General features: G+C 42.4%; 2 protein-coding genes across 2 annotated transcripts; one reads left to right on the plus strand and one right to left on the minus strand.

Moving 5' to 3' along the window:
* Nucleotides 1–15,186: 15,186 nt before the first annotated feature.
* ezrb (ezrin b) lies at nt 15,187–46,779 on the plus strand (the record flags this gene model as incomplete). Its single annotated transcript, XM_080833454.1, has 15 exons — nt 15,187–15,235; nt 16,395–16,494; nt 22,818–22,901; nt 35,982–36,077; nt 37,930–38,052; nt 39,115–39,266; nt 39,801–39,884; nt 40,202–40,348; nt 42,503–42,599; nt 42,738–42,901; nt 43,532–43,662; nt 44,187–44,347; nt 44,806–44,898; nt 45,358–45,609; nt 46,615–46,779. The coding sequence occupies exons 2-15, from the start codon at nt 16,483–16,485 to the stop codon at nt 46,777–46,779; spliced, it is 1,761 nt and encodes a 586-aa protein (XP_080689580.1). The 5' UTR covers nt 15,187–15,235; nt 16,395–16,482.
* Nucleotides 46,780–50,400: 3,621 nt separating this feature from the next.
* sytl3 (synaptotagmin-like 3) lies at nt 50,401–60,706 on the minus strand (the record flags this gene model as incomplete). The annotated part of the gene is made up of 15 exons (XM_080832709.1): nt 50,401–50,530; nt 50,858–51,063; nt 51,393–51,483; nt 54,304–54,406; nt 55,145–55,315; nt 55,840–55,942; nt 56,288–56,457; nt 57,307–57,435; nt 57,610–57,728; nt 58,281–58,365; nt 58,457–58,529; nt 58,971–59,022; nt 59,628–59,695; nt 60,044–60,259; nt 60,609–60,706. 15 exons carry the CDS (start codon nt 60,704–60,706, stop codon nt 50,439–50,441), a joined length of 1,776 nt encoding a protein of 591 aa, XP_080688835.1. The 3' UTR covers nt 50,401–50,438.
* Nucleotides 60,707–60,948: the final 242 nt, after the last annotated feature.

The raw sequence follows: 60,948 nt of genomic DNA on the forward strand, positions 1-60,948 counted from the left end.
CATGCTATATGCTATGCTATAGTAAATATCATGCAATGTTTACCTTGCTTGCATTTGAAACTACTTACATGCGGTTGCATCAGGCCTGAAGTGCAAAACTACAGTCAGGCCTTTGATGAAAAGCACTGATGGCAATTTAACATACATTTTTTTAAGAATAAGCATTTTGACCCAAACTTTTCGTATCGACCGCCCTACTGCAATCTGGTAATGATTTATGGGGTGTGTCTGTAGAACTCTACCTGGAGGAACTGAGTGATCGTGTCGAGGAGTCCAGTGTGGAGTGCCAGACAGATGCCTTCCTGGACAAGCCTGCCACGCCTCTCTTTAAGCCAGCCAAGACGGGCAGGGATGTGGCCACGCAGATCGAGGAGGGGGAGGTGTGTGGAAAAAATTACTTTGACTTTGCTGTTTGTGAGCTGTCTTTTGTTTATATTACTAGTGCAGTGCCCGTAGGAATTATGCATTCTGTAGTGTTAGCAGACGTAGGTGTAGGCTAGCTGTTGTTCAGTGCAGAACTGGGAGGATAACATGACGACGTGGCCCGACATAACTTACAGCGAGAATTGCGCGTATTTCGTGGACTCCATAGCAACAGATGGGAAAGCAATGTACAATCTGAAAGCCTCCGAGGCTTATCAATATAAGCTACCATTTGTAGCGGCCACTCTTGCGTTGTGATTTTGATTGACACCCAGCCGTTTATTCATACACTCTGACAGGTTTAATGAACACAGAGCAAAGGCGATCACACACAGTATCTTCGGAATGACAGCCTCTCCCAGCCAGGGTAAATGCAGACTGAGGTTTATAATATTGCAATAATGAGAAAACAAAGTCTACACACAAATTACAACAGATACATCGGGACACATCTGAAAACCTCTCATTGCGTCAGTAGATGCATGAACGCATGGTCACTGGTCTAGGCTTACCATCAACATTGAATAGAAAGCTAACTCTTATACAAATACATCAAACTAATTTAATGAACACAGAGCAAAGGCGATCACACACAGTATCTTCGGAATGACAGCCTCTCCCAGCCAGGGTAAATGCAGACTGAGGTTTATAATATTGCAATAATGAGAAAACAAAGTCTACACACGAATTACAACAGATACATCGGGACACATCTGAAAACCTCTCATTGCGTCTGTAGATGCATGAACGCATGGTCACTGGTCTAGGCTTACCATCAACATTGAATAGAAAGCTAACTGTTATGAGAGTTGGTTACATGCGAGGCCCATACGCATCAACTTTGAAACTTAATATAAAGAAGCTTAAAAATAAACGAAACAAAATCAATCACTGTCTTTAGATTATAAAGAAGCTTAAAAATAAACAAATAGATCAAATCAATCACTGTTTTAAGATTACCTGAGCAAAAGTCTGTATCTGTTCACCAAGAAGAATTTGAATGCGGACCTCACCTCCTCTATCCAACGGTATTCTGAACTTTGAGTGAAGGCAGGATAGTTACTACGCGTATATTGTTTGATTGTGCCGACGGGACGGGAGACGATAAGCCATTGTTTCCTACGGGAAACGGTAAAATACAAATATCTCGAAAACTATAAATTCAAAAATCTTCAAAATCAAGGATGCACAGGTTCATGACATGCGTAAGCTACATGAGAAATCTCATAACTAACGTATCTACCGTCAGGGAGATACGCCCTAGACAGACTGACACTCCACAAACCCACACACAGAGATTCCTGGATTTCTAGATAGATTTATTTGACTATTTATTATGACACGCCGCCCGTGTTGTAAAACATTTTAATTGTAAGTTGACAAGGTCAGAACTGCACGAAATAGGAGGTGTGGGATCATTATGACACCTTCTGACTGCACGTTAAGTTTCGTGGAATTCCGTTCACGGAGGGACATGCAATAAATTGATTTATATGATTATACACCAACTGGCCTGTAGGTGGCGCTACACAGTTTTCTTCGAATATCCCGAGAACCGTAGGGCCTTGGAGGGCCAAATTGTTCTTGTATGTTTGTGTCAAGGGGCCATGTCAACCCATACCATAACCAGTCATTACATGTAAAGCGCCACCTAGTTAAAAATTTAAATCGAAATCGAGTTTTAATCGAATATATGTCAAAGTGCTCGAAAAATCAATTTGTCCTACAAACATAAAACTAACACCTACAGCACCCTTTTCTTTTAAAATATTCACAGTTTGAAACTAAAATATAAATAATCACTTTGTAAGGAGAATATAACTTCGGTAGAGTTTTTGTCCATGGATGGAGCAAAATGGCTCTGTAGCGCCCCCTAGAACATTGCAAAAAACCCTGCGCATTGGGGTTATTTTGGCGTAGCTTGACGGAATTCGGTACACGTCTTCATCATGCTTGGACGCACCAAAAAGTCTCTCGACGCCATGGTGGCAGGTCCACAGGAAGTCGGCCATTTTGAGTGGAAGATGCGTTTTGACGGCGTTTGCACACCTCGCATCTGATAGAACTCCTCCGACAGCTTTAATGGTAACGCCTTGAAATGTGGTCCGGCTACTCTTCAGCCATGGGCGACTAAAAGTTATATTGGATTTTCTCATTAGTCGGAAGGTGTGGGCGTGGCAGACCCTCAAACTTTGCCAACTTGTTAGTGCTTGCCACAAAACACAAAGTCTCTTATAACTGTTGCGTACATTGTTTGATCCAGAGACAATGTCTTAGGGTGGACGCTGGATCCGGCCCGAACGCGTACATATGCCTGACTGATAGCGCCACCTGTTGGTGGTTGGAAACTTCACTTTGTTTCCACGCTTTGCATGTGATTGAACTCCTCCTACAGATTTAATGGTAATGCCTTCAAACGTGGTCAGGTTACTCTTCAGCAATGGGGAATTAAAAGTTATGAGAGTCTTTTACAAAGTTTGAAGGGTGTGGGCGTGGCAGACCCTCAAACTATGCACTCTTCACAACTCCAGTCACTTATAACTAGGGATGGGAACCGAGAACCGGGTCTTGTTTAGAACCGGTTCCCAATGAGCCGAATCTTTGGAATCGTTAGCCAAATTCATAACCGGGTCTGTTAACGGGTCTATGTGCCGTTTGCGCACGCGCAAACTCTTAATAATAATCAGACCGCAGCAGAAATGGCAACTCGACAGAAGCGATCTAAAGTGTGGCTTTATTTCACCCGAACGTATGCAAACACGGTCACTTGTAACCTCTGTAAAAAATGTATTTCCTCAAAGGGAGGAAGTACATCTACCATGAATAAGCACTTGAGCACACATGGTATACAATTACAAGAATGTCATGTTTTCGATGCCAGCAGCAGCTCAACTAACGTCGGCGCTTCATCCCTAACTTGCCAAGGTAAACTCCTCAAAATGTTTTATCATAAGTCATAACGGTGTTACTCGTGTGTTATCAGCAAACGTTTGCGTTTTCGTGTTAACCATAACTAAACTTAGCATTGAATTGCTTAACAGAATGGGCGATGTTGGACATTGTCATATATTATATATAACTTACATTACTAGGCTAGCTTAACTGTATAATCTTCTATTTCCAGCCGTTGGCTAGAGGCAGGGGCAGTGCTTGCCTCCCCTCTGTTGGTTCTAGGGTAGGGTTAGGCTGTACAAAGACTCCGTTAATAATAACGCGTGCAGCTCCCTCAGTTTGACTGTTCGATATTGATAAGTTTCTCGTAGCCAATTCAGTGGCAGCAATAGCTAAGTGTTAAATATACTGAGTGCCTAGTTTGTACATGATACAAGTAAGTATGTTTCAGTACGTTATTGTGTTTGTAGTGGACTCTACATTGCTATTAGAAGCGTTAAGCATAATAGTTCCCTATTAGCAATACAACCAAGCAACCTACAAGAAAATATACAGTCAAGCTGGAGACACAATTAGCCCTGAGCGATCGCGTATCCTCCCAGAGAAGGCAGACATGCACATTTTTCTGCACAAAAATTGTAAATAGTCTTTGCCACTGCTAGTTAAATTTTTTTGGCAGCTCAGTTAATAATATACCCTTTTACAAAAGGAAGGAGCATTGTTATTTTTATGAACGTTTATATTAAACAGAACAAATTTTATTTAAGTTATGTAAGTTTTATTTAAATGTGTATGTAAACATTCTAGAAATTTATATAAATGAACATTCATGTAAAAAACCCGTTTGTGCTCTTTTTTCACCCCTTACCCAATTATAAGAATCGTTAAGAGAATCGATAAGGAATCGGTTCGATAAGCAGGAATCGATAAGGAACCGGAATCGTTAAAATCTTATCGGTTCTCATCCCTACTTATAACGTATGCATATTGTCGAAAGTGCACGAAATTGAAAGTGGTGGATCATTATGAGATTCATGCAATTTTGTCCATGGGGGGCCATACAATATTTTTTTTTTATGTGACTGTACACCAACTGGCCTGTAAGTGGGCTGACACAGTTTTCTACGAATATCCCGAGAACTGTAGGGCTTCGGAGGGCCACATGTTTTCTGTATGTTTGCCTAAAGGGGCCATGTCAACCCACCCATCCCATAACCACTCATTTTATGTATAGCGCCACCTACTTAACCCTTCTAGCCCCAAGGTGCCCCGTGGGGCACTTGGTGATATTTTTATTAATACATTTTAAAATCTCTGTGAGTTTTTGTCCTACAAACATAAAACTAACACCTACAGCACCCTTTTCTTTTAAAATATTCACAGTTTGAAACTAAAATATAAATAATCACTTTGTAAGGAGAATATAACTAATCCTTTGCACATCTCAGTCTGTGAGTGAGATTTCAGGAGCCTACGACCCGCCCATTAGCAAATGACAACCATTCATATGATAAGGGAATGGTAATTCAGTAGGGATGAGAACCTTTACGATTTTAACGATTCCGGTTCCTTATCGATTCCTGCTTATCGATTCGATTCCTTATCGATTCTCTTATCGATTCTTATTGGGTAAGGGGTGAAAAAAGAGCACAAACGGGTTTTTTACATTAATGTTCTTTTATATAAATTTCTAGAATGCTGCACACACCATAAACAGAATGTTTACATAAATAACCAAAAACTTTTATTAAAAAACAGACATTCTTGCCACTAAATATAAAACAACAATATTTAAATGCATATGTGGTGAGAGTGTCAACTCTATCGCTATAAATTGACATTGCAGAGCACTGTTGATTGCTATTTCACTCATTCACTCATCTATACTGTATAGATGAGTGTATGAGTGAATGAGTGAAATAGCAAACAACCCCTATACAACCCTTCCTCTGCTAACTACTGATCTTTCTTTTCCAGAGCAGATATACCTCAGGAAATGTCTCATAATTGTTGGAACATTACAATGCATCCAGGTTTAGTTTAAGTTAGTCCAATCTAAACCCCTCCCTCATTGCACTCTTGAGATAAACAAAATCTGGCAATGAAATGGCACTAAAAAAATCGTTGAATTTTCTGATCTGACATGAAGCCCTTGTTATTGAGTAAAGGACTGTATATTTTCTTGTAGGTTGCTTGGTTGTATGGCTAATCGCGAACTATTATGCATAACGCTTCTAATAGCAATGTAGAACCCACTACAAACACAATAACGTACTGAAACATACTTACTTGTATCATGCACACAATGCCTCACATACGTATTTGAACAAAGATGATTCGCAAACTAGGCACTCAGTATATTTAAAACTTAACTATTGCTGCCACTGAATTGAAAGAGAAACATATCCATATCTAGGGAGCTGCAAGCGTTGCTAGGCAACGCCATTATTAACGGAGTCTTTTGCGATTCATCCCTGACTTACCAAGGTAAACGCCTCAGAATGTTTTATCATAACGGTGTTACTCGTGTGTTATCAGCAAACTTTCTAGAACCAACAGAGTGGAGGCAAGCACTGCCTCTGCCTCAAGCCAACGGCTGAAAATAGAAGATTCTACAGCTAAGCTAGCCTAAGTTATATGACAATGTCCAACATCGCCCATTCTGTTAAGCAATTAAATGCTAAGTTTAGTTATGGTTAACACGACAACGCAAACGTTTGCTGATAACACACGAGTAACACCTGTTATGATAAAACAGTTTGAGGAGTTTACCTCGGTAAGTTAGGGATGAAGCGCCGTCGTTAGTTGAGCTGCTGCAGGCATCAAAAACATGACAATCTTGTAATTTAATACCATGTTGTGTGCTCAAGTGCTTATTCATAGTAGATGTACCTCCTCCCTTTGACGAAATACATGTTGTACAGACGTTACAAGTGACCATGTTTGCATTTGTTCGAGTGAAATAAAGCCACACTTTAGATCGCTTCTGTCTAGTTGCCATTTCTGCTGCGGTCTGATTTTTTAAAGGAAGAGTTCGCGCATGCGCAAACGGCACAGAGGTCCGTTTACAGACCCGGTTATGAATTTGGCTAACGGTTCCAAAGATTCGGCTCATTAGGAACCGGTTCTAAACAAGAACCGGGTTTCGGTTCCCATCCCTATAATTCAGTGATTACTATTGGGTCATGATGTGTCAAGAAAACCTGTAGGGGGGTGAGGGCCACAAAGACATTCAAGGGCAGGCTTTTAGCCAGGCTGAGGCATGCGTCCGTGCGTCTTTTGGACGCACTGTTCTAAAATTATAAGAAATTGGATGCAGTACTTTTAGGCAGACGCCCTACAGACGCCTTAAGTTTTTCGTCCCGTTTTCAGTCAGTCAAACTTTTTTTAAACGTGTTCACAATAACTCCCAACATTGTTCAAACGTTAATGAGCGTAATCACGTTGTAACACGTAAAACAACAGTTTACCGGTATCAGGGGTGGCGAGCCGCATGCAGCTCTTTGCCGACTGACGTGTGGCTCGGCTCCAGCGCGAGTGCTCACTGACTTTTCTCTTGGTGTACAGAATTTTCATATTATAAAATAAACATCTAAAATGCATATTTTGCACCAAATACAGACAAAAAGCTGTCCGATTTGAATGGGGTATTTATTAATGTATATTTTGTCATCACGCGATCTTGAGAGATGTCTTCAAGTAACGTTAATGTTCCAAACATGAAGCATTCTAATGTGTGCGCCCAGTCGCAGAGAGTTACCAGCCAGACTAGCAGTAGCTACTGAAAGAATGCCATGGATCCAACAAAGCGTAAAGCTAAACGAAAATATGAAGGTGAACACCGCACGTTCTTGCCTGAATGGAAGGAATTATTTGCGGAGCGAAATGGAAAACCCCTCTGCTTAATATGCCAGACGTCACTGTCGCATTTTAAAGCCTCAAACTTGGAGCGCCTTCTCTCCACACACAATGCTAACATAACCCAGGAGTTCCTAAAGGCACAGAGCTGTGCAAGCACAAGGTACATACTTTGAATTGAAACGTCAGTCAGAGAAACAGACTCTGCTTTTTTTTTAAATGTACGAAGTACTCTGAAACGGTCACGTTGGCATCGTATCATTTGTCATGGAATATTGCTCAAGCAAAAAAAGTCATATAGTGAGGGAGAGTTTGGAAATTGAACAGAGGATATCTGACATTAACTATAATTAGCACCTATCTCAGCAGATGTCTTCAATATGTTTATTTTTGTGCCATATTTTAAATTTACATTTGTTAATTTCCCTTCCTAAAACCCACTAGAGGACACTATTTTAAAGGTTATTTTCAAAAAAAGGAGGCAACTGCTGTGATTAGGCTCTTCTCCAGGCACAGTCTGTTTCTCTGCTTTGTTTTGATCACAGTCATTGCAGAGAAGGAGTCCTCACATAAATATGTGGAGGCAAAGGGTATAGCTACTCCTAAGCTTTCTCTCCCAGGTCAGGGTGCTCCTGCTTCACACATATCCAAAACAAAATCTCAACAGTTGTCTTCAATATGTTTATGCCATATAATAAATCTAAATTTGTTAATTTATCTTTCTTAAACCCACTAGAGGACACTATTTAAAAGGTTATTTTTTTTTTAAAAAAGCCTGAAAGCCTGTTCAAGGGCCATTATGTACTGGCCATTGTCTTTGACCGAGGTGTACCAGAATGTTCACACCTTTCTCATCAATAGTGGTCTAAGTGAAGCAAAGTGTCACTTTCTAAATTACTTATAATTAGTATAGAAACCACACACACTTTTTTAATGCTAAACTCACCTTTTTGGAGCAAACACCTTTGTTTACAAGGTGCAGAGTAAAAAAGAAACCTTCCAAAATGTTTACAATGTGTTTTTGTACAAAGTCTGAGCACCTCTAAAACTAGATATCATTTTAGTGTCTTTATATTTCATTTTAATACAAAACTTTGTTTTACTATATTCCTTTTAGTCTCATTGTATTATTGCTGAGTTGTTCTAGAATATAATCATGAATGCCACTTTTGCCTCATGGTTATTAGTTAGATGGAATATACAAAAATATCAGGCATGGCAAACTACCTAACAGAGTCAAAAAAAGCCCTTGGGGTTGGAAGTGTTAAAAATGAAAAAGCAAACATGAGGTGATGTAATTGCAGGTATCTCTGGCTGACATGGTCAAAACTGCACCATAATGCATGGTCAAAACTGCACAGTAGACATATGTAAGCATGCACAAATAATTCCTTTAATACATAAAAATGAAACACAAACCAATTTACACACACAAAACACATAAAAACACACAAACACACTGACAACCATGACTCATTCTGTGCCAAAACCTACTGAACAGTTCGGCGGTAATATTTTGTAATGCTTTGCGTTACGTCTAGTTTTAGTAGTTGTGAAAGGTTTTGACTTTGACTCAGTTCTCAGACCTTTGAAATTTGAAGTGAGTGACAGAAGTTGGCAGTGTAGGTACTTTCCTCAACCAGTAGGTGTCATGGCAGAGCAGGGAGTATAAAATACACCATGGGGTGTCAAATTAGTTTGCTTCGGTATAAAAAGAAAAGAGAGATTTTGGCATTTAAAGCACCATTATGTTGCAGCTCTATGTTGAAATTAAACTGCCCTTCTTCAGGAAGGTCTGAGAGAACCTTCCACCGAACACCCTCATCTGCAGTGGCCTTATTTCTTCAAATATGCAACACTGCTGTCACAACAGTCAGGGTTCTTTGTGATGTTTGTAACCGTGGGGTTGCTCAGTCACTAGAGCACCTGTGGGTCTGCTGCTTGTTAGCATGAATGAACATGAGTCGTAAGGCATACATGTTGTTTCCCTGGTCTTTCCACATCTGTGGTCACTTTTACAAAGGCATTCTCTATAAGTGTATCAACATGCATGAAGCATGATGTGTCATGTCGAAAGAAATGAGGGACAAATAACCACACTTAAAGGTGTGGTCTACAATTTAAATTCAACACATTTTTTTGTCAAGTTTAGTAAATTGCTCTGCACAGTCTGCTAGCTGGCTGGTCTGTGTATGCATTCCAAAAATCTAAATTTCTCAGACGTGGGTCTGGCTCTGTTAATTAGAAACAAACATAGTGGCTTGGACCGAGCCATGAAAAATTCAAGGCAATCAGCACGTTGCTTCAGGTGCATGGAAGGGAAGGGTGGAATTTGATTGGCTGTTGAGTTCAAATACCAACAACCTTTCGCCATAATTGTGGACTCTACCTTTAACTATTTGTTTGTTTATTTGTTTGTGTATTTATGTTTGTGTGTTTCAATAATTAATTTTCTTATCTTGTTGGAAGTACCTGACCTCGGGCTTTTGATGGATGGCTCTCTAATGCCTTGTGTCCTGGTGCAGCTGTTTAACTTTGACATGGAGGTGCGTCCGCTGCTAGAAGTGCTGGTGGGGAAGACCATGGAGCAATCCCTGCTGGAGGTGATGGAGGAGGAGGAGCTGGCCAGCCTGCGGGCGCAGCAGCGGGCCTTCCTGGAGCTGCGCAACGCCGAGCTGGTTGAGGTGCAGCGTCTGGAGGAGCAGGAGCGGCGCCACCGCGAGGAGAAGGTGAGGGGGGGACTGTGGGAATTCCCAAAACCTCTTTGTGTGGCTCAGTGCTTCCTTTCTATGGAACTCACTTGGTTTACACTCATGGCTGTTTGATGGGGAACACACACACACACACACACACACTTTCTTAGTACAGTCTGGCACAGGCTGTACACATCTAAACTCTTCTTTTGATTTACATGTTGGCATGAATGGTATTTTATCCCAATGAAGATTGGGTATGCGTTACGACCTCTGCAATGTGTTGGCTAATGAGGATGTGGTGTAAGGGGAGAACGTGGGTCCCTGGAGTGCCCTGTTACATGCTAATAGGCTTCTTTACCATTCAGCATAATTATCTCCGGGTGGAGCATGGGCCATTATACAATGAATCCGGATCAAGAGGATTTTTTTTTACTTTCTTTAACATAGCGCATGATAGGGCATTTGGCATTGGTGGAGGGCTGGGCTCTTCGAGTGCCCTTCTAGTTTGATAAGTGCTCCCTCTCCATACTAATATGCAATGATGTCACAGAAACAAGTCAAGGTTAATGTGTGAGTAGGACCCTTTCCCTTCATGAACATGAGTCACAGTCTTTATCATATCAGACTTCAAGATAACACTTCTTCAGTTATATCACTTCTTGGGAATAAGTCCGTCATGTTAGTCATTAGTCCCTCACTGTCTTTTATTTGTTTTTAAAGCCTTAGTGGGAAAATTGCCTAATTATGTTATGTTACTTTTAAAAATAAAATCCATCTGTCAGAGCCTCATGTCCCTTGAAATCCACCTTACCAAAACTAATGTAAAATAGCTTTTAAGTTCTTTGCTTCCCATACATGGAACACTGTTCAAGAGGACTTGAAACTAACCAAGTATTTGTCTGTTAACCAATGTAAGAGCCGTTTAGATGCTAAGGATGTGCCTCAGTGCTGTTGTTTTAAATGATTTCACCCTAGATTCTCTGATTTTATTATTTTTTTTTACTTTCCCTCTGGCTAACTTCCCCATTAGCTGGATTTAATGTACAATCCCGATTCCAAAACGTTGACCATCTTCAGTAGGCAACAGGGACATACACAACCTTGTGATGAAACAGTTTTGAAAACAAAGATTTCTTGTCTATGCTTGACATTAATTAATTTTGCCTGGACAGCTGTATCCTTTTCTGTGTCTCAGACGTCTGTCTGTTGTGTGTCTGTGTGTCCTCCAGGAGTGCCGTCTGCGGCAGCAGCGGGAGGTGCTGGACCGCGAGCGTGAGACGGCGGACAAGATTGCGGCACGGGCCTTCGCCCAGCAGTACCTGGCTGACTTGGTGCCCTCCGTCTTCAGCTCGCTCCGAGACCATGGCTTCTTCTATGACCCTGTGGAGAGAGGTTAGTCTACCCCTTCTGTCATCTGATAAAATGACAGTCTAGTCATTACATGCGATCATGATGCGTGCTAACAGAGGTAATCTACTGCATTCTCATCATGCTTATGTATTGCTCTATGACAGCTTCATGTAGCTATGATTGTATATATTCAGTACTGATCAGAAGATAATGGCTCATAGACGCCATTGATCCTGGATATTTTTGTATTTAGAATTACTTGTAACTTTTTATGTATATAGTATCAGTTGTCATATAGTATCAGGTTTTGCCCAGGTATGCTGTACATTTCTTTAAATATGTTACTGCTTGTGAGATGGTGCTGCTTGAGAGATGATGGGTTATTTATGTGCAATATACTGTATGTCTGCTCCTGTAGATCTAGAGACTGACTTCCTTCCATGGCTGATGACTGAGGTATCGGAAGCCTTGGAGAAACACAGTGCGGCTAGAACTGTTCTGGACAGTAAGTGGCGTGGCTGTTTTTCCCTTATCAGCTGGCACAGAGGTCCTAGTTAGGATTCGTGGAACAGCTACATCAAAATCAGAGAGCATGCTCTCTACAATTATTAATAACTACAAATACCATATTGTACAAATATATCACAATTGTATTCCCTTATGTGATGCACACATAATTTGCACTACAACACACACTGTCGCCTGCTTTATGTACCAACATTTCCTGACTTTTAACCATTAATACATTGATTTTTTGCAAACTTTATACTTTAGAAAATACATTATATTTGTCTTTTATACAAGCAATTATATATTAATTAGCAAATGCCGGAACCAAATTCCTTGTGTGTGTTAACATACTAACACTTGATTGTGATTCTAGGCTCCCCCAAACTGTTAAGGGAGTGATATTAGCGCCATGTAGTAGTCAGTTTAATTATGAAATCTAAAAACGCCTCATTGCCACTGTATTTTTGCTGTGTGGGATGCTTTAAAATGCTTTACTGATAGAAGTGTCTACACAAAGAACATAAAAGTATTCTACACGAGTTGGAATCTTGAGAAATGTGTGTTATTATGTCACTGATTGTTTTATCTCCCCCTCCTCTCAGTGCTCATCAAAGATGTTGCAGGGCAGAGGCTGAAGCTCTATCAGCCCGTGATGGACTAACTTGTACAGTGAGTATAAAAGAGGCAGACTGCTGCAATGCAAGAAGTTCAAATCACACCTCAATACAAACATACACTGTTTTGACTACTGCTGCTGAATATTGCAATGTGGTGTAGGTGAAGCCCATTTAGATGAGTGTCCCCTGTGAATTGTGCAATTCCACTATGATATTTGTTTCGCTTACTGAGGAATTGCAAACTCACAAAAGACCTCAGATTCAATCAGGGACTCTTACACTGTCCTCGGTTCAACTAATTGAGTAATTATGTCCACTCACCTCCCCACTAGACAGCTGGTACTAGAAGTGCTACAGTGTTGATATGTGAAATGAGTCCTGTTTAAAATATGGAAATAACCATGGATATGTAAAAATAATCATTAATTCATTCATTCACTCACTCGCATCATTCTGCAGGGGGAAAAACTGTCAAATTTTAATAACAAAACAGAGGCAAGCATCTGTCAGTTTGTCATGTGTTTGCCCATGCAGTTAACTGCATTTGAATGTGAGCATTTAGCCTTCTCTACTCGGAGGAGTGTTGACCGATATCTCGTACAAAGTCTGAGTTGAAGGCTTACAGAGGCTGGCTAAATTGTGACGTGTTTATCTTGTCTTTACAGGAGATGGACAGGAGGGGGCGCTGCTGTCCTGATCACTCAGAACAGTCTGAAGATTTTTCATGAATGAGCATATATAATTATTAAAAGTCTTGAAAGCACGGACGAATCGAATTAAAATAAAAACGAGTTTTGTTCTCGGTTCAAATGTGAAGTTTGTATGTAGCCTAAGGGAAGTAGTAGCTCTATTTATTTAGGCCATTATTTGTCGATGTATCGATTGATGTTTTCACATTAAAATGCATTAATTGTATATATGCCTTTGACGTTGACATTCACATTCACTGAATTTCTCGTTCCCTAACATTTTAACATAAATATATACCTGAATCAGAATTAAACCATACATAATGGGGGAAATTAACTTTAAAAGGATTATTAATTATGGAAGTAGGTATCCCATATTCACGAGACTCTGGTGTATATTGGATACATAGGCCCATTTAGTTTTGTCTAAAATACATTCTGATTAAAATGTAATATGAAGCGCAACATTTTCACCCTATGTCGCTGAGGCAACAGGTCGATTTTGGTCGTTGGGTGGAGTGTGGAAAGGGTGCGTCGTAGGGTATTTGTTTATCGCTTAATTCGCTTTGTTTTATTTAATCATTTTAATCACATCTGTTACTGTTTAACTTCTTTTGCACGTATTCTACCACGTCTCAGACCAGGGTTGGGCTAACTTCCGAACCTGTTGCGCGCAGGTTAGCGCCGAAGCTCCTGCCCTGTTGAAGTGTAGGCTACTGCTCGGATATATACGGCTCTATTTTAATCCTGCCCGACTATTGGTTGCTGCACAGTTATGAAACCGCCCAACCTGTTCCTCACTTAGCTTCCGAGTGTGCGCCGTGGGTGTATCGGGTGGAGGCAACGCAAACGATGCGCGACTGCAAGACTCGGAAAGAAAAAAAAGCGTAGTTGCACTAAAACAAACACTGACTTTTTGTGTTAGGGGGTTATGAGAACATCAAGAAATGTAGACTGACACAAGGTAGACCTAGAGAAAATGTAAATATGAAAGTGTATTTTCCCAAACACACCCAGAGTGCATTTATTTAACTCCTGTTTCAGTGTCCTGGCTAGTTCAACGCTTCACAAGAATTGGAAGTGCAGAAGTGACCTGCTTGGACACTTCACCGCAAAACAGTCTATGTGGGGGCATGGACTTTTGATGGAGTGCATCAACAAAAGACACCGGTGAAAGACAACCCTTTATCCGGCTTGTCTGTTTGGTCACATCTGCAAACAGAGATATTTTTATAAAACATTGCTTGTCTAAAATCTATGACAGCCAACTCTAGGCGTAATCTTGATGAAATATTCTTCCTTAATAGCATACACTAATAGGATTTGAGAATGGATGATGATTATGTTCCTGCTCGCTAATAATTGACAAATATCTGGATCAACGGATTAACGGTGGCCTACACAGTGGGACAATATAAATCCTTTGGAAGTAAGGCCAGGGTGTGTAATTAAGAAAGGACAAGTCAACAAGAATAGGCCGAAGTCAACATGGAGTTTCTAGAATTTTAAGCTCAGTATCCTAATTAACTATTTCAGCTCTTATATATGCCTATAAACTAATAGGCGTTTAATAGGTTATTAAACTAATAATCCTAGTTAACCCCTAATGTAAGAAGCATAGCCTGCATCGAAATCAAGAAGATGGACTTGGGAGTGGTGCGGAAGGAATGCAGCTTAACACTAATTGGAATGTGAGTCAATTAAAGGTTGGTTGAGTAGGCTAGATCATAGAAACATATGCCTTTATATATAGAGAGTTGATGATCCATATCAAGTCAACACAACAGCATTAAAAACACGGAGCGTTTTTCTAACCAACCAGAACAGGTTAGGCTACATAGATAGGACTTGTTTTCAGTTTGGAATGCGATTTATATCCTATTACTTGTAATCACAAGACGATGAGAAGTTGAACATGCACACTCCTACCACATGTTTTTATGGGAATTGCCCTTGCGCCATGTCACACGCTTTGCTCGCCATGGTAGCCCAGTCAACAGAAACTCGCAATCATGCAGCAATCGCGTTGAGGTGCGCGAACTCATAGCGGATCTCCGCGCCCACAGTGCGTCATCGGGTGGAGCGTCAGCCATATTGCCGCGCTGCTTACTCCAGGCAAGTTTAATGAGTGAGAGGAGGGAGGGGAGTGTTCACGTCTGCAGTTTTGTGTACGGACTCAACTGAAATCGCACCTGTTTTGGTAAGTTTTATCTTAAACGACAAAAGACTCAGAATTGCTTTTAACGGGAAGAAGCTAAATGGGAGAATGCTGTGTCTGCTTCGCGCTTTGCTACTTTGTTTCATTATTATTTCTGACACCGCCCCATTCAGATGAAAAGAATCTTTCTCAACAGGTGTTTCTGGGATTATTTTCGAGGGATGATGCTAGCAAGTTAGCTCTGAAGATAAGGTTTTGTCTACCGTAACAGGCGCGATGTTTGTATATTTCTGAACTCCGAACAGTCCCCCGAATTCTAGGATCATTTTCAAAAAATAAGGTGTTCGAAGGTTAGTTTATGAGTTGCACACTGGCATCAGGATGGAGGCTGTAAACGATAGCTTTGATGCCTAAATTAAATCGGGAGGCAGGCCTAACGTTGAAGACCTAGCGTTAGGATTTTATGAAACAAAATCGGGAATGGATAGACGTTCTGCGTGATTTTGCAGGGTTTTTTTGCGTCAGAAAATGTCAGTAGGCTATATTCTTTTAATCTGCAGATTCAAATGAATGAGTTGAAATCAGAAACTGTCTTTCGCCTAATATCATCAGACACATCCAAAACAAGAACTTTCCCGCTGTGGCTACATCGTTTCCTGTATTAGGCTACATTGACTTGCTAGTGTAGATATGTTAAGAGTGTTGCAGGGAGGCTTGGAGGATGCCGGTGTATTGACCGAAAGGATCTTTAGGCTACAGGGAATGGATTATAAAGGTGAATTCATTGAAAGCCATGTTCCTTTATCCGTAGGTGTAAGATTTTGCTTTGGAGAACGGGTGATTTTGTTTTCAGGCTGGAGATGCCCAAAGTAGCCTAATCCGACCACTCCCAAAATTGTATTCACTTCTATCAAGGGTCATATAGGCTACCTGGAGGAACAGTGGAAGTGCATGGTTAAATGTTTGCCCTAAAGGGTGGAGACTGAACAAATAATCTGCCAGCTGAATATCCTTTATGGTCTTTTGGGTGAGGCTATGCGCAATCTCTACATTAAAATTTATAATCGTGATTCATAAGGCTATACATGGAGTGCTTCGAACTGAGTGCATGCCACAGAGAGTGTTTAAAGGAGGGCTAGTCCGCCTGTGAGTCAGTCTTGCCCGGGTGCCTTAAACTGGTTTCTCTTCTTTCCTGACACAGACGCCAGTGAAGGTTTCATCTATCTGAAGGATTGTTTGACCGATTTAACTGCAGTAGCTGCCTCTGGGAGCTTAAAGAAGGATTCAAAATGCCTAAACCGGTGAGTATTGTTCTTTCAAAGCACAGTTCTCTCTGTAGAAGTAGGAAATACACACTCATGTAGCAAAAAGCTCTTCTTGGTGAAGCCTACACAACGTGTAGCCTATTTCACTCAACGTGAATTGGAACTTTGTGCTTTCAGAAGCTATTTAGGCTGCATTTATAGCGAGTCAGGGTAGCCTTAGTATTTGCTTTTCATTCATACAGTTGTCGTGTGACAGTAATTGGGGGTAGCCTTTGCCAATAACATTAAGCCAATTAAATCTGAAATGTAAAACCTCGCCGCGTTTCTTGTAATCTTGAAAGAAAAACTTCCTACTCAACTGCTTGAGGGAGAATTAACTTGTCTGTCGCGGGGAGGATCAGGGATTCCGCTGACTGGTATTTTTAAGTCTGCGGTTACCGTAATAAGGGCTTCTTCGGGAATGAATGATGTGCTGTACCACCGAATGTGAGCTTTGAGTCATCCATCCGCCAGGGCCCTCCTGGACGACCTGACCCAGTCATGCTGCTCTTTAGACCGGGGGCGAGTCTGGGACACAACAATGGTGTTTCTCTCTAACCAGTAAAAAAGTTGAAGCATTGTTCAGCATTGTTTGGCCAGGAAATAGCCGCATTCATGACCAGTTTTGCATGCGGGAATGGAAGTGGTGAATGGATTTGTAATTTATTTTGGAGGATTTAAATGATAATGTACTGAGGAATTCGTTTTCATCCATCTTTTTGAGAAATAGGACAGCATTTCACGTTGTCTTTCATCTTCATGTTGGTGGTGCACCATTGTATCTCCTGGCCATCAGACATGGGCTTCTTGTACAGACATGACTGTTTTTTGGGGGGGAATACAGTGATTTTAAGCTCCCTCATGTTGCCCCAGTCAAAAAGTGTGTTGTTGGTTTGTTTCTGAAACTGCCTCAGGGTTGTCATGAACTTCAGTGTGGAAGTGACATCATCTCTGGTTTGTGTGTCAACATGAATTGTGGGACACCATTGATGGAGGACAGACACAGACACAGACACAGACACAGACACAGACACAGACACAGACACAGACACAGACACAGACACAGACACAGACACAGACACAGACACAGACACAGACACAGACACAGGGCTATTTATTTATATGGTTTTATTTGTAAGCATAAGCCCCAACATTTCAATTATATCAAGACTGGGGAAGGATAATGTACTTTTTGACATACAGTTGAACTGCACATTTCTACTGTGAACAACATCTACAGGGGTAAGATATTAAATAAATAGCATGGGATTGGCAAATAGTGGGTTTGTGTGTGTTTGGTGTAGTCAGATCCTACTCAGAGGTGCTGTGCTGAACTTTCTAGAATGTTGAAATGAGGTTACTGACTAGGCCAGATTTTTTTTTAGGGCAGAAGCTATTTACTGTGAGTGACATGCTTAAAGATGAAAGGGGAAGAGGGGAGGACCATTTCAGATTTGTCCTGAAAACCTGGTAGAAATCTTCAAAACTGTCCGCTTAGAGAGAGCTTCATGGTTGTTTTCTTTATCTCACCTAACTGTACTAGTTGAATCACCACCTTTAGTGGTGTTTGGATGTCTGGGAAAGTCTTTATTTCAGAGAGTGATACGTTCAGTTTTTACATTTTACATGCAGTGTCTTTGATACTGAACTTCAATATCTAGTCCATTTAATGTCTGTGTTGTGTAATTAGGTCACATCTGGAAGTGTCATGGCTGTGTTTATGAAAGGCGGTTTAGCTCCACACCTCACCTAAGTGTCATGGATTCATAACCTGAATGCTTAGTAGAAGTTTATTTGCAATCTCCCCCCCCCCCCCCCCCCCATACACACACACACACACACACACACACATGGGCATGTCTCACCTCTTTGTCAAAGGGTCCCCCTCATCAGGACATGCCTTGTGACTCAGCCACCCTGGAATGCTGGTGACTTTCCTTGCCATGCCATTCAGAGGATAGGACGTTCTCTCATCGCCCAAATCCAGTTTTCCGCAGCGCGTCCGGTCCACGGTGAGGTGATGACCTCACCCGCTGGAGGCGTGCTGCCAGTCGGGCCCAACTCTGCCTGGGTGTTACCCCTCATTGTCAGACGGCTTATTGTTACTGCTTGTTGTGTTGAATAATTGATAGGCTGTTGATGGGGCCTTTTACGACGCCTATTTGGGTAATGTTTAATTAAAGTTAGATACATCGTTTGGTTGGAGTCAGACTCCATCAAGGCAACAACTTGTGTGGGTAGCAAGGGGATGAGGATGATTGGTGAAAGTGGCTACCTAACGTACGTGCTAGAACAGCATGAAGTCTGTTTGAAAATAACTACCTGAGAAAGGCATCTTTGGCCATGATTTTGACTAGCCAGCTGCAACCTCACATGTGTATGGTTATATATGTAACCTAAGGTTGTTGGTGACGTTAGTTCAGTTGCCATGGCTGTGCTCTGGTGAAAATCAATTTAAAACACCACAACAGAAAGTGAGGTGAGCTCACTGTCGTATTTATTTTAATGATCAAAGTTGAGTCTTTAACTTGAGTCTTTAAGAGACACCTTGATGGTGAAAAACCCTTTGTGGAAGTGTGACAAACACTCAGAAGTCTTGAGGAAGTTGTGGTTTTATGATGGCTCTCAGAATGAATAAAGGCCACTTGTTGTTATGAAGGGCCAGCTCCTGCCATCTTGCCCTAAAACACAACCCTGTTGTGGGTCCTTTTTTGTTTTAGCAGCCACTCCACTCCCCCTTGTCTCCTCTGCCACCCTAAGTCATTCAACACAAAAGCGGATTTATTTTTATGGTGTTTTAGTGCAGGAACATGACCATCTTCCGTCACTGCTCTGTGTCTGGCATCTTTCAAATAGATGCATCCAACACACACCACACACACACACACACACACACACACACACACACACACACACACACACACACACCTACTTTTATTTTCTACTGAAAGTGGAAGTGACATCCATGTGTGTGCATCCCATGATTGAAAAATTGAGGAGAGCTTCTCCTTTTTTTGGCCAGGTGCAGGTTACATACAAACACACACCCAGACTTCTCTTTTCAGTATAAGGGAGCCATAGCAACGGGGTGTGTATATTGCGGTCGCTTTGTTAAAAATAGAGAGAGAGATGACTGTGATTCTCCCCTTTCACATCCTGTGCTGGTAACCCTGGCGAATGGACTTGGGTGAATGGGCCTCACAGTTGATGGCTCATTATGATGTCATAAAGGACTGGCCCCTGGCCCAGTGGAAATTCCGTCCACGTCTGGCCCCCGAGAAGATTCTGGAGCCGAGATCTCTGCTGCACTCCTAGCGGAATATCTGGGTGAATAAGCAGCCTGGCGACATTCAGGCTGTCGGCAGGCAAATGCCTCAAAGTAAACACACACGCACACCCACCAGTAGCTTCCTGTCTGTTCATTCGGACGGTGTCCATGATCTGCCCTATTCAAAAGGCTACGAGTCAGACTAGTTCCTATCCATATCCATACATTTCATTGTTTTACCTAATCTGCGAATGGGAAAGCACAGAGTTCCACAAACTGAAGACTATTTGTTTGATCACACAGACAACTCTGACATTGCTTTAGTTTCACCCTAAATGTGCTTGATGTTGCATGTCACTGATATTGTGATAAATATGAACACTCTAAACAAATCCTTCCACCCTACCTCACCAGCTTCATCCACAGCTCCTGTTCCAGGAAATAAACTGAAACCACCCCTCTGTTTGCCTGTATGCTGCCGTTCAGCAGCCTGGCCCTTCACTGCCTTGATCCTTCACGCTTACCTTCTGAGAGCACATTCTAGTCAAAGTGCTCTGCTGGTTTTCAGTGAGCTAGCTGGGTCTTTCAGATAGTCTGAGGAATAACGGGCATGTTATCAGCACTGACACCTCCATCAGTGAATTATCTGAGCTGAGGTCAGTTTTACTCAGTGGCCGTTTAAGGCCCCCCTCCCAGTTGTGCAGATTCTGGAACAGGCGGAGGGGAAGGGTCCATTAAAATGCGCAGTGGTGTGGCAGTGGGACCACAGGGAGGGCCAGGCTGAAAGGGAACCTTTGTTTGGCCCACTAAATAGCCGTCTCTTTCCCGTCTCAGGTCCTGTTTTTTTTCCCCCCCTTCCTTTGGTCTTTCACTCGTAGTTTCTTCCTCAGCTGTGGGTGGTGGGAGGCTGTTTTCCGTCCGACAGAAGTAAGACTTCTTTCTGAATGTATGTGTGTGTGGCTGGCTGACACAAACGGACACAAACAACAATCAGACAATCAGACGGATGCCTTCCCTCACCTTCAGATTTTGGCCAGTGGAATTCGTTCCCAGTCATGCCTTTACCCCATCCCAACCCCATACTGGCAGTAGAGCTTTGGCTTCCTCACACAGTCGTTCTCAAAGCAGGGGTCTTTTTAACCCAACATCACAAGCAAAAGGTCTTCCAAGAGCTGTGTGATGTCGGCACACTCACTCACTCCAACTCGCTCACATGTACACACACCTTTCTGTCTTTTTAGCCCCTCTCCCTCGCTTTCTGTCCTCCCTGCTCTCTCTTGAACTCACCGGCTCTTTCTCACACTCTCACCCTTCTGCCGCTTTCTATTTCCCCCTTGCGCTCTCTCCCCCTGCCCTCTCTCATCTGCCCCTCTCTCCATGCCCCCCTCTCTTTTACAATGGGCCCAGATGAAAGATGGATGACATGTTGACCTGCCTTTGCTTCTGTCTCCTTGTGTATGGACCTGAGGCAGCTGCCCTCCACCTTTCATTGCCTGGCAATTACACAAGTCAACACAACAGACCTTGATTCACACACACACACACACACACACACACACACACACACACTCTGCCTCATCCTATTTAACACACACACACACACACACACGTGCCTTTGCATGCACACACTTTCTCTGTCTTTCTTTGACTTGTATGTAAACTTCTTTATTGCTGTGAACAATAAAATGTATGTAGATTTTCTGAAATATGCCCTCATAGCACAGAGGTACCAGGTGCATGCACTGTAAAACCCTTTTCTGTCTGACATACGATTTCAGGCAGAATCTCACTCACACAGTCTCTGATAACCCTTTTCTGTCGGACATACGATTTCAGGCAGAATCGCACTCACACAGTCTCTGATAGGTAAAGAGAATCCATTAGCCTGTCATAGTTCTTTTTTTTACAATCCTATCATAATAATACATCATACAATAACAGAGATGAGGCTGCCTCTCACTTGCTACTGTATGGTGATAATGTGACTGTTATCTTATCTAAATGGTTATAGCCTCAACGAGTCTGCACCCCATTCCAACCGAACTTCAGTGTAATGTCATTGCCTTGATTTGTGCTGTCATGACTTCCCAAATGAATGTTGTGCCTGTCAGTCACCAGGCCACTCATGTGTCTGTGAAACAATAGGCTAGGCTTGATGCTAGAAAGCCCCAATAAAACGGTCTCTTTTGTGTCTGATCATGTCGTAAAAACGTCTCTCAGCTCTTGAGCCTGAACGCCCTCCGCATCTGCCTGTGTTTAGAACTCTCTGCTGTCAATCATTAATGGAGACTTAACGGGATTCCTGTGTTAAATTTTTTTATTTTTTATTTCTGTTCAGTCACTGTAAACATCATTTGCCTCAATACTGTAGTGCACATACCTACCATAAACATTGCCTGGGCTGACTGTCCTTCAGTCCTTGATGCCCCCCCCCCCCCCCCCCCCCTCCCCCTGTCCCCACCCCAACAAACACTCCTCCTGCACTCCTGTTGTCAGTAGCTGTCATGTGCAGAGTGAAGTGTTGCTCATCTGTCTGCTGCTGAAAACACAATAGCCAATTGAAATGAAATGGCAAATATTGATTCCTCTCTCGCTCTCTCTCTTTCTTTGTGTCTCTCTCTTTGACCATGACACTCCCTCTGTGTAAACACATTGACATTGCTGGGGTTTTCTTTTCATATTGTGGCTATTCAACTTGAGTCTCCTAAAAAGACTTGTGCCTAACTTGGTATTGCTTTTGGGATCCTGTTGTGTAATAGCTGCAAGGCATGGTCGCAGAGCTATAACGGACTGTGTTGAAATTGAATTCCTCTTTCCATCATCCTAAAACATCAGTCTTATCTCCTATATTGAATTGCTGTTTAATGAACAGCCCTATTCCCTTTATAGTTAGCTATTCGTGGTGAAAGTTTTATCAGACACACCTCTTTAACCTTTTAATCTCGCTATTGAAGCAATCTCACTGTTTGCTTCAAGTGACTCATCTCTTCCAAAGAACTCCAGGTCATTTTTTCTGACCAACTCTGGTTTCTTCTCTGTCCCACCCTTCCAGCTCAATGTTCGTGTCACCACCATGGACGCGGAGCTGGAGTTTGCCGTCCAGCCCAGCACCACAGGCAAGCAGCTCTTCGACCAGGTTAGTAACTAAGGCCCTAAGAAACACTTACCACCATTTGCTGGATCCAAAGGTTTTAACATTCATTGAACATGCTGGACCTAAAGGTACTGGTTCTAATTGAACATGCTGGATCTAAAGGTTCTTGTTTCAGTTGGTCCAACTGCTGCTTAATGACACAGTTTTTTTTTTTATCTGTGATGACCTGTATGTGAGCCCGTCAAACAGTACAAGATTGAAGTAGATCTCATCTCACAATGTCTATTCCATTTAGCTATTCCATTAAGATGATCCCCCAGACTTGAAACCACTCTCTAACTTTAGTGTTGAGCTACCTGGGACCAGTAATGAACAGTTAGCAGGAAAAGTCCTTAACTTGGGTCTGCTAATTGGGACTTACTGTAGAGAATCCATTTGTCTATCAAGTATTAGCTCTATGAACAACTCAAAGGCTGTATGTGGGAGTGGAAGCGATCTAGCTTTTCTTTCTGTGTTTGAAGATTTGGTTCCTCCTTGAAAACCTTTCAGGCCTCCATGCTTTCATTCATGCTCTCACGGTTTTCTCCCTTTATGTTGCCCAAACCTATTCAAGGAACCTTGCATTTCAATGCCATTTATCCACCCATCTGTAACATGTGTAACAGTCCTTGCTAGTGAGAGACTGAGTCACCTTCAATGGCTTGTGGAGAGCCAGGCCATGACGGTCATATCTCCCTCCAAAAATAATTGTGTTTGCCAGACCAAAACTTGTCCATTGTGCGACAGACACACATCCACCTAAAGGAATTTCGGAAGTTTGACAGAGAGTGTAGGCACATAGAAAAGCCATGCCATGGAATGCGAGGTGATGTTATCGGGAGACGTGGTCGTCGAAATCTGCATCTGTCAGAGTTTGCTAATGGATCGCCTGTGAGCCAATATTTGGCCTTGTGCAGAGGAAATATGTCAAGTATCTGTAAACACCTACAGACCATTAGCTCATTTTTGCAAAATGGAGAACCCTCCCCAACCCACAACACGCCCCCCTCCTCAAAACAAGGTGAACAGGGTCCACTGCTGCATCCCAAAAACAAATCGATGTGAGGAATGTGAGTGAAGCATGGGAACAGATCTTTGAGGTCGAATTATTGATTCACTAGGTGATTATGATGCCTCGAGAGTAACGTTTGATATTTTCAAGGGTGGAGTCCAGACATGACTTAACTCTGATCATAGAATAGAAGCATTTCAAAAACAAGATGTGTTCATAGCATAGCCAGAGGCTTCGATAGCTGTCAAGTCTAAACACAAACTTAATAGGACACACACGTATGTATGCACTCATTCATTGGAATACGCGTTCTGCCGTATCTTTAGTCTTACAGGCCGACTGTACTTCAACATTCATTGACGGCCTCAAATTGTTTCTAGATGGGAACAGAAAGATCCTACTTTCAATGTTTGAACATTCAACATTGAACATCAAGGACCCTTGACAGTCTTCATGTCCACAGTGGGAGTTGATTGTACCACAGCCTTAACTCTGAAGGTGCAGTGATTTTAAACCTGTCTCAATTACATCAGCGGGAGAGAAAGGCAGGACACGTGAGGGTTCTTTGTGCCTTTCAACTACTTCCTGTCAAACAAGTTTGTAAGTTAGGTGTGTGCGCTTCAGGGATTTTAATCTCACAATTGCAAATGCCAAATGAGCCGCGGGTGTGCAAGAAGACATGAGCTAATTCTGTGTTTTTGAGGCGTTTAGTTTGAGGAACCTGATCAATCAGATGATGGAATTCATTGATTGAGTGCCTTTCCTTAATCTACTATCATTTGGGCTTTGATTGAGTTGGGTGTAGCATGTAGGTGCATACAATAAAAGTGTCTGCCAGATGCATAAATGTAAATAATGCTTACACAGAACATTCTAGAATACTTTTATCTTTGACTTGGCCCATCAAGCCCCTTGTTATTACTCTCTATTAGTCACTGATTTATGAGGGACCTCCAAGTCTTCTCACCTGTGTCTGAAATGCTTGTTGGGAGTTGCTGTGCTCCATTGCACACTCTGACTAATGCATAATGTCAGTCTATCAGGCAAAGCACTTCGCTGCGCTCACTGTTCTCTGTGTAATTGCTATTTTATGACCACGAAATACTTCACTCTACTACAGCACTACACCCCTGCATGACAGCCAGCCACTTGTAAATCGTTACATAATGACTATCTCAAATCTGGCTGATTTGTATTTAGAAGGTTCTCTGCCATGACTATCCTTGAAATCCCATTTGTTTTGATTAACACCTTTTGAACTCCCATTGAACATTATAGCAAATAAAATGTGTCAGGACACGTGTCAGGGGAAGATCATTGTGATTAATGCACGCTGACCATATCAGACGTGCGCTTACCCTCTCCACAAATAGCTTTGTGGTTACACCCATGTCTCACACCCATAGAGTTTTTTTTAATTGGTTGGCATCCTTACTCTGGCAAGCGTTTACTTATGTTGGGTGCCGTTTTACATCCACTGCTGAAACCCTCTGCTTAGTAATAATGGCAACTACACGCTGCTCTAAAAGTGGCCTTCCCCCATCCAGATACCTTTGACAGAATGTAGTGTATGTCCGATGCGTCATTGCAGCACGAGTTCCTCTGCTATAACTGTCTTTAATCCTCAAGTTATTCATGACTAGTAAGGATGTGACTCTTGACACTTGCTAATATCTCTATATGCCCAGTCTGTGAGTCTTTATACAGTAGTACTTCAGTCTTTAGAGTTTATGTGCTGTGGCACTATTAAACAGAAATAACCAATCGGCGAGAACCGCTACTTGATTCACTTAGATTTAAGTAAGATATGATCTCTTGGGACATCGGTGGTAGCTTTTCCTCTAAAGCCTTCTCTGACATTTTGCATCAAATGTCCATGAGATGTGGGTTACGGTCTACATAGATTTTGTTCTGTATCCTTCCACCCTTTTTGGTGTTAGGTAGCTGTTTGCCTCATGATGACAATAAAGGTAATTGATTTTGGCTAGACCAGTTAAACTATGGTAGCTACTCTTGGACTTTTTATCAGGTCTCAAGTGTTTGCATCTGATGTATGGGCTTTGACCCAGGAAGTCATCAGCCAGCCCTGGTCAAGCCTCTGGGACTAAGTTAATCGTCTCGCTTCTGCTTCCCCTGGTGAGCACTGAGTCGCTAATGCTCCTGACCTAATTCATTTACTGTCCAGGACTCAGACTACAGTAAGCTCCCAACGGGAAGGCTGCCGTCTGTGGACACACACACACACACACACACACACACACACACACACACACACACACACACACACACACACACTTTACTCAGATACTCATGTGACTTGTGCAATGACACCTGTTGTATACAAGTCATCCACACACACTCTTATACTCATGGTCACAGAGACCTGCATGGTCTGTCCAACACACACACAAACACACACACACACACACACACAGGCAGGCTCCACACTATGTGGAAAGGCTGAGTAAGAGCAGTGGTGAGCTCATACCCAGAGGACTGGCCAGCTGTGGCCGGACTGGGCCTCAGTGGGCGTTGGCTCCAGCCACTGTTGTACCGCTCATGGCCAGAGGGGGCGCCACTCTCCTCCAGGAGAGCCTAGGTCCTTAAGTGTTGGTTCAGGAGAAGATTTAGTCTCTCCCTCTCTGTCTCTCTCTGTATGTGTGTCTCTAAAACCTTTATGTAGCAGAAGGTACTACGTATACAACTTGAGAACGCTTAGAATGAAATGGTAATATGATCAGATGTCAGAACCTGCTGAAGGATGAAATCTACCATGGAGGGAAATGCCTTTTGAGATTATCTTCTCCCCAGCCTGAGCAGGACACACAGCGGGCACACACACACACACACACACACACACGCACACACACGCACGCACACGCACGCACACACGCAGACACACACACACACACACACACAGAACATTGTGTTTAAGGCATCAAATGGGTGTGATCCTGGACCGCAGGGTTTTTCCTGGGTCAAAATGGCTCTTCGGTGCTCCCCCCAAAAAATTGCGCGCTATGTGCGCACAGTCTGTGTTACCTATCAGCAGAAATCAATGTTTTTTTTTTTTTTTTTTTTTTTTACATTTCATAAATAATGGAGGCTATCATTTTGCTTCCACTGTAAATTAAAATAGATAGGCTAATATATTGACAATAGTCCAAGCCCCATGGTGCTATCATGTATGGTTTAAAGATTCAAGATCAAGGTATGCAAACTACTGAAATCTATATCAATAGAATCTAGAACTAACCAGTGGTCAGAAATGGAACACACGAATTATGAAAGTCAAGTTTATCTATTATTACTATTCATGTTTATTATACAAACCTACATACCATTATTTTCACCAATGGAGGCTGCGTTGGAAATCGATAATCAAACTTTTGACAGTATTTTTAGTGGAAATTTAATGTGCATTTGTACAGGTGTATTCGTGTACGTCGGGCTGGCCCTCGCAGTGGAACGACAGTTTTCAGCCGCACCGGTATTATTATATTATTATATTTGACATGCAACACAAACGAGTTGAGCTTTCAAAACCAATGCTGTTGTCTGCCTTCCCGAGGCCCCGCGTTCTACTGGTAGGCCTACTCGTTTAAACGCGTAGACAAATCAAGTAATAGCCTACACCTGCGTAAGTTCTCAACATAGCAGATATTTTAATAAATTGAAATCCATGAATATTGAAACCGCCAACTGATGAAGTCAGGATGCATCCGCAGGTTGAGTAATTAAGTGATTGGCTCTGTCCATTCGCGCACCTCACAGTTGCGTATCTCAGACTTATCAACTCGATTACTATTGATCAAAACAGAACGAGAGTTCGGCTGTAGCCTACTTAAACATACTATTCAGAACATATTCGCTGACGTGCATTGCATACGTGATGAATTGCTCACAAATCTGCTAAAAACAACTAGTGAAGGTGTTTTAGAAAAATATTTATGCCATATACAATAGGTGACTTTATGTAAACACCACTTATTAATGTTAGCTGCCTAATTATTTAGCGCAATGCTAGCATGACTCTACCGTAATTCGATTTTTAACCAAGATAGCCTATTGTACCTATTGAGCCTGTTGATCGCAACCTGTTTACAAATCTGGTTAAGAAGATAAAGGTGAGCTGTTATTTATAGATACTAAATATTTCCCAGGCATCTAATGGCTTACAGCTACCTGTAAAACATCTACACGTACAGAGTAAGGTAGGTTGACTGCTAAATCGGCAGCCACCAGTCTTTGGATAGCTCTCATAAATCAGTTATTGTATATATGGCATTAATATTAGTCTTACCATCACACATATATAGGATATATAGGTTATAGGATATATAGGTTCACGCACACACTGCTTAAATAAAACTTAAAGCCTACTATCAAAGTATTGTTTTTTTAAGATAATGTAGGCAACTGCTTGCTAGCTGCTTTATACTAAAAAAATCAAATTAAAGTGACTAACGTCTGGCAAACTTGGAGAAGCCTCTGTTCAATGATTGGCTGAGGGGGTAGGAGGTGGGATCTGCTGCTGCTGCTTGAATTCAACGTGAGCGCTTAAAACACCATAAGGCTGAATTGACCGATCGCCAGGGCTCCGCCCCCTAGTTATTGTTGCTACGTCCGAGGTCCGACACATTTCACGGAACTGTCCACCTAAAAGCCATGGCGAGTACGGGTACAAGCGCTATAACTGTCAGTATGAGTGATGATTTTTGGAGTAATACCTCCGCGGTATCCTCCAGATCAAGCCAAAAGGGACTGCAATATGCAGTGGAAGGATATATCCAAAATATTAAGATCAACAACGAAGTGGACACAACAATAATTGAAGCACAGGGCATACAGGTCTCAATAATAAAAAAATAAAAAATAGAAACCCTACGACCTCTTCATTGAAATGCAACCAGCACAACCTTGTAGATTAGTCATGTTATTTCACCACTGGGTAAGATCTGTATATAATATTTCAAGCTAGCTAATAACCTCCAAAGATTATTCTTATTATTTATTCCGTCTCTGGCGAGAGACTCTGGAGGTGTAGCTAGCTAGGATGGTGACTATCCATCAATGCAATGTTGATGTTACCGTCAGTAAAACCTTTTGTAAATGTGCACGCTGAGTTATCAAAGCTGGCGATTGCGAACGCCAGCAGCATACATACAAAGTGTTCGTTAAAAGTTCTGTTCAATGTTGTATCAAGCATAAATACAAATTACAAAGTGTTCGTTAAAAGTTTTGTTCAATGCTGGCGTTTGCTATCAATAGCTTCGACAGCTCTGCGTGCAATCATACAGACAGTAACATTGACATTTAGACGGTCACATACATTAACATTTTAAATGTATTCACATGAACACGGTCAATTGGATGACAGTTTTTTTTTTATCGCAGACTTTTTTTTTTGCCTCTAGGCTAAGGTGACCAGATTTCTGAGACAAAATCCGGGGACAATTTCAGTTCAGATACGTTAACACCTCCAAAACATGTAAAGTTTTTGTCTTTGTAAACGGAAAAACGGGGACACTGGCTGGGCCCTTTTTCATAAAGCAGTTTATCTTACCCTTGTTCTTGTAAATTGCAAGGGGAAGTGTCAAACAACGAGTATTTATCTTAAAACTAATCACAAAGTGGCTGAAATGAAGAGTAGTAAAGGTAACAACCTTTTGCCAGATAATTAGAACCAATTTTTTGTGATAAGAACCTCGTTGACTCAAGCTTCATTGCAGTAGGCCTAACCTCTGTGCTTGGCTGATAAATGACTGGTCTGCACATATGGGTGTCAGGTGTATGTTTTTCCAGCATAGAACATGTTAAGGCCATTGAGGAAACTAAATGCAGTGTATTCCTATTCTGTGTAATCAGCTGGAACAATGAAAATTCAGATTAGGCCCATACACACCATGATCTTTGGAATTGTTTTTTTTAGGTATTACTATACCAAAAGTGATTTAAGAAACAAACAAACAAAAAGATTCAAAATACAATTTCAGTAAAAAAAATCCAAGCAATGTCAAGGTGAAGGGGGGAGATCTGAATAATCTAAATAATAACAAGTTCTGTGGCACACTTCCAGTTGACATCTTTGTTAATGCAGAATATGTGAAGTTAATGTGGGGAAAAACACATTTCATTAGTGTCTTTTAAGAGACCACCACAAGAACATAGGTTTTTTGTTTTAGTTTTTAGGTAATGTAGTCCTACCCTTATTCTAGGCTACATGAAAATCTATATAGCCTAAGCACATGACTCATATTTTAGCAAATTTTTTAACCTCCTGCTTAAAATTGAACTGATGAGACTGTTTTTGCTTCCTCATCTTGAACGCAACCCACTGCCATAACATCAGCAGTTTGACTAAACTTGACAAAGAAAAAAATATTCTTCCGATTTTGAGTATAATGTTATAGTGATAAAATAGACATCTGACAGCCTGGCCCAGGGCTATTTGAAAACGTATGTTGATACAATATAAAACGAAAACGTTCGTGTTCAACCAGGCTGTATCTAAAGCCTACAACAAAATTGATGGCAGGGAAGAGTGGTTGCGCGGCTTTTAAACCAACGTTCCCGGAGCCACCGACAGAGATAGCATACCTCATACGGTTTGTGATTAATGTAAGTCCGCACTCCTCAGCTTTCAAGTGGTTTCATTTAATGTCAAGTTGCCAACTACCTCTAGTAACCCAGATTAGTGAAACTGTAATATCATAGTACTGTAGCTAGTATCACTGCTAATGTTAAAAAGTTAACAAAGTTAGTTAGCAAGTCTACAGATGTGACTGACATCTGACCAACAGATAGCTGCTGCTTAACACACACATTGTTGCAAATTGTAGATCATAGGTTAAATAATATGATTATTGTAGATCATGGGTTAAATATGTAGATCATGAGTTAAATAATATATGACATAGATGATAAACAATGACACTAACCTATCCCAATGCTATCCTATCTTGTTGTACTCGTATTGTCAGAGCTAGCTGGCTGAATGAATGAGTGAACGCGATCTCTTTCTAAATAATAAAAAAAAGCCAATGGCAAAGATTCTACCGCGCTGCATATTCCACCAATCAAAATACTAAAAAGACGGTCATTCTAGATCTTTGAGCTCCGAGCGTGAGCTTGCTGCCCTGGCTGCTGGCTGGCTTGCTTGAGCCTGTGGTATGTAGGCTACGCAACTAAACGTTTTGGTCATTGTTTTCTTTTTTAATTTTTAATTTCTATCCCGGGTCTATCTGTGAAAACCGGGGACATTTCCGGGGACAGCTCCAGCCGGGGACAGGCCACCAAAAACGGGGACTGTCCCCGGAAACCGGGGACGTCTGGTCACCTTACTCTAGGCGCTCGGGATTTTTCATAGGCGTTCGGGAAAACGGCTTAGGCGCGCGCCTACATTTTCTCTATGCAGGAAAACCCCTGGACTGGAACATCCTCTTAGTCAGCTGATTCAGTGAACTAAAGTGTGTGTGTGTGTGTGTGTGTGTGTGGCTGGCTGCAGGGGCACTCTTTTCACCACAGTGTGCCCTCACCCATTATACAACCGCAGCTCCAACTTTTCTCAGACTCTGCTTTCTCCGTAAAAGATGAGGGGGAGAATCCTCAGCTGCCCTCCCCGTCTCCTTCTCTGGAAGCCCTGAGGAGGAAGGAAGCGGGAAAAAACCTAGACTGACACAATCACTTTTTTTATTCATCCGCTAAAGACGGGAGAAGCAGCAGCAGCTGCTTCAGACGTGTATGAGTGTGGGATCCATCAAGCAGTTATCTGAGTGTGTGTGTGTGTTTACAACAGCGACCGGTGCGTTGATTTCATTTGGGTTTTCTTGGGTTCAGTGATCAGTGCTTTGAAGTCAGCCGCCACACCAAGCTCGTCCTTTTTAGTTTCCGTTTGGACAAACACACCGTGCCTCAAATACTCTAAACTCTGTGAGTGGCTGTCTATGCCTCCCTTGCAGACTCCACTCCCACAGATAAAACTGCCTCTTGGGTTTATGTTTCGAGTTGTTTTATTGGGGTATTAGTACATATAGGCCCAAGTTTACGAATCTCTTAAATTACTTTTAATTACTTTTGCATTATTACTTCACCCTCCGTAATTTTTTGATGAAACACCAGGTCATCGTGCGATTAGTCAAGTTGGACACATCTAAGAGAAAAGCGCCTTTCATAAATCTGACCCATAATGTTGTGCTAAAATCTCCATGAGCACTGCTAGCGTCTGTGGCTTCTCTGTGTTGGGATATGTGAGCCACCTTTTAACATGAAAGTGGACAGAGATCTCTCATTGTGCAGCAGTCTCCCACAGACATTTCCCTCGAGAGACCTCATTAAGTTGCCTCCTCATGGCTTTGCCATTTTTTCTCTCTCTCTCTTTTTTTTCTTTCTTTCTTTCTTTCTTTCTTTCTTTCTTTCTTTCTCTCTCTCTCTCATTCTCTCTCTCTCTCTCTCTCTCTCTCTCTCTCTCTCTCTCTCTCTCTGCTCGCATGTGTGTTTGTGTGTGTGTGTTTCTCTCACTCTCCATTCCTCTCTTGCTCTCTCACCACTGCCTCTCCCCGTCCTGCTATCCTAAGGCTGAAATTATGAAAGGCGTGATTGTGTCCAGAACTGGGTTGAGTTTAATTACAGGTGAAACTTTTTTCTCTCTCTCTCCAGATCTCTCATTCCAGTGTGGTAGATGCCTCTAAACAAGGGGGAAAAACGAATCTCTCAATCGGACTCATTCATAGGAGTCTCTATGGAGCCGCTTTAGCCCTTTCATATTAGGTGACTAGGAGAGAGAGGCAAGATGGATGGAGGGAGAGAGAGCGGAAGGGAGTGTGTCAATGTGTGTGTGTTTGTATGTGTGTGTGTTTGCATGCGTTGGAGGTTGTGTATGACAAACGAAATGGGCAGTTGTGAAAATTCACTCTCAAGTTATCTCAGGACTCCTGAGTTGTAGATCAGTATATTTATTCAATAACAATGGCAATCGGGCTCACTCACAGCACAAGGATGAAAGTTAAGACATTTCACTTACATCACACAGGGTTTATATACTTATGATTTATCTACTCCTGACGCCATACATAACATCTCAGTCATAATAGCCACAAATGACTAAGATCTCTAACTGAGCTTCCTGTCTTCCAAGGATGTCAGTTTTACACAAATAGGTAGTTGTCGTAAAATCTAGTCTAGTCGGACTGCTCAGATAAAAAGACTGGAACAGCCCTCCCACATGTTACTTGTTCACAAGCATTCAGAGCCAGGACTGACTCACTGACTGAGTGTGTTGGAAAAGTAGACAGAAGTCGTTTTTCAGAAAGAGCTTCTGTAGAGGAGGAAGGAGGTACTTGTGCTACAAAAAGGGGTATTGGTCAGGCCAGCATCAGGCCGTGTGTGTTTGTGTGTGTGTGTGTGTGTGTGTGTGTGTGGGGGGGGGGGGGGCTCAATTGAATTTGGGGGACACAGGGGATTAAGGAGTTGGGGTCTGGATATGGCAACCAGTGTAAACAGCAGGCCAATAAAGACCCATGCCTGACCCCCCTCCCCTCCCATTCTCTAGCGTGCCAGCGTTTGATTGTCGCCCATGCCATTGTGAAGGCGCTCTCGTGGAAAGAATTGTTGCCTTGCCGTTATTACTTGAGATATGAGCACAATAAAAACACCAGCGGATTTATGGTCGCCCAGGGGGTGGAAAATGGAAGGGAACAATGACACGCCATGGTACCCTTTTTCTCCCAGTTCCTCTGAGTCAAATCAGGACACGGGGCAGGATCTGATTACATGGTCCCCCTCTCGCACTGCTGCAGGTAGCTGTGGGGCCTATGTGGGCTTAGGTTCCTGCTGGTTCTCCTGAGGGCCTTCTGTCCTGCCTAGCGGGACATAACAAGCTGTCTGAAGATCGGACGAGAACTAAATTATGCAACTAGCATTTAAGTTCCCGCTTTCTGGTCAGGGATTTAGTCGGGAGGGAGTTCTTGTTCCGAACTTAGGCAGGACATTCTCTGAGGGTTATGATCTTCCTGCTTTGTGTGAAGAGCTCTTGTGGGCCATGTTTCAGTATGTTCAGACCAATCTCTCCTTATTGGACTCACATCTGCCGTTTGAGTTCTTTTTTTTTACGCTGCTTGTTTTGAATCCTCTGCGGCCTGCCTTTTAACTTTGCACACAAGCCAGTCATTAGAGCTCTCAAACCCGCTAATTGTCCCACGGTTGCCAGGGTTGAGGCGTTGACTGCATGGGATCCAACTTTCCTCTTCCCTCCTCTCTTCTCTCTCATCACTCTCCACTCTGTCTCTGCGTGTCTCCATGCCGTCTGAACTCTTTTGGATGTGTGTGTGTGTGTGTGTGTGTGTGTGTGTGTGTGTGAAATAAAGTTTTGTTTTGTAAAGTTTGTTTCAGAAAGGCCTTCACCATTCTGAAGCATAATCATAAACATCAATGGATTGTGGGCTAAACTCACAAACAGTGACAAGTTTGCTTTGAGACACTGGCTACAAGTGCCGTACCTCTAGGCTCGGTGCCCAGCGGAACCAGGGCCTGTGTTACGGAATCGGTATCTCCATCCTTGTTCTTTTCTCCACTGACTTCATTGTTTGGCTGTTTTGTTTGTGCTAGAGGTTATGCTTCTTGCCACCTAAGAGAGGCAGAACCCACAGAGATTGGTTTGAGATAAGGTTGCACCTACACTTTTTCCTTTTTTGGGACATTATCGTAGCCCGACCTATTACCCCGCACGACCTATTATCCCGCAAGCGCTGGTACACGTTACTTAATATTGATTTCGGTGTCATCCAGGATCGCAGATTTCGGAAAACTTAAGTCCCTGCCCAAAAAGGGTATTTCAATTAGCTTTGTAGCAAAAATGCCACATATACAGCGTATTGAAGTTTATAAGAAAGTGTTGTAATACTGCGTGTACAAACCAGCCTGATACAAATAGTAGAATTTTGATTTCGCGACGTTCGGTGTAAATTCTTTTTCTTGTTGAGCTTGATTCCCAACGGCATTTTACATCAATGCGGGATAATAGGTCGTCGCCAACTTTGTTGCCATTTCGCGACTGTACAAAACAAATCGGAAAATACGTTAAGAAATGTTCCTGCTGAGAGTCAAACAAGACTTTGTGCATGTTCTACACACCTGTCACTTCTGAAATATGTAAGGTTGATTCATTAAACCATATTTATATTGATAAAAACATATTTGTTAAGCGGATTTTTTGGTGGCCCGCGGGATAATAGGTCGCGTTACTATAGCAGTGTTGGGTGGATTTGATATGTTTAGTCTTTTGTACAGTATGTGTACATTAGTCCAAGGTTATCACCACTGACATCATGTATTTTTTTTTCTGTCCCAAGCTTTGCTGTAAGTTAAGGACAAGGTTGCAGGGTTGCCATCTTGCTGCAATTTAGTGGAGTGAGATTGAACAAACACCACAGCCATCTTGCTGCAAAATGTGCAAACCATTTTCACAAATATAATGTATGGGGTCTTTGATAGTGGTGAGAATGTTGGTAAATGGCCACTGTGGTAAGATGGCGTGAGAAAGGAGCATGTTGCATCTGCCTTGTGCTTATCCGAGCTGTTAGCACGCTGTCACGACAGCTCAGTTAATCTGTCACAGCGCTAAGGGACAAACACGCTCAAGAATTTGTTAAAATCATACTATCCAAACGAAGCTGGAATCCTATTATAAGAAGTGCCTGCTGTCATAATGCTCTGAACTTGAGCATGGCTCTCCTCTCCTCCAGCTGTGGTGCAGCAGCCCTGACTGTGTCTGTCTGCTCCTTCACTGGTCAACATGTGGCCACAGTGTAAAGACCTCCAATAATAACCCATAAATAGAGTTCAAATAATTAGCTATGCTGATTTAAATGTGTGTGTTGGTTGTACCGAAAAATGTATGATGTAAAGTGCAAAATATTGGGCAAAACTAATGGACACCATCACTAGAAACATCAGGTCATTACAGGTTTGGATTTTGATCGCCGCCCCAATAGTGTGTTATGTAGTGTCTCAGTAAGACCGTGCCTGTTGGTATAACTAAATGTGTTATTTAACCCCCCCTGTTTCACCCACAGGTGGTCAAGACCATCGGCCTGCGGGAGGTCTGGTACTTTGGGCTGCAGTACATGGACAGCAAAGGCTACCACACCTGGCTTAAACTGGATAAGAAGGTAGAAACTCGCTCTCTCTTTATCACTCTCCCCTCTCTCTCTCTTTTTCTTTTTTTTCCCCTTCTTTCTCTGCCTCACACTCACTCACTCACTAATTTCTTCCATAAACTATGGACTTACACCACCCGATTTAAACTTCAGTGTTACTCAATTGTTGAGTTTGAGTAGTTTGTTACTCATTGAGCGTCAAACCTTTGTTACACACATGGCTCTGGTAACACTTGTAACACAACCATTAACAGCAGTGTAGGACATGAATGTTTCAGAACCATTTTAGTCTCCTTTAGCCAGTTTGTTAAATTATCTGATTCCTGAAAGCTAGGGATTCAGTTAAGAAGTGATGGCAGCTGTCTCTTAGTGTGTGCATGTAGAGTTGAATTAAACCTTGACCTCACCATCTCGAGATTCAGGCCCTTGATTACAAATTCCTTGCTTCATTTGACCAGCCTGCCCAATCCTCTCTATCTGTAATTGATACTACACGGCCACATTCCTCAGAAAGGTTGGGCGGGGACTTTCACTCAAATACCAGCCTTTGCGCTTTCAAGGAATGAATTGGCGCCCACATCAGTAAACATCAGTTGGTTTAAATAACCACACTGTCAACACCTCTCTGTCAGTTGTCTTGTCAGTGTTCAGTGAACAGTGAACAGCCTTCTTTACAGTGAGTCTGAGTGTCAGTGTTGAACTCAATGTGACCCTGTAGAAACGTACCCAGGTGGCCTGCTGTTGTCCCTGGGCAAACACAGCCCTTTGGGCACTGACCCTAGCATGCCAGCTCTGACGCCCTGTGGCCATGTAGGCTCAGGTGCAGCCCAGCATCCCTGCACCCCACCCACCCTCCAACCCTTCCTCCTTTATTGGTCTCACCTGAAGGTGAACACGAGGAAAGGAGGTTTTCCAGCAGGACTGTGCATTTCTGATGTGCCTTCTGCTGAGGCTCTCGTAGCTCAATACCCTCCATTCTCAATATTGACTGAAGACACAGGCTTGTTACACTGACAGATCTGCATGCGACCCATTAGAAAACCTCTTCGAGGAACAGGCTGTTCATTACCCAAAGTTGGGCACAAATTTGACATTTGTTTTAAAGTAGAGACAAATTAGTATTTTCAGATGGGGCTGGCAGTAGCAGAATATTTCCAGTCTTTTTTTATTCTAAATGGGACTCTGAAGCCTGTGGTGTAGCAAATAGTTAGAATGGAGGAAGATCTGGAAAAAAAATTCAACCAGCGAGCAGTTTTGTGCTGACACAGGGCGAAAACTCTGCATAATGGAAAATGGAATATTATAGACTCTGTTTTCTCTCTCTCTCTCTCTCTTTCTCTTTCTCTTTCCTGCTCTCTTTCTCTCACAAACACACTCCCATACATTCACCTCACCATTCCTTTCACATTCCTAGTTTCTTTTCCTCTTCTCACTGCTGAAATGACTACTATGCATACGCCATGGCAAAGAAAAACAAGAATAGAAAGTGAAGTGATACTTGCAGCAGATGTCATTAAGGGGCACAAACCAACTCACGCACTCACAGATTTTCACATCTTGTGTTACTGAGGGAGTATTCTACTTAGTGTAGGTGCTTTGTGGTAAGAATTGAAAAGGTATGACTGTGCCCAGTCAGTGGAGCTTTGGTACAACACCAGGTTGGCTTTCAGGGTTTGAATTTTGAACAGCTGACCATGAATTTCCACCCACGAGGTGCATATGAGTCTGTGACCGAACAGGACTTCATTTTCTTTTCTCTCTCGTCTCTCTCTGCCTGTTCTGTTTCTGTTTCATAGTCATTTCCTCTTCCCTGTGTCTGGGTTTTTTCATCTCTTAACCTTTTTCTCCTTTGCCTCCTTGTCAGGTCTCCTCACAGGACGTGAAGAAGGAGAACCCCCTGCAGTTTAAGTTCCGGGCAAAGTTCTTCCCAGAGGATGTGGCTGAGGAGCTGATCCAGGACATCACACAGAAGCTCTTCTTCATGCAGGTGAGGAACCAACCCTAATAGGTGATCCATCAAGTTCTACTTGGAGCCCCGAGTAAGGGGTGTTTTGTAATATGTTTGTAATATGCCTTTGGAACCAATCAGCTCTATGGCAAGGAACCCTTGAAGAACCCTTGTTGTGTAGAACCCTGGCAGAAAGGGTTGTCCAGGGTTGATAATGGTTTATGAATGTTTTATGAAATGTCATTGTTGTCTTTAGAAGGAGTGCTTCTGATCCCTTATAATAATAATAATAATAATAATAATAATAATAATAATAATAATAATAATAAAGCTTTATTTGTATTGCACCTTTCATACAAAAAATGCAACTCAAAGTGCTTTACATAGAGACACAATCAGGAGCATTCACAAAATAAAAGAATCCAACACAAGCAGTAACATTTCACACATGTAAAGATTTAAAACATCTAAAACAATCAGGGGCACATCACACAATAAAAGATATAAAAGTTAAAAATAATAAAAGAGAAAAAATATATAAGAGATATAAAATAATCTAAAAGATTAAAAGGAAAAAAAAACAGAGATTAAAAGAAATTAAAAAGATTTTTTTTTTAATAAATAAAAAATAAATATAAAAGGATTTAAAAGATAAACACAATCAGGTCTTGCTAAATGCTCTCATATATAAAAACGTTTTCAGGTGTTTTTTTAAAGATACCCACTGAGCTTGCCTGCTTCACGTACAAAGGTAGGGTGTTCCATAGTTTTGGTGCATAATAGGCAAAGGTAGCTTCTCCGCTTTGCTTGTGGAGTACTTTGGGTACAGCTAACATATTGGCATTTGTAGATCTAAGGTTCCTTTGTGTTTGATAGGATTTTAAAAGCTCAGAGATGTATGAAGGTGCTATTCCATTTAGAGCCTTATAAGTAATCAACATGACTTAAAAATCAATTCTGTTGGAGACAGGGAGCCAGTGCAGTTCAGCCAACACTTATGCGTCTTGTTTTCTGGTCTACTCTATCCTCACACCTGGTTAGCTGATGCAGTCAAACTATTAAGTGCACTTTCAGTAAAAAAAACAATGGTCCATCCCACAGGTGAAGGACGCCCTTTTGAGTGATGAGATCTACTGTCCCCCTGAGACTGCTGTGCTGCTCGGGTCCTACGCCGTCCAGGCAAAGTTCGGCGACTTCAACAAAGAGGCACACAAGCCTGGATACCTCACGTCTGATCGCCTGCTGCCCCAACGGTGAGGATGAGGGGGTGTGAGAAGAGGGACAAACTGTACAAAGGTGTGTGTGTGTGTGTGTGTGTGTGTGTGTGTGTGTGTGTGTGTGTGTGTGTGTGTGTGTGTGTGTGTGTGTGTGTGTGTGTGTGTGTGTGTGTGTGTGTGTGTGTGTGTGTGTGTGTACGGCATGGAAGTTTTCCCACAGGCTTTCTGAGAGTGTGTGTCAGTTCTGGGTTAAAGCAAAATAAACTACGGCGACAAAATAAATCCAACGACAATCCACAATCCAATCTCTATTCAACAGCAACGATAGCCAACTGCAGGGAAGACCAAAGCTCTTCCGACTGCCATCTGATCAGGGTTTTTGTAGCCCATCCAATCCCTGCTACACTTGTTTCCAATCACCTGCTTTAGAGATAGACAGAACAGGCATGCAAATATCATGGGGAGGGGCCTAGACCTGCCAGGGTCGTAAATATATATATATATTCTTAAAGCCTGTATCCAGTCATGTGTTAAATGTGTTGGGGGTGCTGTGTGTGTTTTCCTCCTCAGTGTTCTAGAGCAGCACAAGCTCTCCCGAGAGCAGTGGGAGGAGAGGATCCAGGTGTGGCACGAGGAGCACAGAAGCATGCTGAGGTAAGTTCACACGCATGTACACATGAACATACACATGTAGAGGCTAGAACATAGGCACACATGCTTCCTGAATGTCCAGCTGCTCCTGTAGGCCAAACATCACTTACAGATGTTGGCATTGATAACAGAATAAAGATATGCATTCATCTGTTGAAATGAATCGTGTGCCCTGTGACCTTCGTGACACAGCAACCATATACAGACATGCTAAAGGGAAGCTCTCTTGGACAAAGCTGGGTAAATGTAGAAATGGTATGGAATCTCATTTGTGACGCATGTACTGTACTGATAACATTTGTACTCTCGAATTCTAATAGAGAGGACGCCATGTTGGAGTACCTGAAGATCGCACAGGACCTGGAGATGTATGGCGTCAACTACTTCGACATCAAGAACAAGAAGGGCACAGAGCTGTGGCTGGGTGTGGACGCGCTTGGACTCAACATCTACGAGAAGAGTGACAAGTGAGTTCCACATGCCACATCGCCATGGTAATACATCCTTTTTAGCCTCACAGGATGCCAGAACCTCATGAACGCTCCAATCAAATGAGTTGAACATTCGGCAGCATGAGGTCTGCAGGATTTTTTGTGACAATGTAGGTTGTTGGACATAGGCCTAGTAAAGGTGTCAAGAGGTCATGGTTAGGGCTATCTCTGTTTGGGGTCAAGGGGTCAGTCCATATTTCCTCCATAGTTTGTTTACTCTTTTGTGGAATCAAAATAGTTTGTACCAACCAATCTGGTAATGTCAGTATTGACTTCAGTGTCTGCAAGCATGAGGAACTAACTCTCTTTAGTGGACCTAATTTACCACACAGAAATGTGTCATTTCACCTGCATATGGAGAAAGGAGCTCTCAGTTCCTCCTCTGTGTGTGTGGGGGGGGGGGGAGAGCCTGAGTGTTTTGTACATTTGAGCATGAAACTGACCCAACAGTCTGAGTTATTCAGAAACAAAGAGTGTGTATGTGCTTGTGTGCTTTACGTGTATGTGTCTGAAGGAGAGAGATTGTGTCTCCTTTCATGCCTTTGTGTGTCTATGTGAGAGACAGAGAGAACGAGAGAGGGAAGGGGGGGGGGAAGAGAATGTGAGCGAGAGATGGAGAAAGAATGTGGGCAAAATGGTGCTTTCCCAGAGTGCCCTCTGTTGTAACCATAGTGACTAAGACTGGTTTTTCAGGCAGCGCGTCACTGAAGAATGCACTGCAACTCGGGAGTGAGGGACCCATTGAGAAGGCAACACAATGGTGCTGCTCGCAGGGCCTCTGAAGCTAGACCCCTCTAGGGACTTCACTACTTGCACTCATAAGAAACGCACACGCACACGCACACGCACACGCACACGCACACGCACAAAGACAGACTGTTACCACTCCTAAGACACGCTAACAATCCATGACTAATGCCTTTATTGTATAAAAACTAGGACGGGGAATGATTGTTCAGTTCGCCTGCTTCACCTGTGACTCAAAAGTAGAGCACAGAGAATGGCCTTCAATATTAGCCATGGATTTGTCCCCCCCCCCCCCCTGCCCCTCCATGTCCCATTTCAAGGAACTTCAACGCCATCTGTCCCCCTCAGTTCCCCCCTTGTCTCTCTCCTGGTCTCTGGGACACCTTTAAAGCAGTTTTACCAGGAGTCCCCAGCCTATCAGAGAAAGCAAATGTGCCAACCTGGTGCCCATAGCCAAAATGGCAGTTGGCTAACACCCAGCTTTGGCTAATCTACTGCTCATAAAGGGCCAGACTCCCCAGGAATAATCCTCCACGCAGGACTGCTGTCAGACAGATGCACTCTTCTCCCTAATGCCCTTTATCAGCCTTCCTTTGGGCTAGATGGCTTTTCTGTCCTCAGGCGGTGGTTAAAAAAAAAAAAGAAATGACAACCAAAGGCTGTAAGAGCACAGTGCGGCATCGCTGCATTCACGTCATAAAGGATTGTTGACAGTTCTCTTCAAAAGGAGATGATACACAACCATAATTAGGGCCCCATTGATGCTACTTAATTCAGATGACAAAATACTGGAATATCGAGTTACGCTTATCTGGTTTCCGAATGCCTGTACATGTTCTGAAAGCCTGCCTCGGCGTCTGTGACACAATCGCAGCCTTACCCAGTGTGTCACCTCCCTGGCGGGCCATCTTGGTACGGTGTGTTTGTGTGCTGCGATCATTTTGCTAGGTATCCGGCATCCTCTCGGTTTGGACACAATGTTAGCAAGCACCACACCCTGGAGGCTGTTTCATTTCAATGCCATGCCACAGCCTTGAAAAGCATGGGGGAGAAGGAGGGTGAAAAGACACCATCCTGCCCTGCCCTGCCCTTCATGCCTGTGAGGAACTAGCATTGTTCAAAGCCCAGAGCGCTGTAAGGCTCCTTTCAAAATGGTCGACTTTCACTGCCTGGCTTGTTCACGTTCACTAAGTGGCACATCTTTTTTAACGTATTCATTGACAGCTAAAATTCAACTTTTACAGACATCATTGAACCATTTTGCCAGATGCATGATTGTGTCGTGTTCATCTTTGTCCCTGCACCAAAGTTACAAACACACAAAGGTATCTCTCTCTCTTTGTATTACACTCAGTCATTACACTGTGTTTTGTCCTAAACCAGACTGACACCAAAAATTGGATTTCCGTGGAGCGAAATCAGGAACATCTCCTTCAATGATAAGAAGTTTATCATCAAGCCCATTGACAAAAAGGCCCCAGTAAGTTCTGTTTTTTGTTGCATAGCATATAGTATAGGAACAACTATTTTCACCGATTGTTAAAATGGACTCTCTAATACGCTTGTTAAGTGTTCATCTTTTCTAATGTATTTTGCTTATTCTTTCTCACCGTTTTAGGACTTCTTGTTCTATGCCCCACGCCTCCGCATTAATAAGCGCATCCTGCAGCTGTGCATGGGGAACCATGAGCTGTACATGCGCCGCAGGAAGCCGGACACCATCGAGGTGCAGCAGATGAAGGCCCAGGCCCGTGAGGAGAAGCACCAGAAACAGCTGGAACGGTGAGCAGGCTAAGGTTCAGTTCAGTGCGTTAGTCCATATCAAGATAAGCATTGCATTGGGTTATCTTGGTGTAGGCCTTGGCCAGGTATAGCATTACACTGCATAGTTTTAGGTTGGCCAATGCATTGGCTTGACAGGGCTTAGTATCATGGAAATTGCCTCATATTCCAGTCCAAACCTCAGCCAAACACTAGCATAATGGAGACGAGCGTTCCTCAAGTCAGCACATTGGTCGACGCTAGTCTTCACTGTCGCACCACTACGATTGCCATTGTCCAACTAATTGAGCAATAACTTATATTGAGCACTTAGTTGCAAGATAGAAATCAAAGTCCAAGAGAGACTTCTGTAGTGTGAGAAAAAAACAGGTGTGTGTGTGCTAACTCAAATTTGCAAGTGTGCACCTGCATGTGAGTGACTGGCCAAGAGTTAGATGTGTGTGCGCGCGCATGTGTTTTATAAGACTGTAAGTGCGTGTGTGAACGCATGATAGGCCGAGACCTCAGTGCCCCCCTCGGTGCCCGGGCGGCGGCGTGGCGCGACTTTTTTATGGCTTTACGAGCACGAGCGGCGGCTGCCTCCTTTGTGTCCTGACGAATGGGTGAGCAAGCGGCCTCTCTTATCTGCAGAGCCCAGCTGGAGAACGAGAAGAAGAAGAGGGAGAGCATCGAGCGCGAGAAGGAGCAGATGGAAAGAGAGAAGCAGGAGCTCATGATGCGTCTGTACGAGTTCGAAGAGAAGACCAAGAGAGCTGAGAAAGGTAGGAGCCCAATGTGTCCTTTTGTGTGTGTGTGTGTGTGAATATGTAATGACTGATAAGATTTAAACACAGAATAATGCCTCAATCATTTCATGCTTAAAAGTGAGCGATTGGTGCAGGATTGTCTCCTCCTCCTTCAGTATTTAATATAGGTTTCAAGTTGTTTGGTTTCGATCTTTAAATCAGCTCGAAATCTTCAGGCTTCCGCCGGTCCTTGCTGTTCCACTGATATCTTAATCAGTTCTCTGGGTCCAGAGATAAGGCAGCGCTCTCTGGCTAGCTCAGGATAAGATGGCGATCACCCTCAGTAGCTTATTGTGGCCTTATCGACCTTTGTGTTTGCTGGTCTCGCAATATTTTACCACTGCCATGCAAACGTATTGTTCGTTAATGGTTCCTAGGCTTCTTAGCTATAGCATCTTGCATCGTGTGTGTGTGTGTGTGTGTGTGTGTGTGTGTGTGTGTGTGTGTGTGTGTGTGTGTGTGTGTGTGTGTGTGTGTGTGTGTGTGTGTGTGTGTTGTAGACCTGCAGGAGCAGATGCAGAGGGCCATACAGCTGGAGCAGGAGAGGCGGCGGGCTGAGGACGAGGCAGCGCGGCTGGAGTCTGACAGGCAAGCAGCCCTGCTGGCCAAGGAGGAGCTGGCCAGGCAGGCCGAGGACCAGATGAAGGGCCAGGAGCAGCTGGTGAGGGTCACACCGACACACACACTCACACACACATATTCATATCCTGTAGCCTCATAGCTGGGCCAACATGGCATGTGAGACATGGACAGCAGTGTGTTGTCACTATCAGTGCTGCTCTCAGGAGCAGCTGTGAGTCAGGTGCAAAGAACGTGCTTGCAGCATGAGTCAGTAGTGGGGTAGGGTTAATGAAGACAGGGTTTTGGGAGGGTGGGGTGGAGAGGAGAGGAGAGGAGAGGAGAGGAGAGGAGAGGAGAGGAGAGGAGAGGAGAGGGAGGGAGAGAGAAAATATAATGGACTACCTGTGCTGAGCGATACCTGGCACTGGAGGGGTTCACCACAGCACACATTGTTATCAACCTGTTGTTATGTCAGTTGCTAGGCAAAATGTGGTTCTAGCTAGCTATGTCTCATGGATGTCTCTCTCTCTGTTGGCTTACTCACACACACACACACAGGCCGCAGAGCTGGCAGAACACACTGCTAGGATCGCCCTGCTGGAGGAGGCCAGGAAACGCAAGGAGGAGGAGGCCAGCACATGGCAAGAGAGAGTGAGTTACTTACAGACACACACACACACACACTCCTTTCTTCTCAAGTCATCTCTCTCTCTCTCTCTCTCTCTCTCTCACTCTCTCACTCGCTCACTCGCTCACTCACTCACTCACTCACTCACTCACTCACTCACTCACTCACTCACTCACTCACTCACTCACTCACTCACTCACTCACTCACTCACACACACACACACACACACACACACACACACACCCCACACACAGGATTAAACAATACTGAAACAAGTGAACAAAATCATACTTAATCTTTCTTGGGTTTCAAGCATCCGTCATATTTGAGTTCTACTATTAATGTAATAGATCTTCAAGATGGTAGTCTCTAACATCATTTAAATGGCTTGCTTTCACCTTTCCTCCTCTCTCTTTTTTCTCTCTATTCCTCCTCCCTCCTTTTCTCTCCCTCACCCTCCTCCTCCTCCTCCTCTCCCTAGGCTCAGAATGCTCAGGACGACCTGCTGAAGACGCGTGAGGAGCTTCACCTCGTGCTGACAGCCCCGGTGGCACTCCCTCCCCCACCCCCGCCCGTCATGGACCTCATGGACGACGGTGAGGGTGAGGACGGCGAGGAGAGCACCAGCACACACAGCGCTGAGCTGCAGATGGAGGGCTTTGACGACCACCGCCTGGAGGAGGAGCGCCTCACAGAGGCCGAGAAGAACGAGAGGGTGCAGAAACAACTGATGGTGAGTCGAGAGACACACACACACACACACACACACACACACTTTGACATACACACACAAGAACACATAGTGGCACCCAAAGATAAATATGGGTGATTGTGTGTTTGTACACAGACACACACACACAGACAGACACACACACAAACACACAGACAGACACACACACACACAGACAGACACACACACACAGACAGACACACACACACACAGACAGACACACACACACACAGACAGACAGACACACACACACAGACAGACACACACACACAGACACAGACAGACACACACACACACACACACAGACAGACACACACACACACAGACACACACACACAGATATGGGTGGATACAAATAAATATACATACAGTATATGTACACACAAGCAACACATACACCACATACTTCACACACTAAACCACAGGGAGTAAAAAAAAAGACAATATTAGATCAACTGTAAGGAGATATATGTATGCACACACACACACACACACACAGTGTCCGCGGAGTGTCCGCCACTTGACATCACTGGGAAGACATCCAGCTAGGTTCTCCTTCTGAATTGGTTGCATTCCTGCCTTATGACGTGAACCTCACTGGTTCACATGTACTTTGTGTGTGTGTGTGGGTTTGTGTGGTGGGCATGTGTGTTCGTCTGTGTGTGTGTTGCTTAATAGATGCCCAATAAGCTAGACATTTCCCAAAGTAAATTTCCCAAAGTAAAGCGTTTTCTGACATTTACTTGTGTGACACTTCCCCAAAGCCACTCTCGGTGCTCGATTTCCATATTTTGAGTAGGCGTGATTCCAGAGAATCAGTGGGCTTTTGTCACCTTGCTTTACAGGTTCCTCGACTATCTGACGAGCTACAGGAACACCAAGCATGCCTTAGGACATTTGTCACTTAATACACGCCTCACAAAGAAGCCAAGCTTTTAAACACCCAAACTCTCTGTCTGTTTCTCTGACTCTCTGCCTCTCTCTTTGTCGTTTTCCTTCTCTGCCCAGGCCCTGACCTCTGAGCTGGCTTATGCTCGTGACGACACCAAGAAGACCCAGAACGACATCCTGCACACGGAGAACGTGCGCGCTGGCCGAGACAAGTACAAGACCCTGCGGCAGATTCGACAGGGCAACACCAAGCAGCGCATTGACGAGTTTGAGGCCTTATAAAAGCCCCCCCCCCCCCCCCCCCAGCCACACCCATCTTTCACCCCCAGTGTGAGAGGGTTGTAATGATCACCATCCACCCCCATGCCATACCTTTTCTGAGTGGTCACTGCCAGAACAATATTAATTTTCATACGGACACACACACACACACACACACACACACACAAACACTGACACATTCATACAGAGCAGAGGCACTTTTTGACAGGAACATGAAGTATTTCATGTCCTGTCTTGTGTGTGCATAGATGTTTGCAAGTGCGCGCACACACACACACACACACACACACACACACACACACACACACACACACACACACACACACACACACACACACACACACACACACACTGCAGATAGACAAATATACACCACTAACTTCTCACACCACTATGTCACCCAAGCAGAGCAGACCACCCTGCTGTGTCCCGCAAGATTGTAGCTCTGCTCTTTACCACAGCACAAAAACACAACATAGGCGTGTCATTCAAAACATCCAGTGCCAAAAACAATATGTTCTCTTTCTTTAGTATCTCTTTCTCATAGCTTGAACTGAAGTTCCTTGTTCCTTGACTGTGTCACTGAAACCAATTTGCCATTTTGATTTGCAAGGGGTTGAAGGTGGTTGTAGAGATGACTGATTGACAGAAAATGGCATTACATGGTAACATGTAAGGGAAAATTAAGTATCACTATTCAGAGCATGGCCTCTGTCTGGTATTTATTCTTTATCTTTGTTGTTGCAGATGTTGGAGAAAAAGGGCAATTAACTGTTTTTAGTCATCTGTTTCCTCTCTTACTGTTTGTTTTGACCACTCAGAAAGGGGAACTACAATATACAACATACATTTGTTTATTTACTGAAAGGAAGTTTTATTTTTTTCGTTTTGTGTGTTCTTTTCCCGCATTATATTTTGAACACTTCTATTTTATGTTTAATGCCTGCTCTAGCAAAAAAAAATCATTAGTTAAATATTTATACTATATATGGGTCATTTAAACACAAGAAGGGGTGGTTCATCTTTTGGTTTGTATATTTTTGCTATTCTACTAATGATCACAAGCCGTGCATTATTATCAAAGGTTCTATATTGACCAAAAATAATTACCATAGCTAGTTTTCTTTTTTCTGTTCCATACGATATACGAGATCACTAAATTAAGAGATTTTTTTGTGTAAATTATTATGTGTTATTTTTACTTTACTCAAGCTGCATGTTATTCAAATGACATAAGAAGATTTTTTTCTTACTCTAGGTACTGTTTTTTTTTTTAATTGACGCTGTCACTCGACTGTGGTTGCACGCTTCTGATAGAGGGATTTTAATGGCAGGGTTCTGTGCCCTGTCCTCCATCTCAAATAAAAAGATAAAGGAAGTTTTTCCCTAGAGTCTGTTACTCCTCTAATGGCAGCCTGAGAAAACTGTCAACTCTTATCCTCCAGCAGGGTGGTCAGTCTGCTTGTGAACGCTCATTCTGTTCAGTCTTTCCTGGAAGACTTTTATTCTGGTTCGTCATTGCCGTCAGGCCGTTACAGAGACGACCTCTTCTGATTGTGGTGCGGAGGGTGTAGGTCATCAGCTGACCTGCAAAGATCACCACTTATCATCCACTCCAGAAAGACTTATTTTTAAAGTACCAGCAAATCCCTACTGGGTCTTGTTTTAGTCAAATGAAAAAGCTGAATGTATTGTAAAAAATGTTAACATTTTATGTGCATACAGAAGCTGCTCTGTATGTTGGTCCCACCTAAGAAACTAGAGATAAAACTGTTCTCAGAACAGTGGCTAAGGGCTTTCAGTTACCATGTAGCACTATCCACACCACAGATGGAAATGTCCTGGTCTTCATAACTGACTGTAAGTCATGTATTCCAACTGGATTTTTTGTTTTGTTTTGTTTTTATTTGAAATGAGGTGTTCAACTTTATTGGCAATAAAAAACTCATGATTACATTCCACTCAGTTCCACAATGGTCTTTCTTAGAATTTTAGTCGCTTTGGTACATTTCTTAGATTTGGTCTTGGTCAAACTCCCAATAATCTTGTCACTTGTGCACACGATAAGAGCAACTTCTTTTATTTATTGCAAATGCTTTGGTCTATTCATGCAGATGAGTTTGTGCTATTGCTGTCTGCAGTTACTTATGGTATCAAATGTATGTCAGGTTGATCAAAATGTATTATGCAGCTTCTCTGTTGAATAGTTATCTTGTGAACCATGTGCCTAACAACTAATTTCCACAACAGGGTGGACTCACAGAGGTTGTTGGTGAGGGTGTGAGGAACACAGCAAGTGACGTGAAAAATGGTGAACTATTGTGCAAATTTAAAAAAAAAAAAAATAATCAACCAGAGGGTTGTTTAATTCAAACAGCAAAATTCACAATATAAATTACAATACTCTGCCTCACAGCAAGCTACCACATGTAATGATCTCCAGACTCCCACCCTTTAAGGTTAAAAACTAAAAACTCTCCTAAATAAAGCCCCTCAATTAGCTAAATTGGTATATACCAAGATCAGAAGGGGACTACCCAGTCCGTTTATACAAAGCTTTACATAATATTCATTATCATTATCAAAATCATTTTGGTCTGTTTACATTTCATTATTCATTTTATAACTTTACTATTCAATCATAACTGAATAACTTGAACAGCGCAATCTACCATAATTTACAAACAAAGAACATAACATTCAAATCAGACACTCCCCCCTATCCCAATCATGAAATAAACTAGGCAATTATCTGTGGCTCGGGTTTCTTGGGGGACGAAAAGTTTGCGGGACCAGGAAGTGAGTGAGAGGATAGACTTGTTTGTGTTGTGCGAAATTAATGAAATAAGTGACATGGATATCATTCAGGAAGTTGAACACAAGTGGTAATGGTCAGTTGTTGTAAGTGAAAGAGAGACATCCAAATGAAAATTTTGAACACTTCTAGGATTCACCTTTGCACTGACAACATGACAGCATTTTGACTGCGTTGTTTAGAAACAGAGTGACACAAGAACTTTTCATTCTGGGCAAGTCAGTTTGCAGGTCATTCTGTGGTGCTGTTTGTGCAAATTTGAGAAATGCACTTTTTTGAAAAAATTCTGTTTGTATTTGTATATTTAGTTGTTACATATATAAAAAAAGTTCATAAGTTACGAAATAAATAAGAATACACAACCAAAAATGAAACAGTCTTAGGCATGCAACTGTCCGGCTGGTGTCCAGTGTAGATATGCCGAATCATCCATTAAATCAGATAATCTTAGTCATGTAACAGTTCAATTAGGTTGTTCATTATGGATGGTCCTTACCACTAATCATCATAGTAACCATTGACAGTATTCTGTATTCAATGGTTGCTTGGTTTCTATAACACTGACATGGACAGACAGATACAATCAAATGATCCATGTTGTGTGTGGAATGCTCATGATCCATATATAATGTGAATATTTAAAGATGTTGATTCATAAATAATGTAAAGTGTGTGTGTGTGTGTGTGTGTGTGTGTGTGTGTTTATAGGGGGCTACCATTAGGCAGTGATGTATGCACAAGAAGCAGTATGCTGAAGCACAGGTTAAAGATCTATTTCACAGAGCGACAGAGACAAACGTTTCTCTTGCTTTCCCATTTCTTCTCTCTGAGCTACTGTAGGTTGTCATGGTTTCCTGTTGTTTATATTGGCGCGGAGAGGTAGGCTGACGCTGTGCCACACATTTGGTGCCTGTTGTAAAGGTTGCCATAACAACCCTGCAGCAGATGTTGAGAGAGTGAAAGGGAGAGAGAGGGAGAGAGAGAACAGGTTAATGACATTTTCTGGGAAGAGGGAAAAAACAGGCCTGTCACAGCCAGATCACTCTTCAGTCTCACAAATACTTTTCTCCTCTCACTCTCCTCTCCTCCATTTTCTCCTCTGCCACCCACTCTGTCTCATTCTCCCTCTCTCCTACTCTTTCTCCTCCCTTCCTCCATCTCTCTCTGACCCCCCCCCCCCCCTCTCAACATGGGTGACCACACAGCCTAATGATCAGTTGACTCAGTAGTACCAGCCCCCCAAACTGAAGCGCTTCCCTTCACCTCCATGTAATGTGGCTGTCCCCTGCAGTTTGTCGGCGAGGCTGAAGGGCGCGTGCTCCCAGACCTCCAGCTGCAGCGATGCATCCTGGAGCTCGTGGGGGGTGACCCTGCTGAAGGTCAGCTGGTGGGCCAACTCCGGGCTGGGGCCCTTCTTCACCACTGGGGTCCTCTGCACCATCTCCCTCTCCCCTGGCAAAGCCAGACAACTGGAGGACATGGAGGGACATGAACCAGAGACGTCAGAAGACACATTAAAAACAAGAGAGATGCACACACGCACACAAACCATACACATGTATGTGACCACACAGACTGTGGTTGAATTTGCTTTGTATGGTGGTTGATGATAATAAGTCTCATGAGGAAAAAGCTGAATAGTATGCACTGGATATTTCATGGTATTTAAAGTTCAAGTGATACAATTTAATGGAAGAGGTGTTAACTATACCAGGTAAATAAGTGCACTTAATATTATGCACTTACACAAACACACTCACTCACACACACAAAGGAGGCTGCTGGTATTGTCACTCACCACTTGATAAATGATGTGTGTTTTGAACTGGACAAGTTCTGGACACCGATAATGACTACAGTAAACTGGCCAACTTCATATGGGCCAAGGCCTGCACACAGACAAAGGAAATTATGTTTGTAATTTATCAGGGCTTAAAGGTTAAAAATCACTGAGCGGTAACGCTAGACTATCATGTCTGATTCAATAGCTAGGTAAGCTAAATAAGTGTCAGCCATGTCAACTGGAGTCCAAAACAAATGGAAAAGAATGGAGCAAATATAATAATGTGTTAAATACATTCATTTTTTTTTTGTGACCAAATATTTATTGGGTTTTTTTGGTTTTTTAAGAGAAAAATATACACCCCAATGAGGGGAAACGATAGGACAATATGTCATACATAACGTTTACATGGGCATACACATGGGCATACACACAGACAGACGCGCGCATGCACACCAACACATACACACACATCATCCCAATTCCCTCCCACCAACCCCCCTGTTTGCGACTGATCCCCCCCCCCCCCCTCATCTGTAGTTCATCCTGACACAAGTCTAGGAAAATACCATAGGTGACTAAGGCTACTCATAAGCACTAGAATATTTAGAAACCAAAAACATAAACAGCATCATGGGTGAACATACATAGGCCTGCATACATACCCCCATAAATACATACATACATACATACATACATACAAAGGCACGTACGCACGCACACATATATAAATGCAGGTACACATACAAACCTACATGCATGCATGCACATACATACATACATACATACATATATATATATACATATACTGCATACATACATACAGTACATACACAAGTGAAGAAGGAAAGAAAAAAGAAAGCAATAATTTAAAATGAGTTTCGTATCTGCACGATTGCCTCAGAAAGTGGCTTAATTAGGTCACTTGACACGTTGCGTGCTCGGGCTATCGATAATTCTAGTGAGAGTACCTCCAAAAATGAACAGTTCCACTGTTGAATATTCAAAGTAGGTGGAGGTTTCCATCTCATAACCAAAATCTTCTTTGCAACAGTTAATCCATTAAACAGTAATAATTTTTGGTGCCTAGTCAGTTTCAGAGTGGAGTCATCATTTAATAATACAATATGTGGGAGAAATGGTATATGAACATCCACTATATTGGAAATTCTTGTAATGACTTTCTTCCAAAAGGCCTCAACTGCTGGGCACTCCCATACCATATGGACATAGGTACCCACTACATTAGCAGTGCACAAGGTACAGATTGGAGTTGTAGTCATTCTAAGTTGACAACATTTACGTGGTGATAGATAATACCTATGTATAAGTTTATAGTTAATTAATTGGTTGTTGTAGTTACTAGAGGTGATACGGATGTTATTCCAGACCTTTCCCCAATCTATACCCTGTACAAGATGTTTTAGGTCAATGTTCCATATTGTGACTATGCCCATTGAGCTTGCTGGAGAGACAAGTCCATCCGTTCTAGGTAATTGTATAAACTTGATAAGGGCATGCGTTGATGGAATCTGTCCACATGGGACCCCAGACGTATGTATTGATGCTCTTAACTGTAAATAAAAATAAAAGGATGTTACAGGTAAATTAAACTGATTTTTAAGTTCATCAAATGGCAATAGACCAGTATCACTCATAATATCTATGAAACTATGAACCCCTCGTTTCTGCCATTGTGGAAAGCTGATATGTTTACCTCCAATTAATAATGCATTGTTCCCAAATATTGGTGTTTCAAGGTGCCATTTGGTGTCCCATTGTCCCATTTGTACAACCTGATGCCACGTATATACAGAATGGGCAACCAATGGTCCGAAATGATTGTGACAAAATGTATTAGATACACCAGAAAAAAGTATGTCTTTGAAGGTATATGGCTGTATAATCTGTTTTTCCAGCTCAACCCAGGGAACATTAGAGTCAAACCACCTCGTTATGGCACGTATCATAAAGGATAAGTAATATAACTCAAAATTTGGAACTCCTAATCCTCCTAGATGCTTTTCCTGTTGGAGTATTTTGTTCTTTATTCTAGGTTTTTGTCCATTCCATATAAAATGTGAGACTCTGCCTTGGATCTTATCCCAAAGGTTTGGCTGCTGAGGTAAATGAAGCATACTAGCGTAAAAAATTACTTTAGGAAGTATGTTCATCTTTACAATGGAGATGCGACTAGACATTGATAGCATTAGATTGTTCCACCTACTCATGTCTTCCTTTATTGACTTATACAACTTCTTATAATTTTTGTTAATAATGGTATCCAGTGAGGGGTATATATCAAGTCCTAGATACTTAAAGGTAGATACTAATGGTATCTCAGGCTGGAAATTAATGTCCGTCATACCTGTATTTAAAGGTAATATTGCTGATTTGCTGATATTTGTTTTGTAGCTGGAAATTGATCCAAAGGAATTGATAAGGTTCCAAACCTTTGGAAGTGATGATGGAACATGGTCAAGAAATAATAAAAGATCGTCAGCATATAAAGATGTTATGTGAGTTGTACCATTCAAGACTATATGTTTGATATCTTGACAGCTCCTTATCTTTTGTGCCAAGGGTTCAATTGATAAGGCGAACAATAATGCAGAGGCAGGACACCCTTGACGAGTTCCCCGAGCAATTCTAAATGGTAGCGAAAGCTGATTGCCCGTCAAGACCATTGCTGTAGGGTTACAGAATAGAGTTTTCAACATAGTCAATCAGTCAATGTGATATATAATAGACTTTATAAGAACTGCAAATGCAGCACTCAGTAGAATAAACAGGAGTTGTAGTAAATGGAAGATGAATTATTTAGCGTGACTGTCACAGTAGTAGTGGTGGTATTAATGGTTTGGTAGTGCTGGTTCTCATGATAGCAATGACTTTTGTGTTAGTTTCAGTGGTATTTTTGCCTCACCAGTGCCGTTCAGCTTGCAGATCTGGGTGAGAGATGAGAACTTGACTCTGAGGAGCAGCTCCCCAGCAAACTGCTCCACACTGCCTCCTTGTGGTTGTTCTGTCTAAAAACAAGGAAAAACAACAGCCAGTCAGTAGCCATGTCTACTACGGGGCACTTGTGCACTTGGGCAAACACTGACTTTCAGTGCTTAGGGCGTTCATACTGACAGAAACAGTCAAATTCAGGGTACTGACAGTACCCGGATAGGGCACTGCAATCGGTAAAAAAGTGCAGTTTAAAACGATGGACACTATTCGCCCTAATTGGGCGCCATCTTGGCTATGTAGCGGAAGAGGAGGAGCCCTTTTCGGCAGCTTTTCAGTTTGGAAAGTTGGCTGACTGATGCCTTGCAAATCACTTCAACCATTATTGCTGGTTACAATAACTGTGTTATCTGATAGACACTGTACTATTTCAACTTTTGAAAAATCTAAGCGACAAAACGCCAAAAGCTGTACACATACTTTATTTAAAATTTCCAGTTGGCCGGAGTGTGATTGTGTTAGCCAAAAAGCCTGGTATTGTTGCCTGCTGTCATATTTAGTATGATTGTAGTATTACTTTTAAAACCTGAATGATGAAAGTGAGAAAACTGATTCAACTCCCCTACAATGAGATTTGATACAACCTACATTCACTTGTTTTATGAAAGTTTGTGGATGGATACCATTGTTTCATATATTTACTATTACAGCTGTTTTAGGAGCCATTTAATTATTTTGGCGCTGCAGTTAAACTAGCTGTTAAAGCCGACACTGATATAATGCTGTGCCTTGTTCACCCATTTTAAAGATGGTACCTTGGGACTGAGAGGATACCACATGAGCCCTTGTGTGCTGGAGTCTTCAAACCTCCAACTATCCAGAGGAATGAGAACTTCTCCCAGGAAGACCTTCCGTCTCAGCGTCTCGGAATGCCACACTGAGGCCTGGAGCGTCCGTGAGGCCAGCAGCTCCCGAGCAATGGAGCGCTGTGGGGAAGAGAGGAGTTGACAATTCAGTGATCATTTTCATTAATTGTCCATTCCATTCGTTATTCTCATAAGCTGTTTTATAAGGTCATATCATTCTAATGAACTTTGAAATGCATTTAATACAGCATGACACAATCAATAACCCAGTTAGGCAAAACTGCAAAGATGAACCATATTTCTCAGAAATAGAGCAGAGCGTTCTTGAAGGTTAGCGCATAACATAAATAATACCGCTAGTGGTTTGTGTTGACCTAATTAAGCTGTTTTGCAACGTCAAAACATTTCTCATGACAGCAAGGCAAGATCGGTGTGCAGCAGCTCAGAATGAAAGAAACCTGGAAATTCTCTAAATCTGAAGCATGAACAGAAGTAAAAAGTGCCATTTCAGGTTTTATCAAGTTATCATTATATTGCTGGGCCATTGGGCCCAGTTTATTTCCCAGTCATCATTACACATACTGTAGGACACAGTCCAATACGAACACATCATCAAATACAGACATGACAGTCATTGCTCTCACCTGTAAGGTCTCCTGGAAGATGGGGTCTGTTGTGTTCTTTATCACAGCTGTCTTCATCTTAGTGCTCTGGGATTTATCAGGCAGTAGGTAGACCTTTACATAGCTAAGACAGGAGTGGGACACATGCGCACATTAACATCAAGTGAGATAGAAAGCTTAATTTTTGTCATTCTCATAATCACTGTCATCATTTTCAACTTTTTTTTATTATTATTTCACACAGTGTAAAGTCATAGCAGGAATCACAGCAGTGATGTTGATTTATTTTTCAAGTCAACTTATAAAATAAATCACTTCGATACCATTACAGCCTAAGAAATAGTATAGTATAGTATAGTATGCAAATCAGTTGCAAATCATAAATTGTATAGTATGCAAATCAGTCCTTTGCTTTGTCATAAATACAGTGTTTACATGATTAATTTTAAAAGGTGTTATCTGTACTGACGGGTGGCACTTCTTCTTCTTGGCGTCCCCGTAGGTGAGGTTCCTGCAGGCACCCACGAGCACCTCTAAGCAGGAGGAGCTGAAGCTGTAAGCCAGAGCCAGCTCCAACTCTCCCGTCACACCCGAGCTCTCAATCAGTCCGCAATCTGTGCTGGTGCTACTACTGCTGCCCTGTCAACAACAACAACAACAACAAAGTCAATACACATACATGATAATATGCTTAGACACAGGAACACATGTGTGCACACAGACACATCAACTTAGATAAACACACACGCACATATATTATATTTTAAATTCGACATAAAAAAGCTTTGTCGATAGTAGGTGTTATATATTGAGATGTTATTTATTACAAAATTCCAATTGGGTTTTTAACTTTAATTCTTTCCTCTTCGTTTGTTGCAGAACAACAACCGGGGCATGAAATGTGACAAGCACAAGCACACATTTCTATCAGAGAATTAGAGCAATGCTGATGTATTTTGCAAGACAGGATAGGATGTTAGATAGGATGCTCTGATTTACTGATAAAGTGTCTTCCGTTTAAAGGCCTAATCTGCCTGCTGTTTGTGAGTCCTTCATCTTAAGCCTTTCTGTGTAATGTGACAGTGACACCTTATTAAACATCACCCAGTGGATGTATAAGTACTATTAAATGATTCATGCAAGTTATCCAACAGCATGTAATGTGAGCATTATTAGCATATGACCCCCCCCCCCCCCCACCCAACACACACACACTAAACTCACACATACATATACCCCCCCCCCCCTCCCTCACACACACACACACACACAAACACTGTACTCACACATACACATACCCCTCCCCCCCCCCCAACACACACACACACACACACACACACACACTGTACTCACACATACACATAACCCCCACTCCCTCCCACACACATACACACACACACACTGTACTCACACATACACATAACCCTGTCCCCCCTCCCTCATACAGACACACACTGTTCTCACACACACAAACACAGACAAACACACCCTCTTCTCTCCTGAGTAGCCTGAGCTCTGGGACGTGTCCTCATCTCCACAAAGTGCTGAGAACGACCTTCTCCTCTCCTGCACCTGCTCCTTGTTCCTCTTAAAAAGGCTTTGGAAACACGGTACTTGCTGCAGGTGAAAAAAAAAAGGTTTCTATTTAAAGTTTTAGTTTTGGTAATTTATTTGTTGCCACTTTGTTGTAGTTTAGTAGTAGTAGATTTAGTTTCCATGTAGTTTAGTAGTAGTAGATTTAGTATCCATGTAGTAGTTTACTATCCATGGCCTTATGTGATTGGTTCTTACATTGGCAGATTTATTGATGGCAGTGTCTGATTGGCTCCGGTCTATGCTGCATCTTTGGCCATGGTCCACAGTTAGCAGGTCTGTCTCTGCCCTAACATCTTCTTGGGACTTGGAGATTTCTGCATTGGAGGTTAGAGCAGAATGTTTTAAATAACACTAAAAATCAACCACTATTAGATTGATTCAACACTAACAGTATAATCACAACTCACAGCCACATACAGAGAACCAATTAATATGTGCGTCTTGAGTTGAAGTTGATATCCGGAAAGGCCACATGTTTGTAACTCAGTGTTATGTTGTGAAAGCATAAGTATGGTCATTGTGATACTATAGTTGGGTTTCCATCCAAATCATTAGCATACTGTTATGTGAAATCAAAATGGACACTCTCCTCATCAAGGGAGGAGTTGTGAACAGCTGTGGGTTCATGGTTTGAGGTTGTCAGGGCGTGTAGAAACACGTAGTAGACATCTTAACAAATGTGATTTGATGCAAATAAACCTATTTCTATTAACCTCAGTCACATCATACCCTAGAGAGAGTTAATCCACCCCCCTCTAGCAACTTTGAGTTATGCGAATTTCAACTGTTACATTTCAGGATTTCCTATTCAAATGGTCTAAAGGTGCTTTCAAAGGTTGGGGAAAAAAACAGCAACTGGTGCTTACTTTTGATGCGGGTTGTGAATGACATCATCAGATCTTCCATGGATTTTGTGAATGGTTTGGGGCTTCCTTTAGAATTTTTCCAGGACTGAAATATAAATAATGAATACAAGTATCAGTGATTAGCAGTGATGAGTTTAAGTATTTTAGTCTTTGAGTGCAACAGTGCTTCCACTTACCGATAATCTGTGAAACGGTGGTGTGAACACATTCTGCACTGGTGGAGGAGTTGGTGGGACAATTGCAATATGACTGAAACAAATCATAAATGTATTGTCTCATTCATTGTCAGAATTGAGTTGAAACAGGTGTTTGACAGGTTTACTTCTAAAACAATGAAGTATGCAATATTATTTCATATTCAATTCACATTACAGAATGTACATTTCTAAAACCAGAAATATTTCAATGATGACATCGATCATGTGCATAGGAAAAACACCCATATCATATTATTCAATTATTATTATTTTGTTTCAAAGCTACAATTGGATACTACATTAAGCACTTTGAATTGCAACTCTTGTACGAAATGTGCTAAATAAATAAAGTCTTACTTACTTACTTAGCTTAAGCTATTTCACACGGGCACGTTTTGGACATCATCTCATACCCCACCTTGCAGTGTCAAACACTGTCCTACACCACTGACAATGATACATGTCAAATGCACAAAACACAAAGGCCACTTACCTGAGCCTTTGGTAGGACCGAAGTAGTATTTCTCCAATGGTATCATGTTTGTCTGCGGAGGGAAAGTCAAAGAAATGAAAAGGAATGAGGGCTATGGTTCAAAGGAAACACAAGATTCACACGGTTTAATCAAATATTCCTGCGCTATTCTCCTGGGGTATGCCTCAGCATAGCAGAGGAAATTAATACATTATTCAGAACAGTGTTTCTTTTTTCCACAAAACAGTACCAGGCCATGACTGAGTTTAGTCTGACAAGAAAAGCATTGTAAGACATTCCGATTATCAAGAGATGAGAGAGATGATGGCAAAAGTAGAACTTTATCTACCGAATACTGCCGTCCCACAAGTGTTAAAGTCATCTGGCCTCTGACAAGCCTCTTCCATAGAATTGACTTTCTCCCACCTCTGACTAAATCTAATGAATAAAAGCATGCTGTGGCTTCAGACCACCATTCACAGATGACTCAGCCCTCAACTGTGTCAAATCTTAATTTCCTGCCTCTTTTCTGGGAAGTAAAGTCTGAAGCAGATTGTGTTTCTTCTAAACTGAATAGGAGATATGGTAGGGGTGTGCTTGTGTAGTGATTCAGTCTAATGGAAAAAGCCAGCTCAGCATGGAGCCTGCCTGCAACACCAAACAACCATGCAAGCGCACCTGTCTCTCTGGGAAACTTCTTGGCTCGCTCCTCCATGAACCATTCACCAGATTTGATCTTAACATCCCTGTAGTAGAAGAAGACATGGGTTTTCTAGACACGTCATTATGTTGGTTTGGTTATACCGGTCATAGTAGGCTTGTAGAATACTGATTTAACCAGTTCTGTCTTTTAGGGTGGTGAATATGTAACTCTTTTAGGGTTCTCTTAAACTATAAAGATAAACAGTCAGTCCAGGTTAGATTGGCTGATTCAGGTAGGCTGTTCACTTCCTTTCCAATCTTAATTCAGACCTCCATAGTGCTTTTAAAGACATAGATCTTAAAATAAAGTCTACTTTTTTATGAATTTTTATAAGGAATTCTTACATATTTTTATTTACTCAGTATCAACAGGCTTCCGCACATCTTCCTACCTGTAGGCATGACAGACAGTACACTTCCACTCATGGGGGCTCACACACACTAGGCACTTGCTGCAGATGCGGTGGCTGCAGCCCCGGCACACTGCACCGCTGTTCCAGAATTTTCCAAGGGGCCGCTGGCAGCGCGCGCACGTCCGCTCGCTGTACTGCCGGCAGAAACTCTTGGCCCCCCGCCGCCGCAGCTCCTGGAGCTCCAGTTTCAATCGCCTGATACGTTTGGAAACAAGAAACCTTGCTTCCTTAAGTTCACAGTAAATACACATCTTAACTACTTAAGTACGTTGAGTAGTGATTGAAAAAAAAAGAGGAGTACATAATTTCTTTGAGGACATATGAAAAGACCTGTATGGAGAAGGATCAGAAGAGTGATATACTGCTTCTCACTGTATCAGACGACAGAAATGAACAGGTCTGTTCATCATCATCTTATGTGATGCCACCAATTGACCAAATTAAGCTATAACATATAGCTTGACATTGAGCCTCTCACAAGCCTCTCACAAGACTCTTCCGAAACATGTGCACAAAGAAGATTTTTAAAAGATAGATGACATACCTTATTCTATCCTCTTCCAGAGAGCGCAGAGTTTTATCTCGCTGGAGAACTTCCAGCACTTTCTCTCTCTCCAGAGCATGGAGTAGACTGAGATCCATGATGCTGGGATTTTCACTCTTTATCTTAAACTAGGAGTCCAAAACATACCCAAAGATGCACACACACACACACTACTGAGGTGGCCTTTCTTTCTGTTTGTAGTCCTTTTGAAAAGATCACAAGTTATTTCACTAAACCACAGAGCTCAAGGATAAGAGGTCCAATTGATCTCTAGCAAAATATTCTCTAGAAAGCCTAGATCAAATGATGAGTTGCATCTTACACACTCAGTTTTATCAGA

Source organism: Sprattus sprattus (genome assembly GCF_963457725.1).
Source record: "Sprattus sprattus genome assembly, chromosome: 2".
Taxonomy (NCBI): domain Eukaryota; kingdom Metazoa; phylum Chordata; class Actinopteri; order Clupeiformes; family Clupeidae; genus Sprattus; species Sprattus sprattus.